The sequence below is a fragment of the Lolium rigidum genome, chromosome 6 (genome assembly GCF_022539505.1).
Source record: "Lolium rigidum isolate FL_2022 chromosome 6, APGP_CSIRO_Lrig_0.1, whole genome shotgun sequence".
NCBI lineage: Eukaryota > Viridiplantae > Streptophyta > Magnoliopsida > Poales > Poaceae > Lolium > Lolium rigidum.
In genome coordinates, this window is record NC_061513.1 from 79,622,587 (window position 1) to 79,694,675 (window position 72,089).

Below are 72,089 nucleotides of genomic sequence, written 5' to 3' on the forward strand. Positions count from 1 at the left end.
CGAGAGCCACCAGAGGAGGGCCACAGGGGGCCCACATGGTGGTGGCGCGGCCAGGGCCTGGGCCGCGCCCCCCTATTGTGTCACCGCCTCGTCAGCCTTCCGACTCCGCCTCTTCGCCTATTTAAAGGTCCCTGACCTAAAACCTCGATACGGAAAAGCCACGGTACGAGAAACCTTCCAGAGCCGCCGCCATCGCGAAGCCAAGATCTGGGGGACAGGAGTCTCTGTTCCGGCACCCTGCAGGGACGGGGAAGTGCCCCCGGAAGACATCTCCATCGACACCACCGCCATCTTCATCAATGCTGCTGTCTCCCATGAGTAGGGAGTAGTTCTCCATCGAGGCTAAGGGCTGTACCGGTAGCTATGTGGTTAATCTCTCTCCTATGTACTTCAATACAATGATCTCATGAGTTGCCTTACATGATTGAGATTCATATGAGTTTTGTATCACTATTCATCTATGTGTTACTCTAGTGATGTTATTAAAGTAGTCTATTCCTCCTCCACGGTGTAATGGTGACAGTGTGTGCATCGTGTAGTACTTGGCGTAGGTTATGATTGTAATCTCTTGTAGATTATGAAGTTAATTATTGCTATGATAGTATTGATGTGATCTATTCCTCCTTCATAGTGTGATGGTGACAGTTTGCATGCTATGTTAGTACTTGGTGTAATTGCAATGATCTATCATGCACTCTAAGGTTATTTAAATATGAACATCGAATGTTGTGGAGCTTGTTAACTCCGGCATTGAGGTGCTCTTGTAGCCCTACGCAATTAGTGGTGTTCATCATCCAACAAAAGAGTGTAGAGTGGTTTTATTATGTGATCAAAGTTGAGAGTGTCCACTAGTGAAAGTATGATCCCTAGGCCTTGTTTCTAAGCATCGAAACTCCATTTATTTACTGTTCTGTTGCATGTTTACTCGCTGCCATATTTTATTCAGATTGTTATTACCATTCATATACATCCATAATACTTGTATTTCACCATCTCTTCGCCGAACTAGTGCACCTGTACATCTGACAAGTGTATTAGGTGTGTTGGGGACACAAGAGACTTCTTTTATCGTGATTGCAGGGTTGCTTGATAGGGATATCTTTGACCTCTTCCTCCCTGAGTTCGATAAACCTTGGGTGATCCACTTAAGTGAAACTTGCTGCTGTTCTACAAACCTCTGCTCTTGGAGGCCCAACACTGTCTACAAGAATAGAAGCACCCATAGACATCAAGCACTTTTCTGGCGCCGTTGCCGGGGAGGAAAGGTAAAAGGCACTCATACTCCGGTCCCAGGTAACTAAATACTTTTCTGTTGCCGATGTGTGTGTGCTCGAAGCTATTTCCTTTAGATCCTGCAATTGCATCTTTTTGTTTCTTGTTTACACTAGTAAGGCATAATGGAAAACGTCTGTGAGCTTTTTGTGCTATTTCCTGAGTCAAGACATGAATGGTTTAATGTGAAAATTAAAAAAACCTATGGAACCTTATTTGCATGCTAGTAGTAATATTAGTATGAACGCTTTGAACACCATTGTTGATAATGATATAGAAAGTTCTAAGCTTGGGGAAGCTGGTTTTCATGATCTTTTTAGTCCCCCAAGCATTGAGGAGAAAATTTTCTTTGATGATACTTTGTCTCCCATTTATGATGATTATAATGATAGTGGTCTTTTGGTGCCGCCTACTATGGAGAGTAAATTTAATTATGATTATACTATGCCTCCTATATTTGATGATGAGAATAATAATGATAGTTACTTTGTTGAATTTGCTCCCACTACAACTAATAAAACTGATTATGCTTATGTTGGGAGTAGTAATAATTTTATGCATGAGACTCATGATAAGAATGCTTTATGTGATAGTTATATTGTTGAGTTTTCTCATGATGCTACTGAAAGTTATTATGAGAGAGGAAAATATGGTTGTAGAAATTTTCATGTAACTAAAACACCTCTCTATATGCTGAAAATTTTGAAGTTACACTTGTTTTATCTTCCTATGCTTGTTGCATTATGCTTCATGAACTTGTTTATTTACAAGATTCATTTCCATAGGAAGTGGGTTAGGCTTAAATTTGTTTTGAATTTGCTTCTTGATGCTCTCTTTTGCTTCAACTACTATTTCTTGCGAGTGCATCATTAAAACTGTTGAGCCCATCTTAATGGCTATAAAGAAAGCACTTCTTGGGAGATAACCCATGTGTTTATTTTACTACAGCAATTTTGTTTTATATTTGAGGCTTGGAAGTTGTTACTACCGTAGCAACCTCTCCTTATCTTATTTTATTTCATTTGTTGTGCCAAGTAAAGTCTTTGATAATAAGGTTGATACTAGATTTGGATTACTGCGCAGAAACAGATTTCTTGCTGTCACGAATTTGGGTATGATTCTCTGTAGGTAACTCAGAAAAATCTGCCAATTTACGTGCGTGATCCTCGGATATGTACGCAACTTTCATTCAATTTGGGCATTTTCATCTAAGCAAGTCTGGTGCCTCTATAAAATTCGTCTTTACGGACTGTTCTGTTTTGACAGATTCTGCCTTTTATTTCGCATTGCCTCTTTTGCTGTGTTGGATGGATTTCTTTGTTCCATTAACTTCCAGTAGCTTTGAGCAATGTCTAGAAGTGTTAAGAATGATTGTGTCACCTCTGAACATGTGAATTTTTGATTATGCACTAACCCTCTAATGAGTTTGTTTCGAGTTTGGTGTGGAGGAAGTTTTCAAGGGTCAAGAGAGGAGGATGATACAATATGATCAAGAAGAGTGAAAAGTCTAAGCTTGGGGATACCCCCGTGGTTCATCCCTGCATATTTCAAGAAGACTCAAGCATCTAAGCCCTTCTTCATCGACAAATTATCAGGTTTCTTCTCTTGAAACTATATTTTTATTCGGTCACATCTTATGTACTTTACTTGGAGCGTCTGTGTGCTTTTATTTTCGCTTTGTTATTTTCATTCTCTGAACAAATTCATGCTTGTGTGGGAGAGAGACACGCTCCGCTGGTTCATATGAACACATGTGTTCTTCGCTTTACTTTTAATGTTCATAGCGAAGGTTGAAACTGCTTCGTTCATTGTTATATGGTTGGAAACGGAAAATGCCGCATGTGGTAAATGGTATAATGTCTTGAATAATTTGATACTTGGCAATTGTTGTGCTCATATAGATCATGTTTAAGCTCTTGCATCATGTACCTTGTACCCATTAATGAAGAACTACATAGAGCTTGTTAAAATTTGGTTTGCATGATTGATCTCTAGAGTCTAGATATTTTTCTGGTTGAGGTGTTTGAACAACAAGGAGACAATATAAAGTCTTATAATAGTTACAATATGTTCATATGTGAGCTTTTCTGCACCTTTTATACTTGAGTTTGCTTCAAACAACCTTGCTAGCCTAGCCTTGTATTGAGAGGAATTCTTCTCGTGCATCCAAATCCTTGAGCCAATAACCATGCCATTTGTGTCCACCATACCTACCTACCACATGGTATTTCTCCGCCATTCCAAAGTACATTACTTGAGTGCTACCTTTAAAATTTCTATTCTTTGTCTTTGCAATATATAGCTCATGGACAAATAGCCTTAAAAACTATTGTGGTGAAGAATATGTACTTATGTGTCTTATTTCTTAATAAGTTGCTTGTTGAGCGGTAACCATGTTTCTGGGGACGCCATCAACTATTACACCTTTTGTTGAATATCATGTGAGTTGCTATGCATGTTCGTCTTGTCTGAAGTAAGGGCGATTTTCATGATCATATGGTTTGAGTATGCATATTGTTAGAGAAGAACATTGGGCCGCTAACGAAAGCCATGATTCATGGTGGAAGTTTCAGTTTGGACAATTAATCCTCAATCTCTTATGAGAATCTTAATTGTTGTTGAATGCTTATGCATTAAAGAGGAGTCCATTATCTGTTGTCTATGTTGTCCCGGTATGGATGTCTAAGTTGAGAATAATCAAAAGCGAGAAATCCAATGCGAGCTTTCTCCTTAGACCTTTGTACAGGCGGCATAGGGGTACCCCTTTGTGACACTTGGTTGAAACATATGCTATGCAATGATAATCCGTGTTAATCCAAGCTAATTAGGACAAGGTGCGAGCACTATTAGTATACTATGCATGAGGCTTGCAACTTATAAGATGTCTTATACATAACACATATGCTTTATTACTACCGTTCACAAAATTGTTTCTTGTTTTCAAAATGAAAAGCTCTAGCACAAAAATAGTAATCAATGCTTCCCTCTGCGAAGGGCCTATCTTCTACTTTATTGTTGAGTCAGTTTGCCTATTCCTTCTATCTTAGAAGCAAACACTTGTATCAACTATGTGCATTGATTCTTACATGTTTACCTATTGCACTTGTTATATTACTTTGTGTTGACAATTATCCATGAGATATACATGTTGAAGTTAAAAGCAACCGCTGAAACTTATATCTTCCTTTATGTTGCTTCAATGCCTTTACTTTGAATTTATTGCTTTATGAGTAACTCTTATGCAAGTCTTATTGATGCTTGTCTTGAAAGTATTATTCATGAAAAGTCTTTGCTATATGATTCATTAGTTTACTCAATATCTTCATCATTGCTTCGAATCGCTGCATTCATCTCATATGCTTTACAATAGTATGATCAAGATTATGATAGCATGTCACTTCAGAAATTATCTTTGTTATCGTTTACCTACTCGATTGCGAGTAGGAACTAAGCTTGATGATGCTTGATACGTCTCAAACGTATCTATAATTTCTTATGTTCCATGCTACTTTTATGATGATACTCACATGTTTTATACACATTATATGTCATTATTATGCGTTTTCCGGAACTAACCTATTGACGAGATGCCGAAGGGCCAGTTGATGTTTTCTTCTGTTTTTGGTTCCAGAAATCCTAGTAAGGAAATATTCTCGGAATCGGACGAAATCAATGTCCAGCATCCTATTTTTCCCCGAAGCTTCCAGAACACCCGAGAGCCACCAGAGGAGGGCCACAGGGGGCCCACACATGGTGGTGGCGCGGCCAGGGCCTGGGCCGCGCCCCTATTGTGTCACCGCCTCGTCAGCCCCCGACTCCGCCTCTTCACCTATTTAAAGGTCCCTGACCTAAAACCTCGATACGGAAAAGCCACGGTACGAGAAACCTTCCAGAGCTGCCGCCATCGCGAAGCCAAGATCTGGGGGACAGGAGTCTCTGTTCCGGCACCCTGCCGGGACGGGGAAGTGCCCCCGGAAGGCATCTCCATCGACACCACCGCCATTTCATCAACGCTGTTGTCTCCCATGAGGAGGGAGTAGTTCTCCATCGAGGCTAAGGGTTGTACCGGTAGCTATGTGGTTAATCTCTCTCCTATGTACTTCAATACAATGATCTCATGAGCTGCCTTACATGATTGAGATTCATATGAGTTTTGTATCACTATTCATCTATGTGTTACTCTAGTGATGTTATTAAAGTAGTCTATTCCTCCTCCACGGTGTAATGGTGACAGTGTGTGCATCGTGTAGTACTTGGCGTAGGTTATGATTATAATCTCTTGTAGATTATGAAGTTAATTATTGCTATGATAGTATTGATGTGATCTATTCCTCCTTCATAGTGTGATGGTGACAGTGTGCATGCTATGTTAGTACTTGGTGTAATTGCAATGATCTATCATGCACTCTAAGGTTATTTAAATATGAACATCGAATGTTGTGGAGCTTGTTAACTCCGGCATTGAGGTGCTCTTGTAGCCCTACGCAATTAGTGGTGTTCATCATCCAACAAAAGAGTGTAGAGTGGTTTTATTATGTGATCAAAGTTGAGAGTGTCCACTAGTGAAAGTATGATCCCTAGGCCTTGTTTCTAAGCATCGAAACTCCGTTTATTTATCGTTCGTTGCATGTTTACTCGCTGCCATATTTTATTCAGATTGTTATTACCATTCATATACATCCATACTACTTGTATTTCACCATCTCTTCGCCGAACTAGTGCACCTATACATCTGACAAGTGTATTAGGTGTGTTGGGGACACAAGAGACTTCTTGTATCGTGATTGCAGGGTTGCTTGAGAGGGATATCTTTGACCTCTTCCTCCCTGAGTTCGATAAACCTTGGGTGATCCACTTAAGGGAAACTTGCTGCTGTTCTACAAACCTCTGCTCTTGGAGGCCCAACACTGTCTACAAGAATAGAAGCACCCGTAGACATCACTACACTTGGTATGCAATGTACCATGGATCATCGGCTTGCCTGGCAAACTGTAAAAATAATGGAACAAAGAACAACTGAAATCACTCCAGCAGGCCATGGCGACACTTCAAATTCAATGGTAGTATAGAGAGCAGAAGCTAGATACCTGCACTTCCGACGAGGTAGGAGAAGTAGAACGTGGCCACGACATGATCGAATCCCCACCCTCGCCGTTGTACCCGCTACGACCAGACATTGAGGACTATTTCGCTCCTACAAACTCCAATAAATTACGGGAACCGAATCGATTAGGGGGAGGGGAGGCAGAAGCGGAGGTCTTACCAAGCTTTACTACCAATTGGTGCACGGAAGAAATCCCTGTCGTCGTGGGCGGCGGATCTGCTTGCGGTGGACTTTCCTGCGGTGGGTACAATGCGTGCAGACAAAACAAGTGCTGGAGCTGTGGTTGACGTGCAGCGTTGTAGTCTGTCCGACGCCGCCAAGGGACAGAGCCGATGGCGCGACGAGGCGCCGATGATGGATGCTCCGTCCGAGGGTGGGGAACGAGCTGCCAACGGTTCTCCGATGACTAATGCGATACACAACACTAGGTTCCAGCCATGTTTAGCATACAATTCACTTTAGATTAAGCTACAAAAATAGTCACCTGCTTGGTCTAGCTTAAGAAAAATTAATTAGCGAACTTGTTGCTTCTCTCTAACTAAAAGCAGGGATATATTCCTTTTCACTAAGGGCGGCCCCAACGGTCATTTGCTGAGGCGGCCCCACAGTGCGGCTCTATATGATTTTCCCTTTCTCTAAATAAATAGACGACCCCGGCGGTCATTGGCTGTGGAGGCCCCACAGAGCGGCAATATATGATTTTCTCTAAATAAATAGACGACCCAACTGGTCATTGGTTGCGGCAGCCCCACAGAGCGGCAATATATGTCTTTTCCTGAAAAATACACGACCCCACTGGTCATTGGTTGCGGTTGCCCTATAGAGCGGCCCCATTTGTCATTGGCAGCACCGCGTATACAATCAGGAAATAAAACAGCCCACACGTCAGCGATAGATGGATGGATGCTCCGACGTGTCTCCTGGCCCTACCCGTCAGCACGAGACGGTCAGGGAGGAACTGCCGCTGTGCAGCGCCACCCGTCAAATAAACAGTAACGGTCAAGGCCTCTGACCAGACGACAACCCTCCCGTCCGAGCGTCTGCGAGGGGTTTCAAACTAGAGGTAGGGGAAAACTGAGGAAAAGTTAAGCGGCTGGAGAAAATAAGCACAACTAACAAACCAAGAGTTTCCCTTTATTGAGGAGGAGATGCGAATAGATCATTATGTCATATTTCTTTAAGCTATTCTTTATTGATTCTTACTTCATGATTGATTGGAGTTTCCCTTTATTGAGGAGTATAAGAGGGATGTGTTGCATCAACTCTATGTTAGGACGTAATGCCCATATGAATTCTTATCAAACACATATTGAAGTTCCACCAATATTATGCAATTGATGAATTTTTAGTGTCCACTACAACTTAAAAAGAGAGAAGACAGGTGAATCCATGAACCCCGGTCCAACTCACCGAGAGTTTGATACATACTTTCATCTGTTAGTTCCAACAAAAACACCGAACCCACCAATCAATCAATCAATCAATCAAGATCATCATCCTTCACCGCAGAATGGCAACAACGAGGGAAGGATCGAGGAGGGATGTACACGAGACATGACCGTGCGCGGGGGAGGGATGACGAGGGCTGAGGAAGTTCTCATCGAGGGAGGCATGGAGATCTGCGACTGCGAGTGCAAGAGCGACATGCTGCCACCACCCTGGGAGGCCGCGGCGTTGGGAACCGCGTCGCGGTGCCGCCCGGGCATGATGCCGTCTACGGCCACCATCTCGTGGACCAGCCACCGGAGCACCGCGTCGAATGTGTCGAGGGCGGTGGCGTGGTTCCCGGCGCCGGCGTGGAGGCAGATGACGAGGGAGGGGGCAGGGGAGGGCGGCTGCGTACGGGCAGATTGGCGAGGGAGGGGGCAGGGGGAGGGAGGAGAGATATACGGACGGGGGGTTGGAGGACCAGTAATTGGGTCTATTTCTTTGGCGCACCAAGCAAGGTGCACAACAGAATGTCTTATTTCTGTGGCGCATGTGGTTGTGTGCATCAGAGAAATAGTGAAACCAATTATTGGGCCTGGCTGAGGTGGGGCCCACCATATTTCTGTGGCGCATGTGAGTGTGGTGCGCCACAAAAATATGCCATTTCAGTGGCCCACCAGGTCTGGTGCGCCACAGAAATAATTTATGTGGCTCATGCGAAACAGGTGCGCCGCAGAATAGTCTCCCACCTATAGCTATTTTCCTACTAGTGGGTGGAGTTGAGGATCCCTTTGGATCCCTTTGCCGTTCAAGGTGGACGGTGCAGTTGTTCTTTGATTTTGCATCTTCATCAGGGTGATGGTGAAGCTGCTCCAGCCAATCCTCAGGCCCGTCTCCACCGACATCTTCTCTGCTTGCCTCTCCGAGCTCGTGGCAGTAGCTCTGTGTTGGATGGTGAGTAGATCTCTATGGAAAGGTGTTGTTGCGCCTCTGTTTCTTGGCTATGTGGTCTCGGAGATCAAGAACCGATGATTTTTTGAGTATTTCTTCAGCATCCAGGCAGAAGACGCTGATACCTGTGGCCAAAATGGTTTGTTTCATGCCGGTGTGCTCGGGTGAGTTTCAAACCTCCATTGGGAGGCCCTCTTTCAGCTCAGGCGCTGAGTGCTTCGCCCGACCGGAGAAAAGTGGCCTAGTCCCCGTCTTCGTCCACGGCTGCAACGTGCTGAACTCTTTGCTCCGCAGTGGTGATGAGGAAGGACTACATTGTAATCCCAAATCTTTTAGCAATTTCATTTCTACAAATACTAGGGACTCATATGTAATTTCCTTATTTCGTCCTTTGTACCAAACTTGTTCCTCCACTGTTATTATAGTGAAAGGTTCGAGCCCCTTTGGGGCGCTCCATTGTCCAAAATAAAATCTTTCCGAGAGAGACATGTGGGAGGTTAAGTGGAGGCATGGGAGCAAATATTTTGAAAATAACTGTGGAGTGGCATGTTGTTTGTAATTACTTGAATATGTGACACCAGACATTCGCAAGTTTCACCTTAATAGTAAAGAAAATAACTGTGGAGTGACATGTTGTTTGTAATTACTTGAGTATGTGACGCCAAGCATTCGCAAGTTTCAACTTAATAGTAAAGATTGCTAGTCCGTTAAATTGGAAACCGGCGTACACCGAAAATATGACTAAAACTCCACAGAATAGTTGTTGAAATGGTCGATCGGGATTATGTTCCCATACATACCTTAGTTTGAGAACTCAACGGACGAAAATGTGACCGGATTAACGGAGCGAGTAAAACAAGTACAGTCGTACTGATCTTTAGTGAACATACTAATTCAGATGCAGATGAAGGAGACCAGATTGCTGGGGCCGACCTAATTCAGATGCAGGAGTACTTACTAGAGTATACTACTTTGAGAAAGAGCTATATACACTATAAGTCCCACAACTTGTTCTCAATGTGCAAACTAGTCCCACAACTTGCAAAATGTGAATTCATAGTACCACAACTTGTACCGAGGGAGCAAACAGGTACCAAATCAATCGGAAGCTGACACGTGTCATTGTAACTTTCGCAAAATAACCCCTGCTCATTTTTCTGTGGCACAGTTGACCTTGGCGTGGCCTCACAATGCAAGGTCCCACCTGTCAGTTAAAATAAGAAACAATCTAAAACAACATGTGCAAAGGGGATTCGAACCCCCGATCACACGATACCAAAACGTGATAGGCTGATAGCCATTACAACCAGCAAATGCCTACTGATACTTTTCAGGCCAAAAATCATTAAATTCGGATTTTATTTAGTTCTGAACTTTCCTTTGCCACCTTTTTTCAAGCCAATGTGTGCACCCTGGCAGGTGCCATGCGACACCTGTTTGTGTGTGTACGCGCCTCAGCACCTGCAGCTTGTCATCGAGCCTCATCACCCACAGGACGACGATGCTGCCGAGGACAGTGACGCGCCGACCTACCACAACGAAGATGCCAATGACGACAGCGACGACTTCGTCGCCTGCATTTTCGACGAATGGCAGGCGGCCATGGCAGAGAGCCGGAAGTTCAACTTCCCGGCGACGATGACCGATGACGAGATCGAGAAGCTCGCACCTCGTCCCGGAGGTGAACCGACCGGTGCAGCCGCCGCTGCCCCAGTACGCCATCGGCATCATGCTGCCGGGACTCACGGAGGAAGAGGCCCTACGACGGCGCTCCGAACTCAGCCCCGCAACCGTCGCCTCCGACTCCAGCTCCACCTCGGGCGTACAATTCGTGGGCGCCGCCAGCTCCACCGCCGGCATGGGCTGCTCCACCTCCACCACCGGCTTGGGCTGCTCCACCTTCACCTCCACCGCCGGCGGCACCAGCGTATGTTCCGTCGGTTGCCAACTAGCCGTGGCCTGTACCGGATTTCGTTGTGCTCGACGACAACAACGAGATCGGAGAGAAGATGCACGAGATGCCCTTAACCCATCGTACATAAACGACAGAGTGCCGCACTCTAATTTCCTGGACATCCTGATACTTCATCCTCGCATGCATTGGCGTGAAAAAAGCCCGGCTGGGTGAGTTCAGAGTTAGTATCTAAAAGCAGTAATGTTTAATAAAGAGATAGCCAGAAACATATATACAACATAGGTTCGTGGGTTTGTACTGGTAAAGGGCCTCTTGCAACAGCTCTTAGTCGTGGGTTCAAATCCCCTGCCGTACAGATTTAAATTTGATTTTTCTTCCTCCAACTGACAGGTCGGACCCACTTGACCAGGAAGCGCCAAGGTCATCTGAGCCAGATAAAAATGAGCAGGGTCTTTTCTGCTAAAGTTACAATGCCATGTGTCATCTTCTGATTGATTTGGGACCTGTTTGCTCTCTCAATACAAGTTGTGGTACTACGGATTCACATTTTACAAGTTGTAGGATTAGTTTGCACATTGAGAACAAGTTGTGGGACTTCTAGTGTATATAGCTCTTTGAGAAACATATTGATCAGCTTAATTAACCAAGCACGCTGTAGATAATTTCCATTTTACGAAGGATTGCTGATGCCCGATCCTGGACGACCTTCCACGCGTCGTTTACATGCCGCTCCTCCGTGAGCGTGCTTCCGATGGCGCACCTGAGCATGTAGATGCCGCCGACGTTTGCGGAGCTCATGTAGGGGCCCGAGGTGGCCGCGTTCACCTCCTCAAGCAGTCTCCGGTTAAGCTGGTTGGCCGTCTTCTCGCCGCCGAGCTTCTCCGGAGACCTGAGGCGGAAGCACACCAACGCGAAGTGCCTCTCGGTCACCACCTCGAACCTCGCGTCGGCTCTCACCATGCCCTCGAACGCCTCGGCCATGCGCAGGTGCGAGCGGATGTGGTCGCGCAGGCCGTCGACGCCGTAGCAGCGGAGCACTAGCCAGATCTTGAGCGCCCGGAAGCGGCGAGTGAGGGTGATGGTCCAGTCCTTGTAGTCCACCACGCCGTGCTCCTCCGCCGCCGCGTCCTTGAGGATGTACTCCTGCTCCGTGCCCAGCGCCGCCACCAGCGCGCACGGCTTCTTCACCCACATGGCGCAGCAGTCGTTGTTGGCGAGGAGCCACTTGTGGGGGTTCATGCTGAACGAGTCCACGAACTCCAGGCCGTCGATCACGTGGCGGAACTCCGGGCACACCAGCGCGGAGCCGGCGTAGGCGGCGTCCACGTGTACCCAGACGCCGTGAGATGCGGCGACGGCGCAGAGCTCACCGACAGGGTCAACGGCGGTCGTCTGGGTGGTCCCAACAGTGGCACATAAGAACAGCGGGACCAGGCCGGCGTCAACGTCAGCCTGCATGGCGGCTTGCAGCTCCGTGGGCGAGAGCGCGAACATGTCTCCATGGTACGTCTGTACCTCGCGGCAGTGGTCGCGCTGGATCCCGGCGATGCGCGCAGCCTTGCGGAAGGAGAAGTGGGTCTGGTCGGAGCAGTAGACGACGAGGTCGCCGATCCTGTTCCCTCCGATCTCCGCCAGCTTCTGGTCCCTCGCGGAGACGAGGGCGCACAGTATGGCCTCGCAGGTCGTGCCCAGAAACGTACCCCCGCCGCCTCCTGCAAACAAAAGGCTCTCTGGCAAGTGCAGCGCCTTGCCGAGCCAGTCCACGACTACCATCTCGAGCTCCGTGGCAGCCGGCGAGGCGGCCCAGGTAAAGGGGACGACATTGATGCCGGCGATGAGCGCCTCCCCGAGGGCGCCGACGGTGCTGCTTGACGCCGGGAAGTGCGCGAAGTGGCGAGGGCTCTGCCAGTGCGTCATTCCCGGCAGCAACAGGTTCCGGACGTCCTGCAGCGCCGACCCGAACGCGTCGGGCCCTGGACGGCGCGGCGCGTCCGTGGGAAGCACGTCGCGCAGGAAGCCGGGCGTGACGCTGGGGTGCACGGGGTAGTCGCTCATGCGGCCATAGTAGTCGGCGATGAAGTCGATAACCTGATGGCCCTGGCGCCGGAACTCCTCAGCGTCGAGAACGTTGGGGCACTGCAGCTTCTGCTGCGGCGCGTCCACCATCACCGGCGCCGCGGGGAGGGCGCCATTGTCGGTTGCAACGTCGACGGTGACGAAGCAGTGCGACGGTGGGGCCATGTTCGGAATGTGGCGGTCTGGCGGAATAACAAACTTGACGGATCAAGCTACAGGCCGGGTCAAGGAATTAATAAGCCTGCCGCGCTGCTAGCTACCAGCTTCGTACTGACCTTAATTTGGAGATGTCGCGACTGGTGCTATATATGATTCAGAACGACTCCGATAGGTATTTATACAGCTGGAATGCCCAGTCACGCGCAGGTCGTTCTTCCGTAATGCAAGTGGGCCGTAATATGTGTATCGCATCAAATTAATTGGTTGTGTGGACTAAATAGCACATTTGACACGAATTGATGTGGCCAAAGGGAGCTACGGAGAAAATATATCAGTACTGATCACTGTCGAGCTAGCGACTCCAAAGTCCGAACTACTCCTACTACATGTTCGTGTATTAGGTTCTCACCACCGTATGGCGTGCCGGACGCCCCGCCACAAACTACAGCACCACGCGCCCGAACGACAGCCGGCTAGCCAGCAACCGCGGTAGACAGGAAATAGACACGAGGGATCCAGCGAGCTGACGTAAACGGATGAAGATTATTTTTAATGTGTTCATGCCAACAAGGATATAGCCCAACGGTGCAACCCAAACGGATCAAGCGCCACGTATCGGTTCGTGCTAACCGAGTTTAAGACATATTTGAGTTGGAAAGAAAATCGGTTGCATGGATAGTGCTCATGCAAGCATCTATGTGTTGTCTTTCCCAGGTCCTCCAATCATTAGCATACTTTAGGACCACACCCGAATCTACTACTTTCTCTTTCTTGCAACACCACCACGTCGTCGCTCCGTTGTTAGAGCCGCCCGCTTTGGCCGCTTTGGCCACCACGTTACGCCGTCTTCGTCCTAGTTTCCACCGCCACATCAGGCCACGTTCACGTGGGGATACCACGACAATGATCATGGTTTATGAACTTGGGTTTTGGGGAAGAAGCGCGTTGGGTGGTTTCGTCGACTTACAAGCAACACAAGGGACTCCATTTACCCAACTTCAGGCCCCCGAAGGGAAAACCCTATGTGCTGCTTGTTTATTCTTGATTGATCCATGAGTTACAGGGTGCCTTGATGGCTATGGCGATGTAGTTTTGTTTATGGTGTAGCATAGCTAGGGTTTCAAATAGAACGCTTGGAGGCCCCTTCCAGCCTTTATATATGAGGCTAGGTCTCAGATATAATGTGACCGAGTCGAATACAAGTTAGGGTTTTCCTCTCTCGGGCTTTATGTTGCCCCGCACGCAAGGTTCCTGGGATTCAGCTCCGTAGTAACCACCAATACTTCTTGGGGTTCACAATCCTTACGTGGACTTCTAGTTAGACCGCACCCTGTATGGTAACAGCGGGAACCCAATAGAGTATGCCCACGTCACACGCCGTTTGTGGGGATGGTTGCCTTTTCCGGTTGTCATCCGAGATCTGGCCAGGACATGTCAACTTTGCCAGCCGTAAGCTCAGACGCGCCCGCCAATATCGGCGGCAGTACATGTTCATCCATTTTTGCTACCGAATTTGAGATACGATCTCTGCCTAGCATATACATTTATATAATAACCATTATATGACCATTTTCATGATGTGGTACATAGATGGACAATAACTAGATCAAATTCTTCTACAATCATTAAGTCTATACATCATCGGATGACGAGTCCGACGGTGATGTCGCTTGTGCCATCATGTACAACATGATCATTGAGGAGAAGCATGATGATAACCTCATGACCAAGGTGAAAGTGCATGGAGCCCCCATGTGTGGTTTTGGTAATTAATAATAATCCCTACGGACTAATGTTTGCACTGAATCACATTTGTATGATTTGTCCATAGGCAATGCTTGAACCATATGTTGGCTTCAAATTTGCAATAAGAACAAAATGAAGAAGATGAAGTGTTAAGTATGTCTTGAATAAGAAGATGGAGTGAGCTCTCATGCGTATCTTCAAGGCATCAACATAAGAAAGAAAGAAAAAAATGAATAAAGAAACAAAGAAGAAATGGTGTGCAAGTTCAAGATGAGCCATACCGAGGAGATCATGAGCTTGGAGCTTTCCATCCATATGATGATATTGGCTATGTGCGTATGGCAAGTGTGTCTTGAAGAATAAGATGGAGTGGTAGCTCATGTATACCTTCAAGACATGAACATGATCAAGAATGAAGGAATGAAGTGCAAGTTCAAGATGAGCATCTAGAAGATATCATATGATTGAAGCTTGCCATTCTTATGGTCATCATGGATATGTGAAGATGCGGCGAAGAAGAAGCTTTCCCATAGTGGATTATGGGGGAGCAATCTGCAAGGCTTCATCAAGCAAGCATAATCAAGAAAGGTGTTCCATATTGAGGTCGACAAGATGGTCATCATCAACCTCAAGTGGAATATGCGCAAGGAAAAGGTATGATCTTGATAGGGTTTCTTTCTTACCCTCTCGTGGTGCAGTTGGGAGACCAGTTTATAGGATAGGTGGCCGTACTCTCAAGAGGGCTCTCGAGTAAGTAACTTGGTCATATCGTTCGTAGAGAGATCAAACCTTTGCATCCTTGCATAACCTTTCTTGGTTGTTATTTGGTTCTTATCCATGTGATGCTTTAGATCTTTTGATTATTCTTATGACAAGCTCTAGTTCATCGAAAATAGATTTTGCACGGAAATCTTGTTGCATTTTCAAGGTCGGAGGTTTCACCGGTATGTCTTTATATATAGGTCAAATATTTCATCATTTGTTTCTATTCCCATTAATGTACTATGATGGTTTACTGCATGATCTTGTAGAACTTATTAATAGCTTCGAAACGAGCCCAAGATCATCAAAATCGCTGTCTGGATGCTCAAATTATGATTGTTCTCGTTTCGTTGTCTATGCCAGTTCTCATGGGGCCGGAATAACCCGGCTCTCCAAAAATAGCTAAGTACTTTAGGGTGCGAGCCCCAGTATGCCCCCCACATTTTGGCCAGATATTTTAACTTGGGGGCCGGATAATCCAGCCTGGGAAGCCCCAACGGCCATATTTCGTGGGAACTATAAATAGCCTCCTTCTTCCCCAAAAATCGGGTGGATTCTCTTGCTCTCTCTCTCTCTCTCTCTCTCTCTCTCTCTCTCTCTCTCTCTTCCCTCCATTGTTGACTTTGTGAAGTTTCCTCTATCTCTCAACCCCACCATAATTCTTGCCCCCATTTGAGGGAAGAGAGAGAGGACATATAGATCTACATTTCTACCAATCAAATCCCTCTCGTTGTGAAGGGAATCCACTATATCTAGATCTTGGAGAATTTGGTGTTCTCCCCTTTGTTCTTCCTATCTTATTACCCCAGTAGATTTGTTGGCATTTGAGAGAGAAGTATTTGCGCATCTTAGTGGTGTTCTTGCCATTGCATTTGGTGCATTGGTTTGAGTTCTCTGCGGTGATACGCGGAGGTGAAAGTTCGTGAGATATTATCTTTAGAGCTTGTTCCCGTATCTTGTTCATCTTGGGTATTTGGACACTAGACGGCTTTGAGGCCTTTGTGGATATTTCTTGGGAGCCTCCAATTAAGTTGTGGATGTGTGCTCCAAGCTTTGTGTAAGACTCGATTTCTGCCTCGAAGAAAATCCCTTAGTGGAACCATGATCTAGGCCTTTGTGGCAAGGGTCGCCGAAAAATAATGTGAGACATTTGTGGCATTCGGTGTGTGGTGTTCTACCGCTTCTTGGCGTGAGGCCTTTGTGGCATTGGTGTGCATCGCGCAACCATATCTCAAGGTGAGGCCTCTTGTGGCGCTCGGGAAGCACTAAGCCACAGCACCTCCCTAATGGAGATTAGCACCGCAAGAGTGTGAACTTCAGGATAAATTATTGTCTTCATGTGCCTCCGTTATTTCTATACCCAAGCTCTTTACTTATGCTCTTTTCTTTTGTGATAGCATTCGTGATTGAAGTTATATATGTTCCTATCATATAGTTGCTTTTCTTGCTTAGCATAAGTGGTTGGTGCACAACCATAGTATATAAGCTTTGAGCTTGACAAAGTAAACACTACTTTTATTCTGCATTTGTTAAGCACATCTCATAAAAGTTTTAAATCGCCTATTCACAACCCCCCTCTAGGCGGCATCCGTGTCCTTTCACAAGGGTGGAAATTTTAGGGTGTACCGGTTGAGCCTGCACCTGGGGAAACATCCTTTGAACAATTCCTCCATGTGTATCATGATATCGATGATCGGAACACTCACAACCAATTTCAAGCATATTTGATTAAGAATATGTGGGCTCACGTAGGAAACAGTTAGTCATATCCTCTCATTTTATTTATATTTATTTCTTGTAAACTATGTTTGATAGTTACCTATGTTGTTTATTTGCTTGTGAAATGCGGCGGGGGGGGGGATGGGAAAAAATGGTTTCTATTTGAAAAACGGGCCAAAATTGAACTAACCATAAACTACATTGCTGTTTTCTATTCAAAATGGTTTAACTTCAGGAAAATGAGGGAAAATGGGCCAAAATGGCCAGCACACATCAAATGACCATGGGAGGAAGGACACGGGCCGCCCCAAACATATCAAAACAATTAAATTTGGTGTCTGAAATAGATTGACCCGTTAAAGATGCCTTAACAGTTTTATTTCCTCTCGGGGGACATGAGTCATTATATCAGTGGTACCTAATGAGAGTTTCCTCTGCCCATCCATTTTGCGTTTGAAATCCACTTATGTTATGCTGAAAATTTGAAACTTACTACATAGGCTACGCATATTTGTTATTTTACACATATCACAAATGGATATATTTAAGATGTAACCTTTTTATGCACATACGAGCATTTATTATCTACAAGCAGAAACTTTCTTGAAAAGTTTTGAGCTTAAAACACTACTTTTTTGCATAGTAAAGGATGTACTTTCCTTTTTTTTAAATAAGGGAGCATATCCCCAGCCTCTGCATCAATAGATGCACACGGCTTTGCTTTATTGAACAAAAAAGTATGAGTTCACCAAAATTCAACTATTACATTCAAGGATGAGCTAAGGTCGATACATGAATGAAGCATAAGAAAATGCGGCACATAGAAAGGCTATCCATTTGCTATTCTATTAAGATGCCGACATCTAGTAGCCTGGAAAAAGAAGTTCCGAGCAACCACTAGCATCAGGTTGCATATCCAGTAACCCTATCCTCCCGCTGCTCCGGCGGGAGAAGGAAAACTCATTGTTTAATTCAATAAGCTGCGCGCCGGATAACCTGCAAAAAAATAGTTCCAATTTGTTTATTAAATATAATATCATTCCTATTTCTCCAAATAGACCAACAAAGTGTAGAAAGGCCAATACAAATCTTCTCTTTATCGTTCTTTCGCACACCATTAAGCCATTTACAAAACATATTAGTAATATTAGCTAGTGGATGGACTAGTTGAATGCCCGTGCGTTGCTACGGCTCTCGTATTTTTTATCAGTTATGCATATAGATGCCAATTTTTTTTAAAAAAATCTAACATAATAAAATAGGTCACACCATATTTAATTGATCTGTTCTTATCTACTATCAAACAAATGCACTTTTGAACCATGTGTTGACAAGCTACGGTTTTCTCTCAGACACTCTTTAGAATGTATCCTCTATGTTCCGTGTTAACCTCTTGGTTTTACGTTTTCTTCATTTTTTGTCTGTCCCCAACTTCTAATGGAGGCACATGAAACACATATATTTCGTATTCCTCCCTCATTATGTTGTGGACAACATACATGATCTGATGATTCCTTGCCCCTCTAATGTTTTTTAGCATTTCTACTCTTCGCTCACCAAAGAAAGCATCCTTGTGCCGCAAGAGTGTGGCCTTGTGATACGTCTCCGACGTATCGATAATTTCTTATGTTCTATGCCATATTATTGATGATACCTACATGTTTTATGCACACTTTATATCATATTCGTGCATTTTCTGGAACTAACCTGTTAACAAGATGCCGAAGTGCCGGCTCTCGTTTTCTGCTGTTTTTGGTTTCGAAATCCTAGTAACGAAATATTCTCGGAATTGGACGAAACGAAGACCCAGGGGCCTATTTCGCCACGAACCTTCCAGAAGACCGAAGAGCATACGAAGTGGGGCCACGAGGTGGACAAACCACAAGGCGGCGCGGCCAAGGGGGGGCCCGCGCCGCCCTGTGGTGTGGGCCCCTCGTCAGCCCCCCGACTCTGCCCTTCCGCCTACTTAAAGCCTCCGTCGCGAAACCCCTGATAAGAAAAACCACGATACGGAAAACCTTACTGAGACGCCGCCGCCGCCGATCCCATCTCGGGGGATTCCGGAGATCTCCTCCGGCACCCTGCCGGAGAGGGGATTCATCTCCCGGAGGACTCTACACCACCATGGTCGCCTCCGGAGTGATGAGTGAGTAGTTCACCCCTGAACTATGGGTCCATAGCAGTAGCTAGATGGTTGTCTTCTCCTCATTATGCTTCATTGTTGGATCTTGTGAGCTGCCTAACATGATCAAGATCATCTATCCGTAATACTCTATGTTGTGTTTGTCGGGATCCGATGGATAGAGAATACCATGTTATGTTAATTATCAAGTTATTACATATGTGTTGTTTATGATCTTGCATGCTCTCCGTTACTAGTAGAGGCTCGGCCAAGTTTTTGCTTTTAACTCCAAGAGGGAGTATTTATGCTCGATAGTGGGTTCATGCCTGCATTGACACCGGGACGATGGACAGAAAGTTCTAAGGTTGTGCTGTGTCTTGTTGCCACTAGGGATAAAACATTGGCGCTATGTCCGAGGATGTAGTTGTTGATTACATTACGCACCATACTTAATGCAATTGTCCGTTGCTTTGCAACTTAATACCTGGAAGGGGTTCGGACGATAACCCGAAGGTGGACTTTTTAGGCATAGATGCAGTTGGATGGCGGTCTATGTACTTTGTCGTAATGCCCAATTAAATCTCACTATACTTATCATGCCATGTATGTGCATTGTTATGCCCTCTCTATTTGTCAATTGCCCGACTGTAATTTGTTCACCCAACATGCTTTTATCTTATGGGAGAGACACCTCTAGTGAACTGTGGACCCCAGTCCATTCTTTTAATACTGAAATACAAATCTGCTGCAATACTTGTTTTACTATTTTCTCTGCAAACAATCATCTTTCACACAATATGGTTAACCCTTTGTTACAGCAAGCCGGTGAGATTGACAACCTCACTGTTTCGTTGGGGCAAAGTACTTTGGTTGTGTTGTGCAGGTTCCACGTTGGCGCCGAAATCTCTGGTGTTGCGCCGCACTACATCCCGCCGCCATCAACCTTCAACGTGCTTCTTGACTCCTACTGGTTCGATTAAACCTTGGTTTCTTACTGAGGGAAACTTGCCGCTGTGCGCATCACACCTTCCTCTTGGGGTTCCCAACGGACGTGTCAACTACACGCATCAAGCAAATTTCTGGCGCCGTTGCCGGGGAGATCAAGACACGCTGCAAGGGGAGTCTCCACTTCTCAATCTCTTTACTTTGTTTTTGTCTTGCTTTATTTTATTTACTACTTTGTTTGCTGCACTTATATCAAAACACAAAAAAATTAGTTGCTAGTTTTACTTTATTTACTGTCTTGCACTCGATATCAAAAACACAAAAAAATTGGTTTACTTGCATTTACTTTATCTAGTTTGTTTTATTTACTACTGCTAAAATGGACAACCCTGAAAATACTAAGTTGTGTGACTTCACTAGCACAAATAACAATGATTACCTATGCACACCTATTGCTCCACCTGCTACTACAGCAGAATTCTTTGAAATTAAACCTGCTTTACTGAATCTTGTTATGCGAGAGCAATTTTCTGGTGTTAGTTCCGATGATGCTGCTGCCCATCTCAATAATTTTGTTGAATTGTGTGAAATGCAAAAGTATAAAGATGTAGATGGTGACATTATAAAATTAAAATTGTTTCCTTTCTCATTAAGAGGAAGAGCTAAAGATTGGTTGCTATCTCTGCCTAAGAATAGTATTGATTCCTGGACTAAATGCAAGGATGCTTTTATTGGTAGATATTATCCCCCTGCTAAAATTATATCTTTGAGGAGTAGCATAATGAATTTTAAACAATTAGATAATGAACATGTTGCTCAAGCTTGGGAAAGAATGAAATCTCTCGGTTAAAAATTGCCCAACCCATGGACTCGACTACTTGGATGATCATCCAAACCTTCTATGCAGGACTAAATTTTTCTTCGCGGAATTTATTGGATTCAGCTGCTGGAGGTACCTTTATGTCCATCACTCTTGGTGAAGCAACAAAGCTCCTTGATAATATGATGGTTAATTACTCTGAATGGCACACGGAAAGAGCTCCACAAGGTAAGAAGGTAAATTCTGTTGAAGAATCCTCTTCCTTGAATGATAAGGTTGATGCTATTATGTCTATGCTTGTTAATGGTAGGACTAATGTTGATCCTAATAATGTTACGTTAGCTTCATTGGTTGCTCAAAATTCTAGACCACATCCTGCTAATGGTAATTCTTATGGTAGATATGTTTCACCTAATGAGGAAAAGATGTTAGAAATTGAAAGGTCCACCAAGAGCTTTATGCAATCACAGTATGAGCAAAATAAATTGTTTACTAAAACTATGAATGAGCAATCTACCTTGTTGAAGAAAATAGGAAATCAACTTGAAAATTTGAATATGGAGATTTCTGGGTTGCAAACTAAACTTGCAAATGCTGAAGACCGAATCTCATACATGTCTGCGTCACAATCTTCTTTAATTAATAAAATGGCTGCTAAACCTGATGATATTGAAAATAAAATTGTTACTACAGCAAATGCCATCCAAGTTAGAATTAATGAGAATATAAGATTAATGGCTGAACTGCGTGCTAGGTGGGATAGAGAAGAAAATGAAAAACTAGCTAAAAAGGAAAATGTAGCTAAAGTTTGGACTATTACCACCACTAGCAATGCTAATGATTCACATGTTGCTGCACCTCCTACTATCAATGGTAAAATAATTGGTGTTGGCAATGCTTCTACTCCTAGTGCAAAGCGCGCAAAATTACCTGAAACTGCTAAAACTGCTGAAACTGCTTGTGATAAAACTGCTGAATTTTTTTCCAACTTTGGGGATGATAATCCCATTGCTTTAGATTGTAATGATTTAGATTTTGATGATTGCCACATCTCTGAAGTTATAAAGTTCTTACAAAAACTTGCTAAAAGTCCTAATGCTAGCGCTATAAACTTGGCCTTCACAAAACATATTACAAATGCTCTCATAAAAGCTAGAGAAGAGAAACTAAAACTTGAAACTTCTATTCCTAGAAAGCTAGAGGATGGTTGGGAGCCCATCATTAAAATGAGAGTCAAAGATTTTGATTGTAATGCTTTATGTGATCTTGGTGCAAGTATTTCTGTTATGCCTAAAAAAGTCTATGATATGCTTGACTTGCCACCATTGAAAAATTGTTATCTGGATGTTAATCTCGCTGATAATGCTAAAAAGAAACCTTTTGGGAGAGTTGATAATGTTCATATTATGGTTAACAATAACCTTGTCCCCGTTGATTTTGTTGTCTTGGATATTGAATGCAATGCATCTTGCCCCATTATATTGGGAAGACCTTTTCTTCGAACCGTTGGTGCTACTATTGATATGAAGGAAGGTAATATTAAATATCAATTTCCTCTCAAGAAAGGTATGGAACACTTCCCTAGAAAGAGAATGAAGTTACCTTATGATTCTATTATTAGAACAAATTATGATGTTGATGCTTCGTCTCTCGATGTTACTTGAGTTACACTTTCGCGCCTAGCTGAAAGGCGTTAAAGAAAAGCGCTTATGGGAGACAACCCATGTTTTTACTACAGTATTTTTGTTTTATATTTGTGTCTTGGAAGTTGTTTACTACTGTAGCATCCTCTCCTTATCTTAGTTTTATGTTTTGTTGTGCCAAGTAAAGTCTTTGATAGTAAAGTAAGTACTAGATTTGGATTACTGCGCAGTTCCAGATTTCTTTGCTGTCACGAATCTGGGTCTACCTCCCTGTAGGTAGCTCATAAAATTAAGCCAATTTACGTGCATGATCCTCAGATATGTACGCAACTTTCATTCAATTTGAGCATTTTCATTTGAGCAAGTCTGGTGGCCTAATAAAATCCATCTTTACGGACTGTTCTGTTTTGACAGATTCTGCCTTTTATTTTGCATTGCCTCTTTTGCTATGTTGGATGAATTTATTTGATCCATTAATGTCCAGTAGCTTTATCCAATGTCCAGAAGTGTTAAGAATGATTGTGTCACCTCTGAACATGTTAATTTTTATTATGCACTAACCCTCTAATGAGTTGTTTCGAGTTTGGTGTGGAGGAAGTTTTCAAGGATCAAGAGAGGAGTATGATGCAATATGATCAAGGAGAGTGAAAGCTCTAAGCTTGGGGATGCCCCGGTGGTTCACCCCTGCATATTCTAAGAAGACTCAAGCGTCTAAGCTTGGGGATGCCCAAGGCATCCCCTTCTTCATCGACAACATTATCGGGTTCCTCCCTGAAACTATATTTTTATTCCGTCACATCTTATGTACTTTGCTTGGAGCGTCGGTTTGTTTTTGTTTTTATTTTGTTTGAATAAAATGGATCCTAGCATTCACTTTATGGGAGAGAGACACGCTCCGCTGTAGCATATGGACAAATATGTCCTTAGGCTCTACTCATAGTATTCATGGCGAAGTTTCTTCTTCGTTAAATTGTTATATGGTTGGAATTGGAAAATACTACATGTAGTAACTCTAAAATGTCTTGGATAATTTGATACTTCGCAAGTGTTGTGCTCATGTTTAAGCTCTTGCATCATATACTTTTCACTCATTAATGAAGAAATACTTAGAGCTTGCTAATTTGGTTTGCATATTTGGTTTCTCTAGAGTCTAGATAATATCTAGTATTGAGTTTTGAACAACAAGGAAGACGGTATGGAGTCTTATAATGTTTACAATATGTATTTTATGTGAGTTTTGCTGTACCGTTCATCCTTGTGTTTGTTTCAAATAACCTTGCTAGCCTAAACCTTGTATCGAGAGGGAATACTTCTCATGCATCCAAAATCCTTGAGCCAACCACTATGCCATTTGTGTCCACCATACCTACCTACTACATGGTATTTATCCGCCATTCCAAAGTAAATTGCTTGAGTGCTACCTTTAAAATTCCATCATTCACCTTTGCAATATATAGATCATGGGACAAATAGCTTAAAAACTATTGTGGTATTGAATATGTACTTATGCACTTTATCTCTTATTAAGTTGCTTGTTGTGCGATAACCATGCTTCTGGGGACGCCATCAACTATTCTTTTTGAATATCATGTGAGTTGCTATGCATGTCCGTCTTGTCTGAAGTAAGAGAGATCTACCACCTTCATGGTTGGAGCATGCATATTGTTAGAGAAGAACTTTGGGCCGCTAACTAAAGCCATGATCCATGGTGGAAGTTTCAGTTTTGGACACATATCCTCAATCTCATATGAGAATAATAATTGTTGCCACATGCTTATGCATTAAAGAGGAGTCCATTATCTGTTGTCCATGTTGTCCCGGTATGGATGTCTAAGTTGAGAATAATCAAAAGCGAGAAATCCAAAATGCGAGCTTTCTCCTTAGACCTTTGTACAGGCGGCATGGAGGTACCCCATTGTGACACTTGGTTAAAACATGTGCATTGCAAAGATCCGGTAGTCCAAGCTAATTAGGACAAGGTGCGGGCACTATTAGTATACTATGCATAAGACTTGCAACTTGTAAGATATAACTTTCATAACTCATATGCTTTATTACTACCGTTGACAAAATTGTTTCATGTTTTCAAAATAAAAGCTCTAGCACAAATATAGCAATCGATGCTTTCCTCTTTGAAGGACCATTCTCTTTACTTTTATGTTGAGTCAGTTCACCTATCTCTCTCCACCTCAAGAAGCAAACACTTGTGTGAACTGTGCATTGATTCCTACATACTTGCATATTGTACTTGTTATATTACTCTATGTTGACAATTATCCATGAGATATACATCTTACAAGTTGAAAGCAACCGCTGAAACTTAATCTTCCTTTGTGTTGCTTCAATACCTTTACTTTGATTTATTGCTTTATGAGTTAACTCTTATGCGAGACTTATTAATACTTGTCTTGAAGTACTATTCATGAAAAGTCTTTGCTTTATGATTCAGTTGTTTACTCATGTCATTACCATTGTTTTGATCGCTGCATCCACTACATATGTTTACAAATAGTATGATCAAGGTTATGATGGCATGTCACTTCAGAAATTATCTTTGTTACCGTTTTACCTGCTCGGGACGAGCAGAACTAAGCTTGGGGATGCTTGATACGTCTCCGACGTATCGATAATTTCTTATGTTCTATGCCATATTATTGATGATACCTACATGTTTTATGCACACTTTATGTCATATTCGTGCATTTTCCGGAACTAACCTATTAACAAGATGCCGAAGTGCCAGTTCCTGTTTTCCGCTGTTTTTGGTTTCGAAATCCTAGTAACGAAATATTCTCGGAATTGGACGAAACGAAGACCCAGGGGCCTATTTCGCCACGAACCTTCCAGAAGACCGAAGAGCATATGAAGTGGGGCCACGAGGTGGCCAAACCACAAGGCGGCGCGGCCAAGGGGGGGGGGGGGCGCGCCGCCCTGTGGTGTGGGCCCCTCGTCAGCCCCCCGACTCTGCCCTTCCGCCTACTTAAAGCCTCCGTCGCGAAACCCCTGATAAGAAAAACCACGATACGGAAAACCTTACTGAGACGCCGCCGCCGCCGATCCCATCTCGGGGGATTCTGGAGATCTCCTCCGGCACCCTGCCGGAGAGGGATTCATCTCCCGGAGGACTCTACACCACCATGGTCGCCTCCGGAGTGATGAGTGAGTAGTTCACCCCTGGACTATGGGTCCATAGCAGTAGCTAGATGGTTGTCTTCTCCTCATTGTGCTTCATTGTTGGATCTTGTGAGCTGCCTAACATGATCAAGATCATCTATCCGTAATACTCTATGTTGTGTTTGTCGGGATCCGATGGATAGAGAATACCATGTTATGTTAATTATCAAGTTATTACATATGTGTTGTTTATGATCTTGCATGCTCTCCGTTACTAGTAGAGGCTCTGGCCAAGTTTTTGCTTTTAACTCCAAGAGGGAGTATTTATGCTCGATAGTGGGTTCATGCCTGCATTGACACCGGGACAAGTGACGAAAGTTCTAAGGTTGTGTTGTGCTGTTGCCACTAGGGATAAAACATTGGCGCTATGTCCGAGGATGTAGTTGTTGATTACATTACGCACCATACTTAATGCAATTGTCCGTTGCTTTGCAACTTAATACCGGAAGGGGTTCGGACGATAACTCTGAAGGTGGACTTTTTAGGCATAGATGCAGTTGGATGGCGGTCTATGTACTTTGTCGTAATGCCCAATTAAATCTCACTATACTTATCATGCCATGTATGTGCATTGTTATGCCCTCTCTATTTGTCAATTGCCCGACAGTAATTTGTTCACCCAACATGCTTTTATCTTATGGGAGAGACACCTCTAGTGAACTGTGGACCCCGGTCCATTCTTTTAATACTGAAATACAAATCTGCTGCAATACTTGTTTTACTATTTTCTCTGCAAACAATCATCTTCCACACAATACGGTTAACCCTTTGTTACAGCAAGCCGGTGAGATTGACAACCTCACTGTTTCGTTGGGGCAAAGTACTTTGGTTGTGTTGTGCAGGTTCCACGTTGGCGCCGGAATCTCCGGTGTTGCGCCGCACTACATCCCGCCGCCATCAACCTTCAACGTGCTTCTTGACTCCTACTGGTTCGATTAAACCTTGGTTTCTTACTGAGGGAAACTTGCCGCTGTGCGCATCACACCTTCCTCTTGGGGTTCCCAACGGACGTGTCAACTACACGCATCACCTTGTCGTGGTTGATCAAGAGGTGGATAGAGACCGTCACGCCGGTGGAGGCGTCGATCACATCGATGAGGCTGTCGGTGCATGACTCCAGCGAGAAGTGGAGTAGATGACGCTCAAGCTGACATGTTTTCGCCTTCTGACATTTGGCAGTCCATCACTTGTCGCCATGCAGACAGGCCTACAGTTGCGTATGGTGATGCGCCGCTCTTGCGGTCGCCGTGGTCGTCCACTGTCTTGTGCGAGCTTACGTCGAGCACCTTCTTGGGTCAGATCATCATATCACGGTCAAAGACGATCGTAGCTAGCAAGACAAAATTCAAAACAACGGTGGTGGCAAGTCCATTTTTTAAATTTCGTTAATGCGGTGTGCTTTTCAGTTTTTTTGTTTGAATTGGTGGCAGGTCCATGCGCTGGTAGTCATCTTGATTGCTTTCTATGTATTACCAATTGTTGTCTCCTAATTGATCGTTATGATCAGTCATCCCTTGATTATATCGATTTCACGATTAATACTTTTTGTTTAGTTCCTTATTTAGCAGTATGGTGTTAGGGCATGCACAATGGTAGAGAAAAAGCATCTTCCTTTAGCAGTCCACATCATCTAGAGAAGGCGCTCAATATTAGAGGTACAGTGCATTATCTTTTATTTTCATCCCTTATAAAAAATAAGAATTAATTATTTTTAGAAGGAAATTGTGTGGCTAAGGGAAGACAGGTCGTACAACAGGGAAAATAGTATTCTCTTATTTCACAAGAGATCATCCCTTAGCTAAGGGAAGACATACTTCTCTTTCTTCCTTCTCTATCCTCCAAGTATGCAAAAATCCGACATGGCAAGCCTAAGGGAAGGCTAACATCACCCCGTTGTACATGCCCTTAATGCTCTTGACGTTGATTTTAGAGAGTGATTGTTGATTTTGGAAAGTGTTTGATTGTATATTGCACGGATGGTTAGATATCAAGCGGGAGCTGATTAGATGGCCTACATTGTCCTGATGTTTGATTTTACCATGCATGTCTACCGTTAGAATTTGCACAAAAAGAAGCTTACATGGACATGGCTATGGCCCAAGATGAAACAATTACGAGTGCATCATCTGCTTCCCTTAGGATACTGATGTTACCAATCATCATAAGATGCTAAGTTCGGCCACATGGTGGTAAACTTCGTCTCCCATCCCCTTCCACGCTACTACTTTTCCACCCCATTTGCATTTGTTTAATTTTTTTTGCACATTCCCATTTTCTCTAGTTACCACGAAAAATAACATCTTGTTAATGGGATAATGTCTAAAGTGCAGATTGATGATCGCTCTTTCATCCCTCCTTCCAGCAATCGCAACTCCTCGACCATCACGCATGGGCCACGTTCCTTCGCTGTTGGTGTCAGCCAATCACCTGCATAGGGTTTTTTCGTCTTCCCCCGCACACCCCTACCGTTGATGTACCGAGTTGATGTCACGGACGCCTCCGCTGACACATCGTACCGAGCGCTGGCAAGCTAATCGTGATGCGGGTGTTTTGCAGCCTCTCGTGATCCTCCTCGGGCAAGTAAATATGAAAACATCACCCGGCTAGCAGCAGGATACATATGCATGAACTTGTTGTAGCCACGCACATGCCAATCAAGATGCATCTAACATGTGGTTCGATTGGCATGCAGGGGCGTTGTACTTCTAATCATCCTTATCCTGGTCCTGCACAACCTGTGCATACAAATCACTTTAAGATCATACACTATTATCTTTTTTTGCAAAGAAAGATCATACTCAATTTAATTTGCTGAGTGTATGGCTGTATGCGTGGGATCCCATTAATTAACTGATTCCTACGCGAACAATGGATATGTTTCAAGCGCCCCAGATGGTGTTCCCTACATCATGCACTTGAACTCACCGAAGTCGACGCTGTCGCCGTCACGGTCGACGGTACATATCATCTTGCACACGGTGGCATGGTTGCTGCCTGGGAGAGTGATGTCTACGGGAGCTTCTATTCTTGTAGACAGTGTTGGGCCTCCAAGAGCAGAGGTTTGCGAACAGCAGCAAGTTTCCCTTAAGTGGATCACCCAAGGTTTATCGATCTCAGGGAGGAAGAGGTCAAAGATATCCCTCTCATGCAACCCTGCAACCACAAAGCAAGAAGTCTCTTGTGTCCCCAACACACCTAATAGGTGCACTAGTTCGGCGAAGAGATAGTGAAATACAGGTGGTATGAATGAATATGAGCAGTAGTAACGGCGCCAGAAAATAGCTTGCTGGCGTGTAGTTGCTGGTGGTAATATGGTAGCGATAGTAACGCAATGAAACAAGTAAACAAGCAGCGATAGCAGTATTTAGGAACAAGGCCTAGGGATTAGACTTTCACTAGTGGACACTCTCAACTTTGATCACATAACAGAATAGACAAATGCATACTATACACTCTTGTTGGATGATGAACACATTGCGTAGGATTACACGAACCCTCAATGCCGGAGTTAACAAGCTCCACAATTCAATGTTCATATTTAAATAACCTTAGAGTGCATGAAAGATCAACACGACTAAACCAAGTACTAACACAGCATGCACACCGTCACCTTCACACTATGTAGGAGGAATAGATCACATCAATACTATCATAGCAATAGTTAACTTCACAATCTACAAGAGATCATGATCATAGCATACGCCAAGTACTAACACGGATGCACACACTCGTCACCATTACACCGTGCGGGAGGAATAAACTACTTTAATAACATCACTAGAGTAGCACATAGATAAATTGTGATACAAAACACATTGCAATCATAAAGAGATATAAATAAGCACTTCACTACTCCATTCAACGAGTGAATAAGTATTCTGTGAAATATATCCTAAGAGACCCACACGGTGCACACACTCGTCACCTTTACACACGTGGGACAAGGAGTCTCCGGAGATCACATAAGTAAAATTCACTTGACTAGCATAACGACATCTAGATTACAAGCATCATCATATGAATCTCAATCATGTAAGGCAGCTCATGAGACTATTGTATTGAAGCACATAGGAGAGAGATGAACCACATAGCTACCGGTACAGCCCCGAGCCTCGATGGAGAACTACTCCCTCCTCATGGGAGACAGCAGCGTTGATGGAGATGGCGGTGGTGTCGATGGAAGAGCCTTCCGGGGGCACTTCATCGCCCCGGCAGGGTGCCGGAACAGAGACTCCTGTCCCCCAGATCTTGGCTTCGCGATGGCGGCGGCTCTGGAAGGTTTCTCGTACCGTGACTTTTTCGTATCGAGGTTTTAGGTCTGGGACCTTTATATAGGCGAAGAGGCGGAGTCGGAGGGTCAACGAGGCGGCGGCACCATAGGGGGGCGCGGGCCACCCCCAGGCCGCGCCGGCCTATGGTCTGGTGGGCCTGTGCCCCCTCTCTGGCGGCTCTCGGGTGTTCTGGAAGCTTCGTGGAAAAATAGGATGCTGGGTCTTGATTTCGTCCGATTCCGAGAATATTTCCTTACTAGGATTTCTGGAACCAAAAACAGCAGAAAATAGGAACTGGCCCTTCGGCATCTCGTCAATAGGTTCGTTCCGGAAAACGCATAATAATGACATAAAGTGTGTATAAAACATGTAGATATCATCAATAATGTGGCATGGAACATAAGAAATTATCGATACGTCGGAGACGTATCAGCATCCCCAAGCTTAGTTCCTGCTCGTCCCGAGCAGGTAAACGATAAACAAAGATAATTTCTGGAGTAACATGCCATCATAAACTTTATCATATTGTAAACATATGTAATGAATGCAGCGATCAAAACAATGGTAATGACATGAGTAAACAACTGAATCATAAAGCAATGACTTTTCATGAATAGCACTTTCAAGACAGGCATCAATAAGTCTTGCATAAGAGTTAACTCATAAAGCAATAATTTAAAGTAAAGATATTGAAGCAACACAATGGAAGATTAAGTTTCAGCGGTTGCTTTCAACTTGTAACATGTATATCTCATGGATAATTGTCAATGCAAAGCAATATAACAAGTGCAATATGCAAGTATGTAGGAATCAATGCACAGTTCACACAAGTGTTTGCTTCTTGAGGTGGAGAGAGATAGGTGAACTGACTCAAAATAAAAAGTAAAAGAAAGGTCCTTCAAAGAGGAAAGCATCGATTGCTATATTTGTGCTAGAGCTTTTATTTTGAAAACATGAAACAATTTTGTCAACGGTAGTAATAAAGCATATGAGTTATGTAAATTATATCTTACAAGTTGCAAGCCTCATGCATAGTATACTAATAGTGCCCGCACCTTGTCCTAATTAGCTTGGACTACCGGATCATTGCAATACACATGTTTTAACCAAGTGTCACAATGGGGTACCTCCATGCCGCCTGTACAGAGGTCTAAGGAGAAAGCTCGCATTTTGGATTTCTCGCTTTTGATTATTCTCAACTTAGACATCCATACCGGGACAACATGGACAACAGATAATGGACTCCTCTTTAATGCATAAGCATGTGGCAACAATTATTATTCTCATATGAGATTGAGGATATATGTCCAAAACTGAAACTTCCACCATGAATCATGGCTTTAGTTAGCGGCCCAATGTTCTTCTCTAACAATATGCATGCTCCAACCATTAAGGTGGTAGATCTCTCTTACTTCAGACAAGATGGACATGCATAGCAACTCACATGATATTCAACAAAGAATAGTTGATGGCGTCCCCAGAAACATGGTTATCGCACAACAAGCAACTTAATAAGAGATAAAGTGCATAAGTACATATTCAATACCACAATAGTTTTTAAGCTATTTGTCCCATGAGCTATATATTGTAAAGGCGAATGATGGAAATTTAAAGGTAGCACTCAAGCAATTTACTTTGGAATGGCGGATAAATACCATGTAGTAGGTAGGTATGTGATACGTCTCCGACGTATCGATAATTTCTTATGTTCTATGCCATATTATTGATGATACCTACATGTTTTATGCACACTTTATGTCATATTCGTGCATTTTCTGGAACTAACCTATTAACAAGATGCCGAAGTGCCGCTTGTCTGTTTTCTCGCTGTTTTTGGTTTCAGAAATCCTAGTAACGAAATATTCTCGGAATCGGACGAAATCAAGACCCAAGTTCCTATTTTTCCCGGAACCATCCAGAACACCCGAGAGCCGCCAGAGGGAAGCCCTGGGGGCCCCACACCACACCCTGGCGCGGCCAGAGGGGGGGCCGCGCCGCCCTATGGTGTGGGCCCCACAGGCCCCCTCCGAGGCTGCCCTTCCGCCTATTTAAAGCCTCTGTCGCGAAAACCCTGAGACGAAAAAAAACCACGATACGGAAAACCTTCCAGAGTCGCCGCCATCGCGAAGCCAAGATCTGGGGGACAGGAGTCTCTGTTCCGGCACCCTGCCGGAGCGGGGAAGTGCCCCCGGAAGGCTTCTCCATCGACACCGCTGCCATCTCCACCGCCATCTTCATCACCGCTGCTGCTCCCATGAGGAGGGAGTAGTTCTCCATCGAGGCTCGGGGCTGTACCGGTAGCTATGTGGTTCATCTCTCTCCTATGTGCTTCAATACAATAATCTCATGAGCTGCCTTACATGATTGAGATTCATATGATGATGCTTGTAATCTAGATGTCATTATGCTAGTCAAGTGAGTTTTACTTATGTGATCTCCGGAGACTCCTTGTCCCACGTGTGTAAAGGTGACAAGTGTGTGCACCGTGTGGGTCTCTTAGGCTATATTTCACGGAATACTTATTCACCGTTATGAATGGCGTAGTGAAGTGCTTATTTATATCTCTTTATGATTGCAATGTGTTTTGTATCACAATTTATCTATGTGCTACTCTAGTGATGTTATTAAAGTAGTTTTATTCCTCCCGCACGGTGTAATGGTGACAAGTGTGTGCATCCGTGTTAGTACTTGGTTTATGCTATGATTATGATCTCTTGTAGATTATGAAGTTAACTATTGCTATGATAGTATTGATGTGTATTATTCCTCCTACATAGCATGAAGGTGACGAGTGTGCATGCTATGTTAGTACTTGGTTTAGTCGAATTGATCTTTCATGCACTCTAAGGTTATTTAAATATGAACATTGAATTGTGGAGCTTGTTAACTCCGGCATTGAGGATTCGTGTAATCCTACGCAATGTGTTCATCATCCAACAAGAGTGTAGAGTGTGCATTTATCTATTCTGTTATGTGATCAACGTTGAGAGTGTCCACTAGTGAAAGTCTAATCCCTAGGCCTTGTTCCTAAATATCGCTATCGCTGCTTGTTTACTCGTTTTATCTGCGTTACTACTGCTGCGTTACTACCGCTTGTTTACTCGTCCCGGGCAAAGCACTTTTCCGGTGCCGTTGCTACTCGCTCATATATATTCATACCACCTGTATTTCACTATCTCTTCGCCGAACTAGTACACCTATTAGGTGTGTTGGGGACACAAGAGACTTCTTGCTTTGTGGTTGCAGGGTTGCATGAGAGGGATATCTTTGACCTCTTCCTCCCTGAGATCGATAAACCTTGGGTAATCCACTTAAGGGAAACTTGCTCGCTGTTCTACAAACCTCTGCTCTTGGAGGCCCAACACTGTCTACAAGAATAGAAGCTCCCGTAGACATCAAGCACTTTTCTGGCGCCGTTGCCGGGGAGGAAAGGTAAACGGCACACACACACCGGACCCCGGCAACTAGCCACTTTTCTGGCGCCGTTGCCGGGGAGGAAAGGTAAAAGGCTCTCATACTCCGGTCTCAGGTAAAGTACTTTTCTGTTACCGTTGTGTGTGTGCTCGAAGCTATTTCCTTTAGATCCTGCAATTGCATCTTTTTGTTTCTTGTTTACACTAGTTTGGCATAATGGACAACAATGAGCTTCTTATTATATTTCCTGATTTAAAACTTGGATTGTTTGATGCGAAAATTAAAAAACCTATGGAATCTTATTTGCATGCTGGTAGTAATATTAGTATGAACGCTTTGAACACCATTGTTGATAATGATATAGAAAGTTCTAAGCTTGGGGAAGCTGGTTTTCATGATCTTTTTAGTCCCCCAAGCATTGAGGAGAAAATTTTCTATGATGATACTTTGCCTCCTATTTATGATGATTATGATGATAGTGGTATTTTCGTGCCACCTACTATGGAGAGTAAATTTTGTTGTGATTATACTATGCCTCCTACACTTGATGAGAATAATAATGATAGCTACTTTGTTGAATTTGCTCCCACTATTACCAATAAAATTGATTATGCTTATGTGGAGAGTAATAATTTTATGCATGAGACTCATGATAAGAATGCTTTATGTGATAGTTATATTGTTGAGTTTGCTCATGTTGCTACTGAAAGTTATTATGAGAGAGGAAAATATGGTGGTAGAAATTTTCATGTTACTAAAACACCTCTCTATATGCTGAAATTTTTGAAGCTACACTTGTTTTATCTTTCTATGCTTGTTGCATTATGCTTCTTGAACTTGTTTATTTACAAGATTCCTTTTCATAGGAAGCATGTTAGTCTTAAATTTGTTTTGAATTTTCTTTTTGATGCTCTCTTTTGCTTCAAATACTATTTCTTGCGAGTGCATCATTAAAACTGCTGAGCCCATCTTAATGACTAAAAAGAAAGAACTTCTTGGGAGATAACCCATGTGTTATTTTGCTACAGTACTTTGTTTTATATTTGTGTCTTGGAAGTTCTTTACTACTGTAGCAACCTCTCCTTATCTTAGTTTTGTGTTTTGTTGTGCCAAGTAAAGTCTTTGATAGTAAAGTAAGTACTAGATTTGGATTACTGCGCAGTTCCAGATTTCTTTGCTGTCACGAATCTGGGTCTACCTCCCTGTAGGTAGCTCAGAAAATTAAGCCAATTTACGTGCATGATCCTCAGATATGTACGCAACTTTCATTCAATTTGAGCATTTTCATTTGAGCAAGTCTGGTGGCCTAATAAAATCCATCTTTACGGACTGTTCTGTTTTGACAGATTCTGTCTTTTATTTCGCATTGCCTCTTTTGCTATGTTGGATGAATTTCTTTGATCCATTAATGTTCAGTAGCTTTATGCAATGTCCAGAAGTGTTAAGAATGATTGTGTCACCTCTGAACATGTGAATTTTTATTGTGCACTAACCCTCTAATGAGTTGTTTCGAGTTTGGTGTGGAGGAAGTTTTCAAGGATCAAGAGAGGAGTATGATGCAATATGATCAAGGAGAGTGAAAGATCTAAGCTTGGGGATGCCCCGGTGGTTCACCCCTGCATATTCTAAGAAGACTCAAGCGTCTAAGCTTGGGGATGCCCAAGGCATCCCCTTCTTCATCGACAACATTATCAGGTTCCTCCCCGAAACTATATTTTTATTCCGTCACATCTTATGCACTTTGCTTGGAGCGTCGGTTTGTTTTTGTTTTTTGTTTTGTTTGAATAAAATGGATCCTAGCATTCACTTTGTGGGAGAGAGACACGCTCCGCTGTAGCATATGGACAAGTATGTCCTTAGGCTCTACTCATAGTATTCATGGCGAAGTTTCTTCTTCGTTAAATTGTTATATGGTTGGAATTGGAAAATACTACATGTAGTAACTCTAAAATGTCTTGAATAATTTGATACTTGGCAATTGTTGTGCTCATGTTTAAGCTCTTGCATCATATACTTTGCACCCATTAATGAAGAAACACTTAGAGCTTGCTAATTTGGTTTGCATATTTGGTTTCTCTAGAGTCTAGATAATATCTAGTATTGAGTTTTGAACAACAAGGAAGACGGTGTAGAGTTTTATAATGTTTACAATATGTCTTTTATGTGAGTTTTGCTGCACCGTTCATCCTTGTGTTTGTTTCAAATAACCTTGCTAGCCTAAACCTTGTATCGAGAGGGAATACTTCTCATGCATCCAAAATACTTGAGCCAACCACTATGCCATTTCGTGTCCACCATACCTACCTACTACATGGTATTTATCCGCCATTCCAAAGTAAATTGCTTGAGTGATACCTTTAAAATTCCATCATTCACCTTTGCAATATATAGCTCATGGGACAAATAGCTTAAAAACTATTGTGGTATTGAATATGTACTTATGCACTTTATCTCTTATTAAGTTGCTTGTTGTGCGATAACCATGCTTCTGGGGACGCCATCAACTACTCTTTGTTGAATGTCATGTGAGTTGCTATGCATGTCCGTCTTGTCCGAAGTAAGAGAGATCTACCACCTTTATGGTTGGAGCATGCATATTGTTAGTGAAGAACATTGGGCCGCTAACTAAAGCCATGATTCATGGTGAAAGTTTCAGTTTTGGACATATATCCTCAATCTCATATGAGAATAATAATTGTTGCCACATGCTTATGTATTAAAGAGGAGTCCATTATCTGTTGTCCATGTTGTCCCGGTATGGATGTCTAAGTTGAGAATAATCAAAAGCGAGAAATCCAAAATGCGAGCTTTCTCCTTAGACCTTTGTACAGGCGGCATGGAGGTACCCCATTGTGACACTTGGTTAAAACATGTGCATTGCAAAGATCCGGTAGTCCAAGCTAATTAGGACAAGGTGCGGGCACTATTAGTATACTATGCATAAGACTTGCAACTTGTAAGATATAACTTTCATAACTCATATGCTTTATTACTACTGTTGACAAAATTGTTTCATGTTTTCAAAATAAAAGCTCTAGCACAAATATAGCAATCGATGCTTTCCTCGTTGAAGGACCATTCTTTTTACTTTTATGTTGAGTCAGTTCACCTATCTCTCTCCACCTCAAGAAGCAAACACTTGTGTGAACTGTGCATTGATTCCTACATACTTGCATATTGTACTTGTTATATTACTCTATGTTGACAATTATCCATGAGATATACATGTTACAAGTTGAAAGCAACCGCTGAAACTTAATCTTCCTTTGTGTTGCTTCAATACCTTTACTTTGATTTATTGCTTTATGAGTTAACTCTTATGCAAGACTTATTAATGCTTGTCTTGAAGTACTATTCATGAAAAGTCTTTGCTTTATGATTCACTTGTTTACTCATGTCATTACCATTGTTTTGATCGCTGCAAATAGTATGATCAAGGTTATGATGGCATGTCACTTCAGAAATTATCTTTGTTATCGTTTTACCTGCTCGGGACGAGCAGAACTAAGCTTGGGGATGCTTGATACGTCTCCGACGTATCGATAATTTCTTATGTTCTATGCCATATTATTGATGATACCTACATGTTTTATGCACACTTTATGTCATATTCGTGCATTTTCTAGAACTAACCTATTAACAAGATGCCGAAGTGCCGCTTGCTGTTTTCTCGCTGTTTTTGGTTTCAGAAATCCTAGTAACGAAATATTCTCTGAATCGGACGAAATCAAGACCCAAGTTCCTATTTTTCCCGGAACCATCCAGAACACCCGAGAGCCGCCGAGGGAAGCCCTGGGGGCCCCACACCACACCCTGGCGCGGCCAGAGGGGGGGCCGCGCCGCCCTATGGTGTGGGCCCCCCAGGCCCCCTCCGAGGCTGCCCTTCCGCCTATTTAAAGCCTCCGTCGCGAAAACCCTGAGACGAAAAAACCACGATACGGAAAACCTTCCAGAGCCGCCGCCATCGCGAAGCCAAGATCTGGGGGACAGGAGTCTCTGTTCCGGCACCCTGCCGGAGCGGGGAAGTGCCCCGGAAGGCTTCTCCATCGACACCGCTTCCATCTCCACCGCCATCTTCATCACCGCTGCTGCTCCCATGAGGAGGGAGTAGTTCTCCATCGAGGCTCGGGGCTGTACCGGTAGCTATGTGGTTCATCTCTCTCCTATGTGCTTCAATACAATAATCTCATGAGCTGCCTTACATGATTGAGATTCATATGATGATGCTTGTAATCTAGATGTCATTATGCTAGTCAAGTGAGTTTTACTTATGTGATCTCCGGAGACTCCTTGTCCCACGTGTGTAAAGGTGACAAGTGTGTGCACCGTGTGGGTCTCTTAGGCTATATTTCACGAATACTTATTCACCGTTATGAATGGCGTAGTGAAGTGCTTATTTATATCTCTTTATGATTGCAATGTGTTTTGTATCACAATTTATCTATGTGCTACTCTAGTGATGTTATTAAAGTAGTTTTATTCCTCCCGCACGGTGTAATGGTGACAAGTGTGTGCATCCGTGTTAGTACTTGGTTTATGCTATGATTATGATCTCTTGTAGATTATGAAGTTAACTATTGCTATGATAGTATTGATGTGTATTATTCCTCCTACATAGCATGAAGGTGACAGTGTGCATGCTATGTTAGTACTTGGTTTAGTCGAATTGATCTTTCATGCACTCTAAGGTTATTTAAATATGAACATTGAATTGTGGAGCTTGTTAACTCCGGCATTGAGGATTCGTGTAATCCTACGCAATGTGTTCATCATCCAACAAGAGTGTAGAGTATGCATTTATCTATTCTCGTTATGTGATCAACGTTGAGAGTGTCCACTAGTGAAAGTCTAATCCCTAGGCCTTGTTCCTAAATATCGCTATCGCTGCTTGTTTACTCGTTTTACTCGCGTTACTACTGCTGCGTTACTACCGCTTGTTTACTCGTCCCGGGCAAAGCACTTTTCTCGGTGCCGTTGCTACTGCTCATATATATTCATACCACCCGTATTTCACTATCTCTTCGCCGAACTAGTACACCTATTAGGTGTGTTGGGGACACAAGAGACTTCTTGCTTTGTGGTTGCAGTGGTTGCATGAGAGGGATATCTTTGACCTCTTCCTCCCTGAGATCGATAAACCTTGGGTAATCCACTTAAGGGAAACTTGCTGCTGTTCTACAAACCTCTGCTCTTGGAGGCCCAACACTGTCTACAAGAATAGAAGCTCCCGTAGACATCAGTATGGTGGACACAAATGGCATAGTGGTTGGCTCAAGGATTTTGGATGCATGAGAAGTATTCCCTCTCGATACAAGGTTTAGGCTAGCAAGGTTATTTGAAACAAACACAAGGATGAACGGTGCAGCAAAACTCACATAAAAGACATATTACAAGCATTATAAGACTATACATTGTCTTCCCTGTTGTTCAAACACCCCACTAGAAAATATCTAGACTCTAGAGAAACCACTCATGCAAACCAAATTTTAACAAGCTCTATGTATTTCTTCACTAATAGGTGCAAAGTATATGATGCAAGAGCTTAAACATGAGCACAACGGTTGCCAAGTATCAAGTTATTCAAGACATCATACCAGTTACTACATGTAGCATTTTCCGTTTCCAACCATATAACAATGAACGAAGCAGTTTTAACCTTCGCCATGAACACTAAAAGCTAAGAACACATGTGTTCATATGAACCAGCGGAGCGTGTATCTCTCCCACACAAGCATGTATTTATTCAGAGAATGAAAATAACAAAACAAAAACAAAAATAAAAGCACAAAGACTCTCCAAGTAAAGCACATAAGATGTGACCGAATAAAAATATAGTTTCAAGAGAAGGAACCTGATAAGTTGTCGATGAAGAAGGGGATGCCTTGGGCATCCCCATGCTTAGACGCTTGAGTCTTCTTGAAATATGCAGGGGTGAACCACCGGGGCATCCCCAAGCTTAGAGCTTTCACTCTTCTTGATCATAGTATATCATCCTCCTCTCTTGACCCTTGAAAACTTCCTCCACACCAAACTCGAAACAACTCATTAGAGGGTTAGTGCACAATACAAATTAACATGTTCAGAGGTGACACAATCATTCTTAACACTTCTGGACATTGCTCAAAGCTACTGGAAGGTAATGGAACAAAGAAATCCATCCAACACAGCGAAAGAGGCAATGCGAAATAAAAGGCAGAATCTGTCAAAACAGAACAGTCCGTAAAGACGAATTTTATTGAGGCACCAGACTTGCTCAAATGAAAATGCTCAAATTGAATGAAAGTTGCGTACATATCTGAGGATCACTCACGTAAATTGGCATAATTTTCTGAGTTACCTACAGAGAATTAGGCCCAGATTCGTGACAGCAAGAAATCTGTTTCTGCGCAGTAATCCAAATGTAGTATGAACCTTACTATCAAAGACTTTACTTGGCACAACAATGCAACAAAAATAAGATAAGGAGAGGTTGCTACAGTAGTAACAACTTCCAAGACACAAATATAAAACAAAATTACTGTAGCAAAATAAACACATGGGTTATCTCCCAAGAAGTTCTTTCTTTATAGCCATTAAGATGGGCTCAGCAGTTTTAATGATGCACTCGCAAGAAATAGTATTTGAAGCAAAAGAGAGCATCAAGAGGAAAATTCAAAACACATTTGAGTCTAACATGCTTCCTATGCATAGGAATCTTGTAAATAAACAAGTTCATGAAGAGCAAAGTTACAAGCATAGGAAGATAAAACAAGTGTAGCTTCAAAAATTTCAGCACATAGAGAGGTGTTTTAGTAACATGAAAATTTCTACAACCATATTTTCCTCTCTCATAATAACTTTCAGTAGCAACATGAGCAAACTCAACAATATAACTATCACATAGAGCATTCTTATCATGAGTCTCATGCATAAAATTATTACTACTCCCAACATAAGCATAGTTATTCTTATTAATTGTAGTAGGAGCAAATTCAACAAAGTAGCTATCATTATTATTCTCATCAAGTGTAGGAGGCATAGTATAATCACAACAAAATTTACTCTCCATAGTAGGTGGCACCAAAAGACCACTATCATTATAATCATCATAAATAGGAGGCAAAGTATTATCAAAGTAAATTTCCTCCTCAATGCTTGGTGGACTAAAAAGATCATGCTCATCAAAACCAGCTTCCCCAAGCTTAGAATTTTCCATATCATTAGCAACAATGGTATTCAAAGTATTCATGCTAATATGTTCCATGGGTTTTTTAATTTTCGACCATGTCTTAAATCAGGAAATAGAATAAGAAGCTCATTGTTGTCCATTATGCCTAACTAGTGTAAACAAGAAACAAAAAGATGCAATTGCAGGATCTAAAGGAAATAGCTTCGAGCACACACACAACGGCGCCAGAAAATAGCTTTACCTGGGACCGGAGTATGAGTGCCTTTTACCTTTCCTCCCCGGCAACGGCGCCAGAAAATAGCTTGATGTCTACGGGAGCTTCTATTCTTGTAGACAGTGTTGGGCCTCCAAGAGCAGAGGTTTGTAGAACAGCAACAAGTTTCCCTTAAGTGGATCACCCAAGGTTTATCGATCTCAGGGAGGAAGAGGTCAAAGATATCCCTCTCATGCAACCCCGCAACCACAAAGCAAGAAGTCTCTTGTGTCCCCAACACACCTAATAGGTGCACTAGTTCGGCGAAGAGATAGTGAAATACAGGTGGTATGAATGAATATGAGCAGTAGTAACGGCGCCGTGAAAATAGCTTGGTGGCGTGTAGTTGATGGTGGTAATATGGTAGCAGTAGTAACGCAATGAAACAGTAAACAAGCAGCGATAGAAGTATTTAGGAACAAGGCCTAGGGATTAGACTTTCACTAGTGGACACTCTCAACTTTGATCACATAACAGAATAGATAAATGCATACTATACACTCTTGTTGGATGATGAACACATTGCGTAGGATTACACGAACCCTCAATGCCGGAATTAACAAGCTCCACAATTCAATGTTCATATTTAAATAACCTTAGAGTGCATGAAAGATCAACACGACTAAATCAAGTACTAACACAGCATGCACACTGTCACCTTCACACTATGTAGGAGGAATAGATCACATCAATACTATCATAGCAATAGTTAACTTCACAGTCTACAAGAGATCATGATCATAGCATACGCCAAGTACTAACACGGATGCACACACTGTCACCATTACACCGTGCAGGAGGAATAAACTACTTTAATAACATCACTAGAGTAGCACATAGATAAATTGTGATACAAAACACATTGCAATCATAAAGAGATATAAATAAGCACTTCACTACGCCATTCAACAGTGAATAAGTATTCTGTGAAATATAGCCTAAGAGACCCACACGGTGCACACACTCGTCACCTTTACACACGTGGGACAAGGAGTCTCCGGAGATCACATAAGTAAAATTCACTTGACTAGCATAACGACATCTAGATTACAAGCATCATCATATGAATCTCAATCATGTAAGGCAGCTCATGAGACTATTGTATTGAAGCACATAGGAGAGAGATGAACCACATAGCTACCGGTACAGCCCCGAGCCTCGATGGAGAACTACTCCCTCCTCATGGGAGACAGCAGCGTTGATGGAGATGGCGGTGGTGTCGATGGAAGAGCCTTCCGGGGGCACTTCCCCGCCCCGGCAGGGTGCCGGAACAGAGACTCCTGTCCCCCAGATCTTGGCTTCGCGATGGCGGCGGCTCTGAAAGGTTTCTCGTACCGTGACTTTTTTGTCTCAAGGTTTTAGGTCGAGGGGCTTTATATAGGCGAAGAGGCGGCTCCAGAAGGTCGAAGGGGCGCCGACACTATAGGGTGGCGCGGCCAGGGCCTGGGCCGCGCCGGCCTATCATCTGGGGCCTGTGTGGCCCCCCTCTGGCCTCTCTCGGGTGTTCTGGATGCTTCCGGGAAAAATAGGAACCTGGGCGTTGATTTCGTCCAATTCCGAGAATATTTCGTTACTAGGATTTCTGAAACCAAAAACAGCAGAAAACAGCAACTGGCCCTTCGGCATCTCGTCAATAGGTTAGTTCCGGAAAACGCATAATAATGACATAAAGTGTGTATAAAACATGTAGATATCATCAATAATGTGGCATGGAACATAAGAAATTATCGATACGTCGGAGACGTATCAGAGAGTCCCGGCTTCTTGAGCACCTCTTGCAGCTCGGCGGCCGAAATGAACATACCACCATATGTCCATGTCGAACACATTGAATGTCTCCCTCATCTCCTCCTCATCCCATCGCCAGCGGCCTCCTTGCAGTCCTCGGTCACGTCATCCAGCACATCGTCAAGGGCGTGGTGGAGGAATGCGGAGTCCTCGAACCGGAGACCTACCATGCCCTCGTGGATGGACACACCCATGGTGGTGGTCAGGCCAGTGTTGCCCGCGATGAGACCAAGCGAGTTGAGCGCATGAGCCAGTTTGTCCATCGTGATCGCTTCGTCGTTGTTGTTGTCAAATAGATCAAACACACGCCGGAGATGGACTATGTTCATGCCGCAGTTGCAGAGTTGGAGCGACAACGTAGTGGCACCAGCACCAGCATCACCACCGCATGTGGGGAGCGACAGGTTTATAGCCGCCGCGACGCTCTGCTCCGTGTGTCCGTATGCACGGTAGCTCTTTAAAAGTATATGAGGAAACCAATCGTGATTGAGGTGGGTGATATATCTGCTGCCGAATACATGATTTTTTTTTTGAATGAGGTGATATTTGTTAGGAAAAATAAGGAAATACTTGGCTTGATTGACGTGATACTTTTTGATGAAAATAACGAAATTTAGGTATATTAATTAATTTGCTGATGATAGCCTTCCAAATTTTTAAGAAAAAAAAAATGAAACTGTGTCTAGGAGGAACTAGACACTTTTTGATATAGTAGAAGCGGGACACGGCGTGACAATTCCGAAATTCGTCCCTGACAGGAATCGAACTCCGGTCGTTGGGGTGCGCCACTGCGACCCCAACCACTAGGCTAAGCCCACGTCGTCATAGCCTTCCAAATTTAGGAAAGATTGATTGGAAATATATCAGTAGCTTTCCTTTTACTCAGGATTTCCCACGTTCAAATATAGGCAAAGATATCCCACGGTGGACGTGAATCAAATGTTAAGTGGAGATGTTGAACGGCCATGATTTCTTTAATGTTTGATGTCAAAGTGCACACCATCCCTAACTCCAATATAATAGTAAAGATATAGACCATGCACCATATAATTTTTGCAAAAGAGCAGCCAATGAACAAATGATTAACGGTTTTCGCAGAATCACAAAAACAACATTTTTGACATTCATGCCACTTTCCATTTAGCTAAGTTATCCTTAGTAAGAAGCACCTTGTTACTAAGAAACCACATAAATATCTTAATTTTTAAAGGGATCTTTAATTTTCAAAGATATTTATGAAGGAAAATATTATGTCCATTCATCAAATCAAGATACATAGACTTGACTGAAAATAAACCCGAATCAGTAAGTTTCCAAACAAACGTATCAGGTTCGGTTGACAAATTAATTGTCATTGCAACCATTTGTTGTCATTCAGACCTCTTCTAAAAGAAATATTCAAAGGCTTGGGAGCAAGTACCGTCGATACGAGAATATTTTTATGTTGAACAATGTTATATAACACCGGATATTGCTGAGATAGAGGCAAGTTTCCCATCCAAACGTCCTCCCAGAACCTCACATTCGTCCCATTACCAACTTTGAAAAAACCTCACTTGAAAAATTCATGCTTGACATTCATGAGACCTTTCCAAAATGGTAAATCATTAGATTTAGCTTCAACTTGTGCCAGAGTTTTATTTTCCTACCCCTTCAGATTCATAATATGTATCGTGATTCGTGAAGTTCGTTTAAATTAAAATAAAACCTTCACATTTACTATGGGTCGTCGAAATACCTTTTCTTGCATACCCTCCTCCTATCTCCTATTTCTTTTTAAGCCGGATTCAACCAGGACCCTGTTTCCACAAATCTTCATATGCCCTCGATCACCCGCCAAGCAACCGCGGACACAACATTTGCAAGAGTACGCATTGTACGCATATAGCACACTTTGCTTTAAGCTTCAAAGATGCCGAGTGTTTCGCAAGTACCCGGTGGATAATCATCTAATAGTAGTGTCCAAAATTTGGAAAAAATCGTAGTGTCTAAAAACAATTCATTCGGCACGGTATCTCTGTTTGATGAGTTTTTTTTGGCACACTCGGCAAACGAAATAATAATCCAATATATCTTCTGGACACTTAAAAAAAACACTCGGCATACGGTGCTACCATGTGTCCTTGCTTGCCGCATCTGATGGAGCCTTGACAGTGGTGCAAGCTTTACCTGATTGTGTTGTTGAAAACACTCGGCAAATATGTATGCCGATAATGTTAGCCGAGTGTCTTTCTTGTGAATTCAGAAAAGTAGTTTGTTCTCCGTATTGATGTATACCATCAATTTTTCAGTTTTTTTTTTGAACAAGGGATCGATCCCAAAGACCGGAAAGCTTCGTTCTATATGGTAGCTGGAGGTACAGCTTCCAGATAGGATCAAAAGAAAATGAGAAATTAGAAAAAATGCCCTCACATTTTTTGCAAAGGATATACCATCACCGGGAACTCTGCCACTTGCGATGGAGCGCAAGGGCATCCTTCTTGGCATAGCAGCCTGGGTTGAAGATGTTTGTCTGCCACCAGTCAAGATAGACCATCATTGCCAACTATAAAGGTGGGAGTGGCCGCCCTTTGAAAATCATGGGCATCAGCACAAGCAATGTTTAGAATACAGCCAACGACTAGCACGAAGTTGGGACACAAACATAGACCTAGATCTACCTCTACGGATCCTAGTATGTACAACTTGATCGACGCCTTTCCTAAGCTACCTCAAGCCGGCGGCGTCGCAGAGGATGGCATCGGAACAGCCCGGAGATCTTGGGTGGACTCTGAAAAGAGCAAAGGGGCGGAGAGACAAGAGAGAGGAGAGTTAGGATGGTTATTTTCGTGTTTTTAGTTTATTTATTGTCCTCTCTTTTACTCTAATTTTCTCGAGCCCTCTCTTGCCCTTTATCTTCCGAGACGCACATTTCCCTCTATGTCTCCCTCTCTCCATCTCCTCCCCTTTCTCTTACCTCTCTTTCGTTCCATTTGTTTCTCTCTCTTGCCAGTCGTTCATTTCTTACCCCGTCGTTCCTTATATCTTATCATGCCGCCCCTTTACCGCCCTCTATTAACAACTTGCCCTCTTGATGAGTGATCATATGCCTCTATTCTAATATGGCTACATAATATAATCTTAGGATGAATAAGAAAAGTCAATTGATAATATAAAAAATTGAAATTCCTTCACAAACTGGATTATTTCCCAACAAGAAGTCTCCCTAAGGGTGCAAATCACTTCCATACATATGTTTCTTTTGTACGAGGAGCCACAATTCACCGAGTGACACATCCGACACTCGAAAAATGCATGCATGTTCTTCGAGTGACTAAAAAAACACTTGGCCAATTTATATTTATCGAGAAAAGGGACCATGATTGCTAGTTGCCGAGTGTAGCACTTGGCAATCCTTTGATGATTACGTGTGAAGCATGCAAGGTGCACCGAATGTTATTGACACTCCGCAAACATGTTTGTTTCCTGTAGTGTACACGGTTTTCTTGCACAATTTTCTATATGGTAGCTTTCCTTTTTATTCTTCCCTTCCGCAACCTCCCCACGATTCATTGAGCTCTTGTTCCCCTTCCCCTACATTGCTACGACTCCTTGTATATCCGATTGAACTGCCTCACCCTCTCTGTTCCCTATGTTTCGTGGGACGGTGACGGCCATCGTTGAGTACCAAGGACACTGCTTGTGGAGGAGGGGGTGAGGAGCACCCAACACCAAGCCCCGGTCCGCCTGGCGGGGTGCAAGGTCAGAGCTGGTGAGACTGACCAGCATTGCCTGGCCAGAGTGCTGCATTGCTTGGAGTGGCATCCTATCAATCTAGGTGATATTTTTTGGTCCTTTGCTTGGAGTGCCATCCATGTCCGTTGGAGTGATTCGACTGCCTCGCCCTCCCGTCCCTATGTTCTGTGGATAATGACGACCATCGCTGAGTACCAAGGACACTGCTTGTGGGAGGGGTGGCACCCAACACCAAGCCCCAATTCGGCCATTGTGGCGTAGCCGCAAGGTGAGCACTCTAGCGGGGTGTGAGGTCAGAGCGGATGACACTGACCATTGTGAGGCCAGAGTCGTAGTGCGTTGCATTGCTTGGAGTGGCATCCTATCAATCTAGGTGATATTTTCTGGTCTTTTGTGGGGATTTCTAAAACTACTTTGTGGTTTTCTTGGAAGTTTGGATAAGAAAAATTGCGAGACATTTAAAAGGGGTTTCCCAATCTTTGTATGTTATTAGGATTTGTCAATTTTATCAAAAATACCCTTAAAATTGTCAGGAATTCTACAAATTTCCTCAAAAATTCAAAATTCTAAAGGTTCTAGAATTTCATTTTGGAAGTTTTTCCAGTAATTAATAATGGATAGCTTTCCACTTTAATCTCAATGAGAGTTGTTGGTGGAAAGTTAGCGTTGTTTCTATGTAGGATGTTTGGACGGCCACGCTATGGTCGCCTATGACAAGGAACTGGGTATTGCACGTAAAATTACCAATATTAGGCTGTAGATTAAGAGAAGCTAATAACGAAAACAACAACAAAAATTACAATTATGGTATTTTTAGCATGATTTTCTCCAAACATTACAACTTGCTAGAAGAGATGTTTTAGATCTTGTTGATGATTTTGGCCTTTGCCTCGCATCAACTTTATCAAAGAGAGGGCTGTGAGCATTATTTTGACCGAGAGATCGAGAGTTTCAACCTCATTTCCTAAAGAGAGAAAAGGAAAAGATAGGCTAATATTATTCACTATCTTTTGTTGAAAACGTGACGTTGGCAATACTATTCGTTTAATTATTTTTAAGTGCATGACAAGGATTGATGTGGCAAGATGGAGCTTTCGGAGGACTCCCCAGGACAATGAGACGGTGCATGCTGTTCGATGCTGGGAAGCGCGCCAAGTGGCGAGGGCTCTGTCAGCCAGCCAGCGCGTCCTGCCCAGGATGAAGAGAGGTGGCGGACGTCCAGCAACGCCGAGCTTAACCGCTCCAGCTTCCCGGTGCGGCGGCGCGTCCGGTACGAGCAGGTTGCGCAGGAAGTCGGGGGTGACGCTGGGGCGCGCGGGATTGCCGCCCATGAGGCCACGCTACTGTTACTCGCTAGCTAGTCACTACTCGCGCACTACTCAGCGGTGAGGTCGATGACCTGACGACTTACTTGGCGCTGAAATCCTGAAACTCCTCATCGTCAAGCACGTTGGGGGACTGCTGCGTCTCTACTACCGCCGACCGGCACGCGGCTATATTTGGTGCTTGCACCGCAGCAATGGTGTTGATGACGATTGCTTCGGTGTCCTCTCTGAGCTCGGTTCTACAAAAATCGGAGCTGCTCCACCTTTTGGTACGAATACGTGAAGCTGATTCTGCGGAATAGAAAAAATACAGTATCGCTGTAGTTCACTTTCCATTGCCACTGAATAAGTGACAGAAACGTTACACACGTCTTATCTCTCTCCCCCCTCCTTTCCCGGGCACATTTCCCAATGTCCAGACTCTTCTCCGATTTGACTTCACCGCAACGCAATTCAACGTCGGCCGCCACCGAATCGAGGCCGCCACCGAACGAACCGACGTACCTCTCACCGCTTCGTTCTCGCCGCCGATGAAAGCAAGCTTCAAGCAGTGGAAACGAGCTACAACTCGATTTGCGCGGCGGTGAGAACAGATTGGACAAGCTCGACTCCAACGAAAGGTGTGTCGATTCATTCGATGGGGCCTCGATTCGGTGGCGGCATACGTGAATCACGATGCGGTGAATTCAAATTGGGAAAGAGTCTAGGCATTGGGAAATACGCCTGGGAGAGGAGGGAGGAGAGAGAGGTAAGATGTGCGTAACATTTTGGTCACTTATCGGGTGCAATGGGACGTCAATAAACAGCCATTCCACGTTTCTGTACCGCGGAACCAACTCCTCGTATTTGTACCCAAAAAAACTAGAGCAGCTCCAACCTTTCAGGAACGCGGAGATGAGGGGAGGACGTCGAACCACACCTCGGTGTTGATTGTGTCGAAGCGGAGCGACGCAGAGTTACATTACTTAAAACATGTAAGCCGTGTTGCAATCTGTGAATTCTCAAACATCTTCCACTCGGAAATGAACAGTGTTTTCCGGCATTGCCTCCTAAACTTGGACGGTGTGCGTGGGCCATCAGGAGGGGAAAAAATAAGCACCGCTACTATAAAAAATTGCGATCTAGCACGTTAAAAAAGTCGCGATCTAGCGCTCTCTCCTCCTCACGCGTTTCTCCTCCCCGTCCGTGGCTCCCCTCCCTCGCACAGCTGCTGCAGCGCTAGGGTTAGCGCCGCGATGCCGGCGGCCACCGTTGATTGCGCTCGCCTCCTCTCCTCTCTAGCCACCCTCTCGATCTCACTCACACATAGGAGCACCACGCTAGAGTTATCCCGGTCACACTGCTGACATCCGCCTCTATCCCTCGCGTCCTCTTCGGCCACTTGTGCTTTTCATCACAGTCGCCGCTCATGACTGACGAAGCTTCCCTGCTCGGCCGAGTTTCTCTACTGCTCAACCTTTCCGGACAGCCACTCGCCACATCTAGCCCTCTCGCTGAAGAGAATATGCCCGAGAGGTAATAATAAAATGATTATTATTTTATTTTATATGTATAATATATTTTATTTCTCATGCTAAAATTATACTAATCAGAAACGTTAATACTTGCGTGTTTAATAAACAAGCAAGTGTTCCTAGTAAAGCCTCTTTCTTAACTAGCTCACTGATTAACCAACCAATGATCAAGGTTCCTGATCATGAATATTGGATGTTGTTAATAAGGGGATCACGTCATTAGAAGAATGATGTGATGAACACACACCCAAGTAGGTATAGCAATACAATCAAGTCATTAAGTTTACGCCATATCAAACACATAGGAAGTTGCTATATTCCTTAGACCATGATATCATGTCAATCACTAACATTGGAAGAGTACCTTGATGAAATCAAATGTCACACCTTAACAGGGTGGCTATAAAGGTGGATTTGGGTACTGCGAAAGTATTAGTTGAGGGTTATGGATCAAGAGTGGAATTTATCCATCCCGATGATGGAGAGATATACTCTAGGCCCTCATCGTGAAATGACATTGGCACCGTGAAAGGACACGGATGCCGCCTAGAGGGGGGTGAATAGGCGGTTTAAATTTTTACGAATAGGGCTTAACAAACGCGGAATAAAACTAGCGTTTGATTTGTCAAGCACAAAACCTATATAGCTGGGGTTCACCTATGTGCACCAACGACTTATGCTAAGCAATCCAAGCAACTATGTGATAGCAAGATATATAACTTCAAGCACGAAGGCTATCACAAAGTAAAGTGCATAAGTAAATAGCTCGGGTAAAGGAATAACCGAAGTGACGCGGAGACAACGATGTATCCCGTAGTTCACACGCTTGCGAGTGCTAGTCTCCGTTGGAGCGGTGTGCAGGACACGTCACTCCAAATGCACGAGGGCCACCGTATTCTCCTCGAGAATTCCCACCAAAAGGGATGTCCTCGATCCACTATGGAACCTTAGGATGGTCACCGAACCCGCACAAAGCTTGGGGCTATCTCCACAACTTAATTGGAGGCTCCCAATAAATTTCCACAAAGGCCTTTCCCTTGACGAATCTCCACAACTTAATTGGAATCCCCAAGAACTCCACAAAGACCACAAAGACCACTAAGTCGTCTAGGGTCCAAAGACCCAAGAGGAACAAGCTCCCGAAGTGAATATCTCATGAACTTTCACCTCCACGTATCACCGCGGAGAAGTCAAACCGATGCACCAAATCAAATATGCCCAAATCCTTCACTCTCAAATTCCAACAAAGCTACTAAAACTATTGGGGGAATAAGAGAGGAAGAACAAAAGAAGAACACAAAGTTCCCCAAGATCTACATCCCAAAAATTCACTCACAAAGAGATGATTTGGTTTGGTCAAAAGTGTAGATCTAGATCTCCTCAAACCTCTCAAATATATGCAAGAAACATTGATTGGGGAGAAAGATCTCAAGCTCAAGGATGAACAACAATAGTGGGGAAAAGCTTGAGAGAGAGGAGGAAGAAGAATCCCCTCAAAAAGAGAGAGACGAAGGCTTAAATAGGTGTCCTAAAAAAATCTGCCCGTTGGGGGCTTCATGGCCGGTAGTACCGGCCAGCTACGGGCGGTAGTACCGCCGGTGTGCAGCAAGCAGTGGAGGGAGTGAGCAGCACAGGAGAGAGGGGGACCGGTACCTCCGGTCGATCCCGGGCGTTACCTCGGGCCGATCTCGGGCAGTACCTCCAGCCGCGGTATCGGTCGCGGTACCGCCCGCGCGTCCAACATCCTGGAACTTATACTGTAAGAATGCCTCATTAGCGGTACCAGGGGCGGTACCAAGGGTGGTACCTCCAGCCATGCTCCAGTGGAGGTACCGGCCGTGCTCCGGTGGAAGTACCGGCTGTGCCCTTCCTCCTTTTCATTCTTCTTTATCCAAATATGAGACAAACTTAAAAACACAAAATCTAGAGTTTGGAAAATCCGATCAACATGAAACCAATTTTGTTGGAAAGAGGACAAAAAGAGGTACCCCACAACAAACGAAAATATGGAAACTAGTTGGGGATGATGTTCTATAATTTTTAGAGTGAATCCTCTAAACCCAGAGAACCGAGAAAAACTCCAAAAACGAAAACGCAATAAATGATTTATGCGAAATCCATTTTCGATGAACTAGAGCTTGTCATGGAAATAACCACAAGCTCTAATACACCACATGGATAAGATCCAAATAACTACCAAGAGATATGATGAAAGGATGCAACGGTTTGACCGCACTCCGAATGATACGATCGAGTTACTTACTCAAGAGCCCCTTGATAGTATGACACTTAGCCTATAAACCGGTCTCCCAACTAAACCACGCGACCGATAAGAAGAAACCCTATCAAGAGAAAACCTTAACCTTGCGCATTTCACTTGAGCTCGATGATGACGATCTTGGCCGCGAGATGGAACGCCTTTCTTGATTGGGCTTGCTTGATGAAGTCTTGCAGATTGCTCCCCCATAATCCACTATGGGGGAGCTTCTTCTTCGGTGCATCTTCACATATCCATGAACACATATGAATGGCAAGCTTCAAGCATGTGATCTCTTCGAGTTGACTCGTCTTGAACTTGCACCTCATTTCTTCGTATTGCAACCTTGAAGCCAACTTATGGTTCAAGCATTGCCTATGGACAACTCCTACACATATGACTCAATGCAAACATTAGTCCATAGGGATTGTCATTAATTACCAAAACCACACATGGGGGCTCTATGAATGTCATATCACGGAACAAGTAAAGAGTACTTGTCGGTAACGGGATCGAACTAGGTATAAGTTGATACTGATGATCCGATCTTAGACAAGTAGAATATCACGAGATAAAAGGAATTGGTTTTGACGTTTACGGTTCATGTGATCACAATTTTCATCGTTGAATGAGTGAGAGTCATTACGGATCTCCAGATCACGCTAATGATTATTGATCGGAGAGGTGTCTCGATCATGTCCACATTATTCATGAACCATAGGGTGACACACTTAAGGTTCGTCGACGCTTTTGAATAGATATGGAACACCGGAGAAAAGTTTGGACAACATAGGGACTGTTTCGAGACAGTGGAAAAGAACGAACAAAATCAAACAACGAACAAGAAAAAATTGGACGCTCTGCCACGACATAGGAAGGCTTCCACCCGGGTTTTTTCATAGTGTAGGAAGCGAAGTTTTTGATGTAAGAAGGTTTTGACCTGATCTTTTTACCTATCGACATCACCTATTGCAATTTAATGGGTTTTGCTACTCTTAGCTAGCTGAGAACTAAGTGCGTGCTCAGTAAAGTTTTACACCGTTAGATTTGTTTCGTGATTCATGCTAGTTATCAGTTGCAACATGAGTTGCAACTGAAATTTGATGATATTATCTGACTGAGAATGAAGTTAGTTCGACTGAGAAATAGCGACACCCCAATTTAATACTCCTTCCGTTCCAAAAAAATTCTCAACTTTGTCTAGATACGGATGTACATAGACATATTTTAGTAATAGATATATCTATATCTAGAAAAAGTTGTGAAGCTTTTTTCAAAATAGAGGGAATAGTAAAAATTTATGTGAAACAAAATCATCGAAACAAAAGCTTAAAGAGGGACTGCGTTCTGACATGTCACCACAGAGCGAGCGCATTGTTCTCATATGTCACCACAGAGATTGTGTGAGACTCCAACTCGAATCTAGCAGAAGCCTACTTATACGCCAACAGCGGCTCCGCCTGATTCATACCGGACTCCTCTTCATCGGTCGTTCCCTGGATACAAATTACCGATGACCTTATCACTGAACCGGGATTCCTCTATTCAAGTGTGGCAAGCTGGGATGATGCTTACAAAATTTATGTGAGTGCTCTCCACTCCTGGCTGCAAAAATGTGTGGTGCAAACACGAGGTTGCTTGCGGCTGGGAAGAAGGTTGAACCTCTCACCTAACCAACACCTTGCTCCACCGCTGTTTGTTCTCCCGAGAGACCGGTCCGTGGGAATCTCATTGCTCCTGTCGAAAGAATCTTGTAATTACATCAAGAACCTAGCAGCATATCTCAAGAAAATGTACAAGTGCCACACGGAGAAGGTGATGTCTTCATACATAGGGTCATAGCCTCATAGGATAATGCTTCAAAGCATGGTAAATCTAAGACCGAGTCAAAGTTGGCAACCCTATAGGGGGTCTAACTACAATGTTCGATCAACTATTGAAGCTCTTGATGCCATGACTAGCCTGGCCGAAAATGTCGGTCATCATTAAGGGTAGGTTATAAGATCATACCGTATCATTTTGAGTTCCGGTGTTAGCTTATATAGGACAAAGAAAGAAGTTTTTTCTGAAAAAGAAGGATGGTGACATTTTACTTTTGGTATGCCATGAAATTTTACATTTCTTTGCCTGGGTGTCACTAGTGGAAAACACGGCTTTTGTTTCAGAATTTCTAATATTTCAGTTATTTGATAAGTTTAGTCTCTAACTTCACTTAATATCTAGTAAAATTACTTACTCATGGTCAAACTTTCCGCTAGGTCACCCATCCTCCCACTACTCGAGCACTAGCACGGTTAACTTCTGACTTCCTTCTCGTTGTATCAATCCTATTAACCTTTCCTTCATGATGTCATACATCTTTATTGTTTGAATTCCAAATAATTACTTTAATAAAAAGTAATGAAGTAATAATAATCCTGAGTAAATAAATAAAAATAATTTTTTTGCAAAAAACCTAAAACCTGAAAATTTTCATACTTCCTTTGGTAGTTTGAGAATCTAAAAATTGGCTAACCAGGATCCCGGTGAATTCGAATGGCAATTTTCGCGTTGATATATTAAATATTTTTTTCGAGTTCGTATGCAACCTGAAAATCCCGTTTTACCGATACATGACGCAATTTTGGAAAAATAAAATCAAATTTGTTAATTTTTCCTAATAGTAGGTTGCGTAACATACATGAATCTCAAAAGATTTTATTCTTTGAATTTTCTATCATGTTTTTTATATTATATAAAGCTAAAAAAGATGATCCACAATTGGTGTTAGATTGCTCCCCTCCTATGATCCTATCTGACATGAGAGAAGAGAGGCACTAGATATCTTCTCGGGATAGATCGTTCTTCTCATATGATCCTATCTGACAGGAGAGAAGAGAGGCACTAGATATCTTCTCAGGATAGATCGTTCCCCTCATATGATCCTATCTGACAGGAGAGAAAAGAGGCGCTAGATATCTTCTCAGGATAGATTGTTTCCCTCATATGATCTTATCTGACAGGAGAGAGGAGAGACACTAGATATAATCTGAGAAGAGAGGCACTAGATATGTTCTCAGGATAGATCGTTTCCCTCCTATGATCCTATATGACAAAAAAGAAAAGAGGCACTAGATATCTTCTCGGGATAGATCGTTCTCCTCCTATGATCCTATCTAACAGAAGAGAAGAAAGGCACTAGATATGTTCTCAGGATAGATCGTTCACCTCCTATGATCCTATCTGATAAGAGCAGGGGTGGACCCGGGATATATTTTTAGAGGGAGCAAACATATGATAAGTGATGCAAATATCATTTCTAAGTGAGGGTAAACCAATCTTTAGCTTAACATATTACAAGATTTCAGAAAGATTGAGAGAGGAAGCAGCTGCCCCCTTGGCTATAGGCTAGATCCGCTCATGGATAAGAGAAAAGAGAGACGCTACTTCCATTGAGCGTCGGGGTCCGTTTCTCCGCATCGGGTGGTCTAGAATAAGTCTTTTGTCACGTCGCTTTTGCCCCCGCTCAATGGAGCATTAGCGCATCAGCTAGGCTGCGTCAGACTGCTGCATCTCTGAATTGACTGTTCTCTTGCACTGCTGCTGCATGCTCCTGCTTCGCGTGTCGTAGTTGCTGCTAGCTGGTGTGACTCCATTTCTATTGCTATTGTTACTTTTACACACTACACATGTCTCTTACGGATATTCTTTTTGAATCGAGACAACTTTTTACCAAAAATCTTTGAACATATTTTAATACCATGTGAAACTATATTTTCTTAACCTTGTGAAAATCTTTTCGAACCCATCAATAATTTTTGAATCTCTATACCCTTCGATGGCGTCGGCAGCCGACAATTGTAGCGTGAATGTACGTATGGGAACTCTGCCCGTCTGCAGTTCGGCATCTGCCATATGCGCTTTGCCGCTTTCTTCTGTCACTGGTTCGTATACGCCAGCCAGAGGTTCTGACGAAGTTGCTGCCCTACTTCTTTGTCACGCTGGGCGTTCGGGTAACCCGAATTGTTCGGATCGGTTTTTTTGGGGTTAAGACAAACTCGGGTTCCAGGAAATAACACCCGAAAATTCTCTGGAAAAGTTGAGACCCGACAATTCGGGTCCGGGTCCGGGTAAGCCCGAAAGACCCGACATATCACACATATTAACAAAAATACAGAATGCTAGGAAAAAATGGCAGAACAACAAAGCAGTTGGGCAACATTTCTGCACGAAATGGGCGGTAGACTGGAAGTGGGCGGCGCCACGGTGGGGCGGCTAAGGTACGGCAACGGCGACGGACATGGTGGTGGGCGCTGGGCAGTGGACTGGCGGCACGAACTGGCAGTGGTGGGCTGGCGGCCAGGGTTCGGCGGCACGAAAGAGATTGGGGGAAATGGGCACGAAAGAGTGGGGGAAATGAGGTACTAGGTTTTTCTACTTCGCCTGGGGAGGATTCTTTTTTGGGCTGGGCCGATCAATCATCACTGGGCCTCAAGGCTCAAGTCATCCTGGGATAATATATCGGGTTGCTCGGGATAAACGGGTACCCGGCGGTGAAACCCGAGCAGCCCGATATAATTTCGGGTATCTAGCTTGCCCACCCAAGGGAAGCCCAAAGCCTGTCGGGTCCGGGTAGAACGGGTCTGGGTCCGGGTAAAACGGGTCCAGGTTTCGGGTTTTATGCCCGGCGTGACTTCTTTGGAGCCACCGGCATCAGGCGCTCCAGCTTCACCTCAACGAAACGTGAGAGGCGCGATTTCGACACCTCGGAGCGACAGAGCAAGGGCGACTATGGCAGTCAATCTGGCCACGAGAACCTCTGGCGTGAGGTCTCGCTAGCAGAAGAACACGGCTAGGCAGAGAGCGGGATCAGGGCGAGCTGTTCTTCACTATCAACCAGGCTGATTATGGGATGCTGACGTCGATCCAGATGATCTACGTGTTGCTCGCCCTACAGGGATGCAACGTGGCCGGCTAAACCACCGCCAAGGAGACCAGTGCGCCTACATGAAATTCAGACTGCCGCCGCATGCTCGACGTCCTAGTTCATAAATGCACCTATCCAGGGTACCGCTCGGATTGATTCATAGAACGCCTTGGTATGCTTGTGAAACAGAGAAGGCAAATCTGCCTACCTGTGATGCATTAGAGCATCTCTAATCGAAGAACAAAGAAGTCTTTAAAGAACTAAATATAGGCATCTATTGGACGAAACCGCACCTAGCCGAAGCCCCCTCAAACCGGTTAGAGGACTAAATATGAGTTACCTTCCCCTAAAACTAGAGGGGTATGCGCGCTTCGCCGCGCCGGCTACATGGCGTTATACCACAACATGGCCGATGCAGTACTTATACGTATATCTTTTTCTAAAAGGGTAGTCAGCAGCCCATTTGGGAGAGGTATTGGCGAGGCATGCAGGAACTTGTTGGTAGGAGGCGTAGATTTGTACCGCCAGCCACAGCCGCCTACGACTGTAACAACCATATCAAGAAGACTGAAGTATCTGCCCAATGCCATCAAGCATTGTTCTTGAAACAAAAATAGCATTAAATATTTGGATTCACAAAAGTATCTGCCCAATGCCATCAAGCATTCTTCTTGAAACAAAAATAGCATTAAATATTTGGATTCACAAAAGAACACCTGAGTGGCATATCCACATTATGGTACCATGGTATTTAATGCTCAACTCTGAGAAATCATGCGAGGAAAAAAAAGGAAAACAGAGGGATATATCATTGCAGCTAGTTGGTTCTTTCTTACTACTGAAGTTGTTCATCTTTAAAGTATTTTCTTAGGTCCAAGCATCTGATTTAGGATGAGGTTGTACATTGTTTATGATTTGTTTTGCGGGTTCTGTTCAGATATTGTTAGTGTACATTTGACATTTCTTATTTCAATTGGTGAATCTTAGAAAACTCCAAGATTGCTTCCTTAGCATGGGCCACTAACCTGCAGGTGGTGAAGAATGTAAGCTTATTCACATCGGTTTGGAATAATTGCATGCCGATTCATAGGGGAATGTTCAACCCATTGCAAATGCTATTGCATTTTATCTATTTTTTAAATGCCTAAAGCTGAATATCTTTACCAAGTGCAAAACTGAAAAAACATATCTTAGGGAGCAACAAAGTCCAGGTCAGTTTATTTGCTAAGAGGTAAGAGCAATAAGATTGTAAACAGTAAATACAAATGTACAAAGCTTAACAGGCGAATTTCCAGGAACATAGATGGTTGGTGTATATACATTAGCTGACAATAACTTCAATAACAATTTCGAGCACAACAAATTATAAATCAGAGAGGACACCTTTTTTGTTGGTTCTAAAGAAAATTATAAGGTAACCTCAAAGCACTGTTTGGACTTCATTTTTCACTGTGTAGGTACCATTTAGCATTTGAGCAAGTGGTCATGCAATCTCATGAGATCATCCAGCAGACAAGATCTAGCCTGCCAGTAATTAATACAGAATTAGCCATTAATGTAATGATACTGTGAAAAAGTCCAGTTCAAAAAAAATACTGTGAAAAAGTTAGAGAAGAGAAATAAGTATGTGGATGGAACGTCTATGCAGTCTAAGGCAATAGGTTTATACCAGTACTAGCTAAAATCACGGAAATAAGGAGCTGCCATGGCTTGTGTTCAAAGGAAAATCATGAGCATAGGGGGGGCTACGCCCCCCTCGTCCCCCTTGTCTCCGTCCCTGCCGCCAGGGCCAGCACCAGCGCCCACGCCGCGACGAAGGCCAGGGCCAGGCCCAGCACCAGCGCCCACGCGGCGACGAGGGCGAGGGCCAGCACGGCGACGACCGCCAGGTCTGGGGCCATCGCCCACGCGCCGGCGATGTCGGGGGCCAGAACGACCGCCCACACACCGACGAGGACCAGGACCAGGGCCTGTGCTCACGCGACAGCAAGGTACTCCATCGTCTCTGTGCTGGGAGGAAAGGCGCCTGCGTGCAGGCTGACCCCCACATGCCAGTTGCTTGCTGGATCAAGCATGCTAGTGGGTGGCTCATCGCGTTCGCCGGCGCGGCGCTTAATGTTAGTTACAGCATGGTCTCGAACCCGCAAGGCGCGTTCTGGCAAGAAGACCTGGTGGACGGCCCAAACCCGCACGTTGCAGGCGAACCCATCATGCATTCCAAGTACCGGAACAGCTATGCCAATCTCATGCTGGCTTGCAGCATGGCCTTCATCAGGGACGGAGCTAGGAATGAAGTATAAGGGGGGTGATCTTAGTATAAGAAGGGCAGACGAACTAGCTAAAATCACACAAATAAGGAGCTGCCATGGCTTGTATTCAAAGGAAAATCATGAGCATAGGGGGGCGCAGCCCCCCCCCCCTCGTCCCCCCTTTTCTCCGTCCCTGGCCTTCATGACGTCATTGTTCCTCGTCATGCTCCTGATCCACGATGTCTTCTATCGCACGCCCTGGCAGATGTCTGTGCTCGTCTTGACCGCGCTGTTTGACGTGTTTTGTCTCTTCGCCGCGTTCATCTACGGGCAATTCCCGCAATACCCGATCATCGGAGCGGCCGACTTGAGCTTGGCCCTCCTCGTTATCGCCAGCTTTATCGTCGCCAACATAACTGCATGGTATGTACGGACAAATGCATACACGCCCAACGTTCCTATATACCTTGTTGACTCAAACATTTACACGGTATCTGATGTCTTCAGCCTAGTGTGCTACCTGCGCAACCAAGTCAAGCAGCACAAGGAGAAGTAGCGCACCCCGGCCGAGTGAGGAGAAGCAGCGCACCCCGAGTGAGGAGAAGAGCAAAGCGGCCGCCCGCCAATCAGCGCACCGACTGAGAGCATCTCCAGCAGTAGCGCTATATTTGCGCGCTGTAAAACGTCGAACCAGCGCGCCGTATCCGCGTGCAGCGCGCGAAGCCCGCGAGTCCTTCGCCGGAAGCTCCAAAACGGCGCTGGCCAATGCAGCACGCAAGCAGCACTTCACCGGGCGCTGCATACTAGCGCGCGCTCGACCAGCGCAAACAACAATCCAACATATGCATACATCCAACTAGATCAAACAAACACCAAAAATTGAACAAAAAATGTCTAAAAAAATTATTACACAAAGTTTTACATCAACAATAACATAGATAGTTTTACAACACACCAATAAATAGTTTTACAATAATACAATAAAACCGTTCACCAACAAATACAACAAATAGTTTCAAAATAATACAACAAACGTAAATATGACACTGGCGGCTTCCAAACCAGTTCCACCACTCCTCGATGAGATCTTGTTGAAGCTCATCATGTGTTTCATTGTCCCGGATTGCATGATAAGAGGCCATGAACCGTGCCATCCTATGTTCTGCTCGTCGAGGTTGCACGGGCACACCCATCAAATCATAGTGGTGGGTTTGAACTATATCTTTTCCACGGTCATCCTCTATAATCATGTTATGCATGATGACACAAGCATTCATAATATACCATACACACTCTTGGTCCCAAAATCTAGCAGGCCCCCTAACAATGGCAAATTGGGCTTGCAAAATCCCAAATGCTCTCTCTACATCTTTCCTAGCCGCCGCTTGTGCATTATGAAAACTACATTGTTTCTTACCTTTGGGCTTCCTAATCGGCTTCACAAATGTTTGCCACCTTGGGTAGATGTCGTCGGCAAGGTAGTACCCGTAGTTGTATTTGTGGCCATTTGCTTCAAACTCCACTAATGGACCTTCACGCAATGCAATCCTTGTCATAAGCGGGGACCTCTGATCAACATTGATATCATTGCAAGACCCGAGCATACCAAAAAAAGCATGCCAAATCCAAGTCTCGTAGTCGGCCACCGCTTCAAGGATGATAGTGGAATCCTTTTTCTGCCCTTTGAACTGTCCATGCCATGCCGCCGGACAATTTTCTTCCAACTCCAATGCATGCAATCTATGGAGCCAAGCATTCCGGGAAATCCCCGAGCCGTGTTCTCCTCCAAGAGCCTAGCCGTGTCCTCGGCATTGGGGGCTCTCAAATATGTGGCGCCATAGACTTGCACAATGGCCACAACAAACCTCTTGACACACTTGATAGCGGTGCTCTCACCCATGGCCAAGTGGTCATCAATCAGATCCGCTGGTATACCATATGTCAACATCCTCAGAGCGGCGGTCACCTTCTGATAGGTGCTATGCCCGAGCTCTCCAGCGGCATTCCTCCTCTGCACAAAATATCTATCATACCTGGCCACCTCCTCCGCGATGCGCTTGAACAAACCGGTGCTCATCCGAAAATGGCGACGAAAGTAGCTCTCGGGAAATGTTGCATCGTCATTGAAATACATCCACATCAACTTGTTGTGGCCTTCGATCCGTTCCCTCCATAGTTTCTGCCTACCAAAAACTGAGCCACCTATCTTGGGCTTCTTGTTGGCTCGCCAAGCCAATACCATGGCAATAGCCTCATCTTCCTCCATATCAAACTCATCATCGGAATCATCATAGGATGAGGATGAACTAATCTACATATGTACAAAAATAATTAAAACATCTTCTACCTAACAAGAAATGGGCGCGGGCGCGGTGGAGCAAACCTTTTGGGGATTTTGACGAACACCTTGTGTGCGCCAAGTTCGCTCCCGGCAAGAAGACATCGGCGCGGGCGAGGGTGAGCGCTGCGCCGCGGAGGCATGCCTTCAACGAATCGACCGAGCGCGGCGCCGCGGCGGCACGACTTCGACGAATCGACCGAGCGCGGCGGGCGCGGCGGCCAAGGGGGGCGTGGGCGGGGCGGAGACGGGATAGGTGAGCGCGGCGTCGACGGGCGCTGAGCGGGGGCGGCCGCCGGTGAAGCAGAGCACCGCGCCGACGATTTGTTTGGTGGCGGCGGCGGAAGGAGCGCGGAAGGGGAAAAGAGGCGCGGGAGAGCTGTCGGCGCGGGAGGGAAATTTCACGGCGGTTGCGCATCTCCAGCGAAAGCGCGCGCGCGAGAAGAAGCACCAAAACTCCCGCGCCGGATTGCGCAGAATGCAGCGCCGCAGTATTTGTTTCCAGCGCGCGGAACTATACAGCCTCTGCTGGAGGAGGATACAGCGCGCGCGGGGCAAAAAAAACAGTTATTTTAGCGATGCGCTATTTTAGCGTCACTGCTGGAGATGCTCTGAGGAGAAGAGCAACGGGCCGCCAGCGCTGCATCACCGGTCAGTAGTCCAGTCCAGCTTTAGTTTAACCAGGTGAACAGGCGAGCTTCGCCTCGCCGCCTGCATAACATTGCCGCATAGCGTGGCAGCCGTACACTTCAGGGTGTTTTCATTTATAATAAAACTTGATGTAGCCCTGTCTAGTTTTTAGTATCAGCTTCCATGGTAGCACTCCATCCCTTCTATAGAAGCCAAGCCTTCTCAATCGCCCCAGGTGATTAGTTAATCAACCAAGATAACACTTTCCTACGGATCTCCGACCCCTATTATTTGTCTCCTATTATTTATCTACATATTATGGGTACATCTAGATTCATCTATATTAGTAACAAAAAAAGCCTGGTGACCGAGTGTATACGTGAGCACACGGTCTTTACTCAACACGTGTCTAACGTCCGTATGTTGTGCCGTTTGTTAATGATGAGGTGGGAACGAGTGGGTGGTCCTAAATAAAGAGGCTCGCTTCTTATCCCTCCCCTTCGCTCAGCCACCATGCGCAGTAGCAGTTCAACGTGAGAGCTCGGCCACGGACGCCGCCCAAGCATCTCCACGTCGGCCTCCGCGAGTGGCTGGGTACCCCACGCGCGGACGGCACCGCGCCGGTCACCTGCTGCTTCCGCCGCCGTAGAGCGCGCGCGGTATTCTGCGGAGGTCAACCCTCAAATAATGGCGACGCGAGCCAAATCGGCTTCGCCCTTCCTCTCCAATGCAATTTGACGCCATCGAGTGTCTGTGTCTCCCCCATGAACGGAATCGGGGCTCATCTCCCATCTCTCATATCCCAGCAACATATGCATATCCCAAATCGAGTCAACTGCAGCCGACCAAAAGAAAAAACAGTGGCCGGGAGCGGCGCTCTCCGCTAATTCCTCGATACGTTCGACCTCTCACCTGACCTCCCAATGAAGCGCAACCGGCCAAGATCCTGACGCGCCCGCCCAAGCGTCCACCACCGCGCATCGTCTGCCAGCTGGAGGGCACAAGATCTCGTCCGCCGACGAGACCTGGTTCGCGAGCGTTCTCATGTTCGTTCGTGCCATGCTGCTGTAGAGGAATCGGGGTGTCCGCTCCGATTCGTTTGATTGGGACGTGCAGGATGGACCATCCCGGCCAAATCGAGACGGGAGCTCATAATCAAATTGAGATTGGAATCCCACTGAATCTCGAATCTCCAGTATTTCTTCTTCCGAATCCTCGCGTCCCTCCCAAAATTCCTCAATTGGGAGGAGAACCACATCACGTTGCGCTGGCGCACGGCACCACGGCGAGGCGGTCGTGCCATCCACCTACTCAGCGTCAGGATTTAGACGTCCGCCGCCGGTGCGCGCATGGCGTGATGCTGTCCCCGTGGCCGTTCCTCCCAGAAAAAGCTGCTAAACGCGGGCCTCCGCTGCCTCCTCTGATGCTGCTCTCGGTTGGCGATGCCCAGCGTCCCCACTCCGCCGGCGCGGACACGAGCCTAGCCACGGCGTCGTCGATCCTGACGATGGCCTCGGCGCCTCCCCGCTTCGCGAGCGACGGCAGCGTGAGCTTCCCCACGTTCTCCCGCTCGGCAGACAGGCACAGCAGCGCGGCCAGCGAGTCCTTCTTCGTGCTCGACGGGCCGGTGCGCTCCGGCCGGCGGACGACGTGCAGCGGTGGACGGCGTCAAATCGATGGAGGCATGCCAGAAGCTTGGACGCGGTCGAGTAGTCCAGGTCGTGTCATGCATTAAGACAAAATCAGGTTGAAAAAGGATGTTTCACGCCGTTTGGGCTCCGTTTGTGAGGCCAGCATCTTTAAGCGAATCCAACGGTGATGACCGCGTGCTCACGTATACACCCGGTCACCAAATCCACTCTCATATTAGTAACATGGGATGACCGCGTGCTCACGTATACACCCGGTCACCAAATCCACTCTCATATTAGTAACATGGGTAGAAGGGAGTAGCATTTTTCAAGTTAAGGCATCCTTTTCCATGCATCTACCTAGAAGTGAAAATACACCGAAACTGCTCCAAACTGCATTACTTGAACATTGTGTGATATAGTTTGCAAAGTTTGTAGAATCCAGTTATGGAATGTTATGAACTACGGGCATATATATGGACAATGCCAAGCAGAGAATAAGAAGCAACGTAAATAACTTGAATTATATGCATGTAGCAAACACAGAAATAACAGGACATTTTTTTGAATTTCATGCAGTTTTTTCTCAAACAGATACCAATATACAGCCATGTCAAGACAGACTTGCCATTTACAACATTATACGCTCAAATTTGCCTTCCATCTAACTTTTAAACAACCAAATTAGAATTTAGAAGGTGCAAGGATAGTAGAACGTCAAAAGCATTCAGCAGTATAACCAAGGTACTTTCAGCATGAGCGATGCCAAAGTAAGGTTTATTAACACCATGTACTGTGGTAGTCCCTATCAAAAAATAACAAAGTTGCCTGGATGACAACAGCAGCGAGAGGGGTTGCAGGGTGGAGATCACCTTCAGCTTCTCACGGAAGTCCGCCTCTCTTACCACCACCAACGGCGTAAATTTTGGTCCTCGCCCGCATTCGCGGCATCCTCATCCTCTCCATCCAGCCCTCAGGTGCATGTTATTTAGTTGGAGTTTTGTCACAAACATTTTTTCCTTCACTTTATTATAGTAAAATAACATGAAGATCACTGTTAACAAATAAAAATGCATAGCAGTTACCTAAGATGGGAGGAAATAACAATTTCTAAACAAACACATGAGATGTAGGAATTTTTAACTCAACCGGAATAGCATAGAAAATATGTACATTCTAACTTGAAGACCACATTCTAGAGCGTCCATCTTGTCCCCCTCCCCCTGGCAACTTGATCATGCACAAGATACGTTTTCGCTTATTATACCAACAACACTACGTACAAGTGAGATAAACAGTTTGCATCTGGCTTTGTCTTCAGCTTCACTACCCTCCCATCCACTCAAGGTGTCGACTACCATATCCGATTAAAAAGTAGTTCAACAAACATTTAATAATTTTAAGAATACTCTGGAAATGATTATTGTTAATCACCGATCTAATACTTCTGCAACCTTCTCTAGCTCGAGAAACCTGTTGTGCCGCCCCAGCAAGCTCCCGTCTTTTTTTCCTTTCAGGAGAAAAAGGTCACACGAAGAATGAACAATTGTTCATTCTAATAACAATAGACACCGTTAATAGCAAACATCAGTCAGTTAGCGCTCAGTTGTTTTAAGTCCAAACATCTACACATGCAATGGTAAGGATGTTCATGATACATAAGTATTAGAGCATTTGGACTAAAAACCTGGGCAAGTCGAGAACTATAGCTACAAGCAAGAGTACAATGCAATCAAGACTGGACGAAACAATGGTTTTATCAATTAAATGAGGCATGAAAGAAAAGTGGACACTTTCCTCCTCATTGAAAGGAGCCCCGTGACAGTAAAATGGAAGGATTCAAAAGTCTTGTGATATTGATATGACAACTGGATAATAAATTATCTCATGTCCCTATTGAAATTCATGTATCTGCAAATCAAACACCACTACAATCTGCATGACCAATTAGTGGTCATATCGAAGTAGAAAGTGTGCTCAAAAGAGTAGCAAATTTTTGCCTACTCAATGATTCAGATTTCACTAAATTTAGAATTTCCTTATCCAATTATCATACTTATACTGAATTATTTTCGAGTGGCATTTCCTTCTCATGGAACATCACACTGTATGTTCACTAAATAAATTAAAATAGAGGACATTAAAAAAAATACTGTAAGTACATTCATGATCATGGAAGTCAACTTAATACGCAGAAGGAATCAACTATTTTGTAACTATTCTCATGCCCTCATGGTGAAAGTGATCCAATATTTAGCTTCTTCATGCATACAATTTATGAGATAGAGATAGAAACTTACTTCTTGAAGCAGGCAAGCAGCTAACAAAATCTGAATATTGAACTCTGCAACTTCCTCATTTGGTCTGATTAGATTGGATACTTCATCCCGCATCATGAGGAGCCCAAAATAGACAATATGTACTCTTCTTTTCTACATTTCTCCTTTCTGCTGCTCACGGTGCTCCGTCCTCTGTTCTTTCCCCTCAATTCACTTGGAGCATCACCACAGCAGGATGACCTGACCAAAGACCACATCACAAATTAATTCTGAAAAAAAGATGGATTACTGAGTGACTATATATGTTCGTCTGTTGCACGTGTGACAATAAAACTTACATACCAGCAGGTTGTAATCGTCAATTGAAATGGGCAGATGTAATTAGCAGCCAGTGCGTGCATCCAGTGTCGCGGAGCATGCAGAGGAACGTGAGGGCCTTGTCGTTGATGTCGGATGATGTAGCCGCCAGCGACGGAAGTGCAGGGCGGCACAGGCAACTCAACATCGGAGACCAGGGGCGCAGATGGCGGTGAGGCAAGTCGACGGAGGCTCGCGGCGGCACGGCTGATTTGCGGTCGGGAAGGCGCGGACGGTGTTGGGCGAATCAACTGAGTTTTCAGAGGAAAGTTGACCTCGTGGACAGACCTGGAATTTGAAGAATTCCTCCTTGGCGTATGCATGGCAGCCCTCACGTCCTCCAGGCCTGCGGAGGAGATTCGCGAGCATCCACAGCAAGGTGGGATCGCGCCCGCGCCCGAGAATTGTATGACGGCCTCGGGATTGCCCGTGCAAAAAATCGTAGGGAGTTGGGGGAGGGCGCGTGGGATGTTGGCCAGCCAGCCCTACGGCATCGACGGCGGCGTGGATTGGGACGAGGAGGAGGGTGCAGGGTATCGATTGAGTTTCACCGTCGCTTTTTTCACCGGGTGCAATGTTTACCCACCAGGGATGCCACAGCTCAAACATAAAGCGGGGCCAAAACGTCAGTGAGTCCAGAGATATAACAGCGGTATGAGTAACTCGTTTCTATCTACCAAAATGGACGTTCCAGATAGATCATCGTCATGATCCTATGGCCCAAACCGCACGCGCGGAAGAGGCCCTCAGCAGGCTGGGTATGCAACAGGATTAACTCTTTAGAATAATACCTAGCTGGGGAAAAACATGTCTTCTCAACTTAGAACTTTATATACAGGATTTGCAAAGAACAAAGAAACGATACACATCTGATTAAATTAGCAAGTTCAAGATTTTTTTGTATGGTGTGGATATCGTGAATTAAAACGAAGGCAACTGATGAGGTATATATGACATCTATGGTGCAGTCAAAGAGAAAGTCTCCGAATTAGGTGCACAAAAGCGTCATGGCCACGAAGTTGGACACCATTTATCGAAAGGAGCATACCATCCTACTCAAGTTCACTGGGAAGCTAAGTTCTCAAGCACATACTGCAACCATAGACCTACGGTTTCAGTCGACATCCACTAGTGACATCGACTGCCGGACCTGAACAAAGGATATGTATAGTTTTGTATGGGGTAATGACAAACAAATCGATGTAAGGTGTTGCACCGATATTAGTTTGTTCACATATAAAAATGAATTTCAAATCTCAATTAGACTAAGTGTTCATTAAGAGGTAGCACAATGTTAGATTTAGATGAGTTTTAAATATTGTGACGGATTCTACAAACGAAGGCAGAGTATATCGTTGTTTTGACAATGACCTAGGGTGTTTTAAGTCGAGAGTTCTTGGAGAACTTGGTGTAGTTCCGGTAGTGTCAGAACTTTGAAGCTATATTGTTTGTGATATTAGTGACGTATTACAGACCACGGAATTAAGGTTCCACCAGAAGACTAAGCATATATGATTAATGCCGACTCATTTGGAAAATGAGTGATGCGTGGAGATGCAAATGAATTGCGAAATACATACGTTTCTGAGCGTGTCATATTCGTTGACTGAAACCTCTCCCGTGAGCAAAACATGATAAGCACCAGAAGGCCAAGGTATTATATCTTTGTAAATGTAAACTAGATTATTGACTCTAGTGCAAGTGGGAGACTATTGGAGATATGCCCGAGAGGCAATAATAAAGTAGTTATTGTTATATCTTAGTGTTCATGATAAATGTTTACACACCATGCTCTAATTGTATTAACCGGAAATATTAATACATGTGAGTTGTGTAAACAACCAGAGTCCCTAGTAAGCCTCTCGTTTAACTAGTTTGTTGATTAATAGATGATCATAGTTTCCTGATCATGAACTTGGATGTTATTAATAACAAGATCATTTCATTAGGTGAATGATGTGATGGACACACCGATAGTAAGCATAGCATAAGATCAAGTCATTAAGTTAAACTTGCTATAAGCTTTCGATACATAGTAACCTAGTCCTTCGACCATGAGATCATGTAAATCACTTACACCGGATGGGCACTTTGATTACATCAAATGCCACTGCGTAAATGGGTGGTTATAAAGATGGGATTAAGTATTCGGAAAGTATGAGTTGAGGCATATGGATCAAGAGTGGGATTTGTCCATTCTGATGACGTATAGATATGCTTTGGGTCCTCTCGGTGGAATGTCATCTAATTAACTTGCAAGCATGTGACAAGCTCGTAAGATATGACATACCATGGTACGAGTAAAGAGTACTTGTCGGTAACGAGGTTGAACTAGGTATAGAGATACCGATGATCAAACCTCTGACAAGTAAAGTATCGCGTAACAAAGGGAATCGGTATCGTATGTTAATGGTTCAATCGATCACTAAGTTATCACTGAATATGTGGGAGCCATTATGGATCTCCAGATCCTGCTATCAGTTATTGATCGGAGAGGAGTCTCGATCATGTCTGCATAGTTCACGAACCGTAGGGTGACACACTTAAGGTTCGATGTCATACAGTAGATATGGAATATGATATGAAGACCGAATGTTGTTCGGAGCCTCGGATGGGATCCAAGACATCACGATGAGGTCTGGAATAGTCCGGAGAATAAGATTCATATATGGGAAGTCATTTTCAGGGTTACCGGAAAAGTTCAGGATTTTTTGGTATTGTACCGGAGGTTCTAGAAGGTTCCGGAGGGTACCATAGTGGGGCCCACCTATCCCGTACTACCAACATGGACTGGAGGGGGTTACATAGGCCCACGTGGTCCAAGCACACCACCCCCCCCCCCCAAGGCCCATGCGGCTGGATCAAGTGGATAAGATCAAATCCCTTGAAAATAGGGACTTAACTTTGGGGAAAAGTTGCCCCCCTTTTTTGGCCGACCCTAGGGCTTCGAGAAGGGGCCAAGGCAGCCCCCTACGCCTATATAAGAGGGAGGAGAGGGTTGGGGCGCAGCAAATCATCCCGCCAAACCCTAGCCACCACCTCTCTCCCTCCTACTTCTTCCTGCGCAAGCTTGGCGAAGCCCTGCAGGAATTTCTCCTCCTCCACCACCACCACCACGCCGTCGTGCTACTGGGATTCCGAGGGGATCTACTACCTCGTTGCCTGCTGGAACGGGGAGAGGAAGGACGTCATCGACACCGTACATGTGATCGAGTACGGAAGTGCTGCCGGATTGCAGCACTGGAAGGATCGTCTACATCAACCACGAGATCTGATCTCGTTAAGGAATTGGATCTTCGAGGGTTAGTCTCTCTTCTCTCTCGTTGCTCCGATCTCATAGATTAGATCTTGGCTTTTCCATAGATTGGATCTTGGATTTATTCATTTTGCGGTAGAATTTTTTTGTTTTCCATGCAAAGAACCCATCATCTTCTTGACCTTGTGTGCCTGAAACCTGGCGAATCTGCTATTACCGGGGAGTATTGCCCGACCCTTGTTCGTCAGTTCCACTGCACAATTTTCTTCCATGATGATCCTGCTCGCACTATGACATGGATGTCCAGGATAGAGCAATATTCCTGCAACTACAATGACTTCTGTGAAGCAATGGGATTTGGTGCTGGCCGTGCTCGAGGCTTTAAGGTTCACACGGAGGATCCATTCAGTCATGGTGATATTGCATTCTGTTATCCTCCAGAGCCTGCACATGCTCCTCCACTGATCTCAGAGATGTTCTATTCTTACAGTTCTAGCCAAGATGTTCCGTGAGAGTCTGATCAGCAAGTCTGGAGATGCTACTGACTGTCGTGTTTATCATCTCAACCTCATTTTCTACCGCCACCCTCAAAACATTAAGAGAATTGATGGTTGTGACTTCCTCTATAATGAACTGAGGCGTTCTGTTTGCAATCGCATGACTCCGAACTTTGCTCAGTACATTCAGCAACTTATTGATATTGTTGTGCCTGCTCCTTTCAATACGAAAGACCAAGTGACAAAGATGGAGACTTTCAAGTTTCCACTCCGTAGACACAAACCTGAGATTCCTGAGTTGATGCCTTTGGAGCGCAAGACCAATGAAAGGCATGATCCGGCTGCTAGTTCTAGTTCCTCTATGCGCCCCAAGCGGGGTGCAGCTCGCTTCTTTGCAAATCTTTGGTAGATGTGCAAGAATACCAATGATGTGGCTCATCAAAGTCTGGCTATGAATCAAGAGACTAGGAGGCGCTAGAATGCATACATGGCTGAAAGAAACCACCTTGTTCCTCCAGATGGTCCTGAATTGGAGCCAGTGACTGCACCACAACATGGCGTTATACCACAACATGGCCGATGCAGTACTTATACGTATATCTTTTTCTAAAAGGGTAGTCAGCAGCCCATTTGGGAGAGGTATTGGCGAGGCATGCAGGAACTTGTTGGTAGGAGGCGTAGATTTGTACCGCCAGCCACAGCCGCCTACGACTGTAACAACCATATCAAGAAGACTGAAGTATCTGCCCAATGCCATCAAGCATTGTTCTTGAAACAAAAATAGCATTAAATATTTGGATTCACAAAAGTATCTGCCCAATGCCATCAAGCATTGTTCTTGAAACAAAAATAGCATTAAATATTTGGATTCACAAAAGAACACCTGAGTGGCATATCCACATTATGGTACCATGGTATTTAATGCTCAACGCTGAGAAATCATGCGAGGAAAAAAAAAGGAAAACAGAGGGATATATCATTGCAGCTAGTTGGTTCTTTCTTACTACTGAAGTTGTTCATCTTTAAAGTATTTTCTTAGGTCCAAGCATCTGATTTAGGATGAGGTTGTACATTGTTTATGATTTGTTTTGCGGGTTCTGTTCAGATATTGTTAGTGTACATTTGACATTTCTTATTTCAATTGGTGAATCTTAGAAAACTCCAAGATTGCTTCCTTAGCATGGGCCACTAACCTGCAGGTGGTGAAGAATGTAAGCTTATTCACATCGGTTTGGAATAATTGCATGCCGATTCATAGGGGAATGTTCAACCCATTGCAAATGCTATTGCATTTTATCTATTTTTTAAATGCCTAAAGCTGAATATCTTTACCAAGTGCAAAACTGAAAAAACATATCTTAGGGAGCAACAAAGTCCAGGTCAGTTTATTTGCTAAGAGGTAAGAGCAATAAGATTGTAAACAGTAAATACAAATGTACAAAGCTTAACAGGCGAATTTCCAGGAACATAGATGGTTGGTGTATATACATTAGCTGACAATAACTTCAATAACAATTTCGAGCACAACAAATTATAAATCAGAGAGGACACCTTTTTTGTTGGTTCTAAAGAAAATTATAAGGTAACCTCAAAGCACTGTTTGGACTTCATTTTTCACTGTGTAGGTATCATTTAGCATTTGAGCAAGTGGTCATGCAATCTCATGAGATCATCCAGCAGACAAGATCTAGCCTGCCAGTAATTAATACAGAATTAGCCATTAATGTAATGATACTGTGAAAAAGTTCAGTTCAAAAAAAAATACTGTGAAAAAGTTAGAGAAGAGAAATAAGTATGTGGATGGAACGTCTATGCAGTCTAAGGCAATAGGTTTATACCAGTACTAGCTAAAATCACGGAAATAAGGAGCTGCCATGGCTTGTGTTCAAAGGAAAATCATGAGCATAGGGGGGGGCTACGCCCCCCTCGTCCCCCTTGTCTCCGTCCCTGCCGCCAGGGCCAGCACCAGCGCCCACGCCGCGACGAAGGCCAGGGCCAGGCCCAGCACCAGCGCCCACGCCGCGACGAGGGCAAGGGCCAGCACGGCGACGACCGCCAGGTCTAGGGCCAGCGCCCACGCGCCGGCGATGTCGGGGGCCAGAACGACCGCCCACACACCGACGAGGACCAGGACCAGGGCCTGTGCTCACGCGACGGCAAGGTACTCCGTCGTCTCTGTGCTGGGAGGAAAGGCGCCTGCGTGCAGGCTGACCCCCACATGCCGGCTGCTTGCCGGATCAAGCATGCTAGTGGGTGGCTCATCGCGTTCGCCGGCGCGGCGCTTAATGTTAGTTACAGCATGGTCTCGAACCCGCAAGGCGCGTTCCGGCAAGAAGACCTGGTGGACGGCCCAAACCCGCACGTTGCGGGCGAACCCATCATGCA

General features: G+C 44.3%; 1 protein-coding gene and 1 pseudogene across 1 annotated transcript; both read right to left on the minus strand.

Moving 5' to 3' along the window:
* Positions 1-9,491: 9,491 nt before the first annotated feature.
* On the minus strand, positions 9,492-13,000 carry LOC124665256 (tyrosine decarboxylase-like). The gene is made up of 2 exons (XM_047202677.1): positions 11,293-13,000; positions 9,492-9,735 (listed from the first exon to the last, which is right to left on the minus strand). Exon 1 carries the CDS (start codon positions 12,909-12,911, stop codon positions 11,310-11,312), a length of 1,602 nt encoding a protein of 533 aa, XP_047058633.1. The 5' UTR covers positions 12,912-13,000; the 3' UTR covers positions 9,492-9,735; positions 11,293-11,309.
* Positions 13,001-28,715: 15,715 nt separating this feature from the next.
* On the minus strand, positions 28,716-47,796 carry LOC124662841 (annotated as a pseudogene).
* Positions 47,797-72,089: the final 24,293 nt, after the last annotated feature.

Coding starts and splice junctions, on each gene's coding strand:
- LOC124665256 (XM_047202677.1), bottom strand. CDS start 12,911: ATGGCCCCACCGTCGCACTGCTTCGTCACCGTCGACGTTGCAACCGAC.